At 40.9% G+C, this 72089-nt stretch overlaps 1 protein-coding gene across 2 annotated transcripts; it reads right to left on the bottom strand.

Annotated features, from left to right (window-relative positions):
- Window positions 1-12997: 12997 nt before the first annotated feature.
- Window positions 12998-67075, bottom strand: ALDH1A1 (aldehyde dehydrogenase 1 family member A1). Of its 2 annotated transcripts, none has more exons than XM_077816399.1 (13): window positions 66980-67075; window positions 48435-48539; window positions 38737-38877; window positions 32882-33011; window positions 31668-31729; window positions 30228-30356; window positions 27073-27186; window positions 25245-25347; window positions 24355-24539; window positions 18985-19149; window positions 17296-17453; window positions 15740-15814; window positions 12998-13070 (listed from the first exon to the last, which is right to left on the bottom strand). In XM_077816399.1, exons 1-13 carry the CDS (start codon window positions 67073-67075, stop codon window positions 12998-13000), a joined length of 1536 nt encoding a protein of 511 aa, XP_077672525.1. The 2 variants fall into 2 exon arrangements, with proteins under 2 accessions (XP_077672525.1, XP_077672526.1); XM_077816400.1 differs by lacking the exon at window positions 66980-67075 and adding an exon at window positions 57818-57847.
- Window positions 67076-72089: the final 5014 nt, after the last annotated feature.

Genomic DNA, 72089 nt, shown 5'->3' with positions numbered 1-72089 from the left:
GGTCTTGAGCTTTTGGATGAAGGTGGCTGATACATGTGAAGAAGTATTATTATAGGTTGGGATAGGTGAATCTTGTGATTTAGTGACACATCTGAATGATGCCACCACTGATAATGTAGGTTAAGCAAGAGGGAGAGAATGTGTGTGTGTTTGCATGTGTAAACAAGACCACCATTGGCCTCCTTTTCTGCCCCTTTACATAATCTATTGACTCGTAAATCTTCTCTACTGCATCTTCTACCTCCTGGAACAGCTTTTGTGCATCTTTCTGCCTTCTCAATTTCCCACTGAATTTGAAGGCTTATCTGAAAGCCTATCTTCTCCCATGACAGTAGGGAGTCTTGATTTCTTTCAACCACTCCTGTTTATTATTTTTTACTTTGCAACTTTATTATTTAAGCCGGTAAGACCATTAAAATATGAACACGATTTGGCCCTGTGTATCTTATCCACATCAGAAATCCCATTGACTTCAGCCAGGTACTTGCGTGCATAAGGTGAGCAGGATTTGGCCCTTGTTTTCTGTGCATTTTATTATGTAAAAGTGCAGGTGTGCACTCTTTCTCTTATGGGGCAATGGCCTTTTTGCATTGGTATTTCAGAGCAGCAAGTGATTTCACAACTGCTGCAATGAGTAAAATTTAAACAGATATTTTCTGTTTAATCATGTAATGGTTTATTTATACAATGAGAATTTCAGTTTTAAATATTTAACTTGTTTCTGGATTCTCTCAACTCTTGTGCTCTTTGTTCTGCCCTCACATTTGTTATACATTTCCCTGGTTGGATGCCATTATTAAAAGTCTCACCTTCAAAATAATTTATTCTACACAACATTCAAAAAGAAAGGTTTGTTTTAAAGATGACCAGTTGGTTTGTTTAATGAAAAGAGAACTAATTGGAATCTTGTTGGTTCACATTTCAACTTATTCCAAGCCTTTCAGATGAAGTATGCTTCTTAAAATGTAAAACAGCAATATTCCAAAGTCAACGAAACAACAGAACTTGATGGACAGTTCATTCTTCTGCCTAGAGCTTAGCAAGATTCAAAGGGGATTGGATATTCATATGAACAATATGGATATCCAGAATTATTAGTTTAATTCTAACAACAGCTTGGGAAGGGAAGAAAACATCATGTGTCAGGGCTTAAACCAATTCTAACTATTAAGGATTAAGACGAGATCTTCTCAGAGAGCAGATTATCACACATCTACCTACGATAGGGTTTGTTGCAGCTTCCTTTGGAGCATCTGGATCTGCCAGCTTTTGGAGACAGATGAACCAGGGGTTGGTTTCACTATGGCACTTCCCATGTTCCTATATCAGCCCAACTCATGTGCCTAGTCATGGATGGTGCCCAATTCAATACTCACTGATGTCACTGGCAGTATCTCCATTAACTTCTCTGAGTGCAGAATGGGGCATTTGGTGAAACAGGTGCTTTAAACAGATTTGGGAACTTCTAGCATTCAACACAGTACACTGCCAGAGAGCATTCTTAATGATCTGTAATAGTTTTTTATGTAAGTGTTCCAATGCAAAAAGAGTAATTTAAATTTCTGGGTCAAATCCAATCACCCAGCTCTCCTTCCAAGCAGCTGATCTGGGAGCTAGGGAAGTGGAAAGGGGAAGGAAGGACAATCTGAGGTTGCAGTAAATGTCATGGCCCTAATACGTATCCCTGGGATGGGAGGTGAAGGGAAGATCTGTTTCCCTCCCTCTCACCATTACAAACATTTCCTTTTTACCAGAGCCACGTTATCAGGATAAATTGTAGGTCATCCCATTCTGTTCTGATAAATAGATTCCACTGTATCTATAACATACCATATAATCAGATAGCTAATAGGATTATTGATACATAAATTACAATGTGTACATGGGTCACAGGCAATCGGTACTTATTCTACATTTCATCTATTTCATGTATGTGCACCCTTTACAAGAGAGTACAACAAATACATTAATTTAAAAAAGCCTTTCAGCTAAAGAAGGGAATATCTTGAAAAAAGAGTCACCTGAGACGTCTCTGGTGCTACATGTACCAATAGTACTATCCCTAGCCACAAAGTAACCACCTGGGAACCACAATAGAGGCATCAATGCCCAGTCATTCCAGGCTTGGTATTTAACAAGGTCTGGGGAAGTGACAGATAAAACATCAAGGTTTAAAAAGGGTTCTGCTTGATTAATTATGGTGAGTACAGCATCCTCACAAAAGAAAGCAACATCATGCAATTACTGAGACAGGAGCATATGATCAGACATGATCAGTCTTACATCAATGCATAGTCTAATACGCAGACATTTTTCTTTTTGCTGCAGGAAACTAGGACACATCTGAAGAGGAACACGGTGACTCAGCACAAGATGAGAGCACTGATTGGGGGTGAAGCATAAACTGTAAGACACAATTCATATTTTGTTGATTATAGAGCCTAGGTTCACTAATGATAATATTGTTTAACAATAATAGTTCCAAATCATTTCAGTTGATAGTTTCCATTTATCTATTAAGGCATAAATAGAGAACTAATGAAGATCAATCTTTTAGTAAACAAATTCTGAGGTGACCTGATATGCACTTTGATAAGTGTGTTTCTTAGCCCTTGTGAAGTTTCTGTAACCAAGAGCAGCCAGACAGTTGCCCAGCCATAATTAGTAAGATGAGTCCAATGCATTTTTGTGCAGTCAGAGTTAACATTCTGCATATCTCTTGGCTGCCCCTTTTAATAACACTAATAGGGTATTTTCCTCAACCACATTAAAATGGAACATTATGGAATATATACTACCTGTGACAACCCATGGGAAGCAAGCTCATCAGGAAGGGAACATGGTGGCAGAAAATGACTTCAATTTCCCCTGTGCAATGGGGACCATAAGGGAGGTAGAATAGTTTAAAAAAGTAGGCCATATTATTTGAGAAGGGTGCGGCCCTGGAGTGCTCTTATCCAACATCTCCCCCCAGTAACTCCCACCCATCAAGATCCCCTGGAGCTCTGACAAGATTCAGCATTGTTCCCCCCCCTCCCCTTGCCAGTAAGAACCCTGAGGGCAGCTGGTTGCACTTACTCTCCTTCAGGGCGAATCTTCTTTTGGGGTACATGGCCCATGCAGGTGCAAGGAGATGTAGCTTACACTTACCTGCACCAATGTTTCTGAACCTGTCACACAAACTTTCCTGTGTTTTACTGTGCCCCTGGGATCAGAAGAACTTTAGTCTGAACATATGTCTTACTAGTGTGAAGTTAACAGAAGCTAGTGGGTGGTCAATAATTTTGAATATCAGGTTTTTTATTTAAGAGTCAGAATATAGATTTAGGAGCTTGACTTTAAGCTTCTCCTTTTTTAAAAATCATGGGTACTCTGATAATCTGTAGAGCAGAGACAAAATCACTCACCTGTCTCTCACTAAAACATCTGCCAAAAGAGAAATGATAGAGTGGGGAGAATATATAGTAATTAGTGTATTAGAATTGAACAAGTAATTTGCAGTGAGTAATTTGCTCTATGAATTTAGAACCCTTCTCTTCATGAGGAATGTCTGCAAACTGATCATGATTTCCTTTAATTTATTCATCATTCAAATGTATTCATTAAATTATTTTTATCCTGTGGATTAACCATGCTGTACATGTTCGGTACCCAATACTGAAAAGCTGTGCTCTATTGGTTAGTAATGATTGATTGCATAAGCCAACTAGCATTGTTTCTGTTCCCTGATTTGATGACCTGGAGTGCCTGAAGAAGCTAGTGGGGCCTTCAGGGGGAGGCAGACATTCAGGGAAAGGTAGCAGATAAACAGGATTAAGGATTCCTTTCCGTGCCAATCAGGCCATCCCTGAGGCATCATTCTTAGAAAAATTAGACTAGTAGAAGTACTGTCTGGGTGCAGCATTCAATCAGTTTTCTAGCTTCAGTCACACGAAGTAATTCCATATACCTGCACAGTGCTCGCTGCAAAGGACAGTTAGATCCTTGCCTGACTCAGTTGACTGTCTCCATTCCATGAAATCTTGTCCAGTTCCCCTTGCCGCAACCAATCCCATAAATTAGACCACAGCCAGTGTAACTACTCTCATGCCTGAGTTTACCTTGCCTGTCTTCAAGTACTCAAGTGCGTGACCTTAACATACATTCCCATGCATTTTATTGTGAATAAAACTGATCATTCACAGAAAAACAAGAAGGGGAAGTGACTCTGGCTCCATAGTATTCATTTTTCAGTCTGACTGAATATTTGTAGGCAATTATTGTGGAATTCTCTAAATTCTACAATTTATCGAGTCCCTCTCCATGGTAGTTTCTCAGAAATCCATTTCTTATTTTGCTTTTACTATAGAATGGCTCAAATTCTGGTATTAATGTGGAGTAATTCCATTGATTTCAATGAGATAATAAACCTCATGCTTAAGGGTTTAAGGCAGTCTCTAACTATTAAACATATTTGCATAGCAGGTTATTCCATATCTGCCTCCTGTGGAATTCTTGAACCTTCTTCTGAAGCATCTGTACGGACCACTCTCAGAGACAGATATTGAACTAGATGGACCATGGATCTGATCCAGTCTGGTACTTCATAGACTTTAAGGTCAGAAGAGACAATCATGATCGAGTCTGACCTCCTGCACATTGCAGGCCACAGAACCTCGCCCGCCCAGTCCTATAATAGATCCCTAACATCTGGCTGAGTTACTGAAGTGCTCAAATCATGATTTAAAGACTTCCAGTTACAGAGAATTCACCATTTACACTGGTTTAAACTTGCAAATGACCCATGGCCCTTGCTGCAGAGGATGGTGAAAAATCCCCAGGGCCTCTGCCAATCTGACCAGTGGGAAAATTCCTTCCTGACCTTATATATGGCAATCAGTAGAACCTGAGCATGTGGGAAAGACCCACCAGCCAGACACCTGGGAAACAATACTCTGTAGTAACTCAGAATCCTGCCCATCTAGTGTCCCATCACCCACCATCAGAGATATTTGCTGCTAGCAGTTGTGGATCAGCTACATGCCATTGTAGGAAGTTTCATCATACCATCCCCTCCATACACTTATCAAGCTAAGTCTTGAAGGCAGTCAGGTTTTTTGCCCCACATCTCCCCTTGGAAGGCTGTTTCAGACCTTAATTCCTCTGATGGTTAAAAACCTTTGTCTAATTTCAGCCTAACTTGTTGATGGCCAGTTTATATCCCTTTGCTCTTGTCTCCTATGTTTAACAGAAACACTCCAATTTACACTGGTGCAAATTAGAAGAATTTGGCCCAAAGCTTTGTTTACTCAGTCCCATCCATTTATGTTCCATCTATCTATGCAACTCGTCCTTTGGACCTGCTCATTTATCTGATTTCCCCCAATGTGGATTCAAAATATTCGTTCATTTCACTTCCCATCATGTCCACAAACAAGCAATGTTGTGGATGAAAATTTTGGTTGAAGTCTCTCCTCTCTATATTAAATTCTTAAATTACTTTGTGAGATCTTACATACACATCTTGAAAATACCAGTCTAGAAAAAGTAATGTATTTTCTTTCCATTCTGACTCTGAGATCTCATGAGAACCCTGGAGTGATGTCAGGAATGGCAAAAATCATTACTATGTTGGATAATGGAGGGTTATTAATAATTTTCCCTCTTGATGCCAGATGACTGTAGTGCTATTAACTCAGATATTAAATTGGGCTTGCACATTTATCTTTGAAAAAAATATCAATAAATGGACCTGAACCTAAGTACAAGTGAAAAAAGGTCACTAGCTCAATAAATTTTCATGCCCATTCATCTGAACTAGAAACCCAATCAAACAGGTATTTTAGCTATGCTGTCTAGTGGTACTTAAGAGAGCTAAGAAAAGTTAGATCTCAAGCCCATTTTCTGTCAGGAGTAGTCTATATTTAATCCTCCTCTTCCTCACATGCCCCACAAGAATCTGGTGATGTTTATCAATTGATAAGATTTCTTTGTGGATCAAGAGAGGAAAATTTTGATAAACAAATAAAACCCCTATCAAATAACTTATTTTCACCACTCCACTTTTCCTGACTGAAAATAAGGGAAGAATAATCCAATTATTTCTCCTATTAATTGTTTCTAAAAGCTTTAGGTTAGTGCTGGTTAGGAATTTTCCATCTAAAATTTGTTCAGTGGAAAATGCAGTTTCTGCAAAGTCAAAATTTTCTGCAGGGTGCATAAAGCATTCAGTCATAATTATTAAGGCATTTGCTATTATTTAATCATCATCATAATAGCCTATATTGAGAAAAGGCTGGTGCAGCATGAGGCACATAAATTCAAATATTTACTCTTCTTCAGTCATATCATAATGGTGGCTATTTGTTTGTCCTGTCCACAAGTAATATTTGTTTCTGATGAAACATGAAAGAGAGCGCTCAACACATTCAACCGATTTCTGGTACGTAAGTCTCACTGAAGTCAACTCCATACCAACATGTCCAAGGGGTTTGTTTCCTCAAGCTTGCCTGTTTCCAAAGCTTTCCTCTTTGGAAAATTTTGCTACTTTATTTGTGTTCCACCCTCCACCCCCAAAACCCCTGTTGTATTTTGGCTAGCACATACAGTGAACAGGGAAATTTAGGGTATGAGACCTGGTAGTAACGTGCAAAAGCAGCTGTGGTCTCTTCTGCTTTCTAGGTCAGTTTATTATACTGTGGGTGAATCATCTGCGTCGCTGCCTTTGACAACTGTTTCATTAGCTGGAATATCAACAGTCAACCCATTCTATTTCCAGGTCTGTTTATTGGACCTGTATGCCTGTCCAATATTTCATACACCAAGTGATTTATATCTTTCCTTCAAGACTGTATAACACTTTGACTGAATCAGTTTATGTTGGGCTTCCAGCTTTTTAATTTTTTGTTTCCAGAGCAGTTTATTCATCAAGCCACGGTTTCTTTCTCTGCCAGGCAAAGGCTATAATTCAGCCTCTAAGAACTTTCTTTAGGGCCTCCCACTAAGTTCCCAGAGAACTATCATTCCCAATTTTCAGAGAGCCTGCTTTCACTCTGACAGTGATGTTAAAGTGGGCTTTTCCTTAAAAGGAATGATTTAAATATCAGGTTTTAGTAAATGGGTATTAGGCAGCCTTCAAGCCAGTAGAACTGGCCCATACCTTCCATGAAAAGAGGGGACATTGCAACAATCATGCAGGTCTAACAGGTGGAATTTTCAGGAGGAACCTCTCCTGGAATGGATACTGGGGACTGCTGAGAAGCCAATTTAGTGGCTTCATCTTTTACAGCATTAAATTCAAGCTCCTCATCCTCCCCTCGAAAGCCCTATATAATCTCACCCTAATCCTTAGCTCTGTTCTCATTTGCTGGTCTTGCTTCTTAAATTCCTGCAATTTCTCACCTTCTTTTTCTCCCACATGGGCTTTTGTACAGCACCCTACACCTAGACCAGTTCTCCCTCCTGTCTCCTTTTTGGCTGCCAAGTTCTTGTGTTTCAAATCTCTCCATAAACCCTGCTTCATTAGGAAATTATCTTTTTAGCCACACCAGTAACCCCTGCACCCACAGTGTCTTTAGTGTTTTTTTCCATGACTTGCCTTATATCTTAGGATCTGAACCATCAGCTCAGGTGCTAGGTAACCAGGGGATTCTAACAGCTACATTTATTTGGCCCTAATTAGCCTGCCTCTCTTGCCATGCCATACTGCCACATCTGTGGTCAGCAGCAGCCAAGCTAGATCCCCCTCATTATAAAAAAAGAGGGGACAGCTGGCAAGGTGTTCTCTGGCAGGGCTGCAGGGACTCTGGAACTCTCTCCCCCATTGGTCTGAAATAGTCTGAATTTGGTGATGTTCAGGCATACTGCAAAAGACAGCTATTTGAGAAGGCTGCGGGTATGCTTCCTATAATGAAAAAAGGGTGGAAAGGAGTTTTGAAGGTAGCTGGCTACATTCCTGTTCAAATGATTACTTGAATGCTGCCGCAATTTTATTGTATTACTAATGGTGTGGCATAGGTATGCCAGCCCAAGCATACACTACCATGCCCAGTCTCCTTTAACAAGGTTTATTGTCCACACATAAGCAAATAAAAACATTCCCTTAACTCACCAACTGTCTGAATGGTTCACAGCTGCCCCACCCAGGGTCTCTGGTGATCCTGCGTTGAGTCATACAGCTTCCCAGTGGCAGCCAGCTCTGCTACCTCCTTAGCTCCAGGGACCCACCACAGGTGTTGACTCTACACCTCTGTAGTTTCTACTCCCCAAGCACAGCCTGTCCCACTTATTCCTCTCTTTCCTGCCCTCTGACAGGTCTTTATAGCCTCAGGAGTAGCCCTTCCCCCTTTAATTAGCTCAACCTGGTTACCAACTCTGACACAAGGGAGCTATGCCTGGTCTACTCAGAGAGACTAGCTGTTCTGTGACAGATAAATGGGTGTCTTTTTATTATTTAAATCTAATATATAAAATACATTTGGCAGGGGCTTCAGGAGTAATCAGTTTTGAAAACAGGCACCTCTCCTGTGAACCTTACTCTAAAATAGTGGACACAACTTTGCAGACCTGCTAAACAACAGATACCAGTGAGAGGGCCTGATTAGCCATTGCCTTTCTCCTCTTGTATACCATTGCCTTCAGTAGAGTTGCACTGGCAAAAACCAGAAATAACACAGTAGTGAATGAGGCTCAGAAAGAAAGGGCCTCTTTAATTACATCTGCAATACTTGTAAGCATAAGCCCTCATTTATGCATGCACAAACTAAGTAAGTACAAGCCATTATACCTATTTGAACATGCCATTGATAAAGACTGTGCCTGTGGATAGATGAAGTCCATAACATGGTGACCCTTTGAACATTTCATTGAAAGTGTTATGCTCTCATGTAGCTCCCAGTTCACCTCCCCCAGGCTCCTGAGACCAGCCTTAGACAGGTTGTAACCACTGCAGTTCTGCTGCAATAGGCAGGGAGGGACAGAATACCAGGAGTCGACTCAGGGGATGTGCCCCCTATGTGCTCACAGAGTGAAGCCTCAACCAGAGCTTCTAGTGTGACTACAGTTAGGAGCTCTTTAGAGGCAGGGTGGGTTGTGGCTGCAGGATTTACTGCTCTGAACATCCTCCAGTTTAAACCCCTCTCCCTGCTGTGGAGAGTGCAGGTACAAAGGCCAGGGAAATTGTAGTAGTGCCCACAAAGTGGCTCTACTTCTGCTCTGTACTCTGGAGAGGACTCCTCCAGTACCCAGCTGAGTTACTCAAGCTGCCTGTTGGTGCAGGATTTGGACCTTTATGGATAAGACCTTCCATATATTCTGAAACTCTCCTGAGTTGAATGTTTGTGTCAGACAATTAGACCTGATTGACCTTCTTATGTTACCTGGGCTACAGTACCTTGGTTTGCCTCATTCAGACGTAGCTCAAATACTTTGGACAAACATATTTAGTCTTTTAGCCTTACTTAATTGCTAAAAGGTGTATCTCTTTACATTGGCAGTGCTTGATAACAACTTCAGCACGATATCAGATTAACTCAGTGTTAGACATGGCTCCGCAGGAAAATATTGTGTATTCCTCTTTGGCTGAATGGCAGGGTTTGCCTTTACATAAACATACACACTCATCTGATCCAAGATGTTTGCAAAGACAGGAGCTTAAAGCCAGTGTGAGATGCCAGCTAGCTGCATACATCCAATTTTCAAATGATATTTAGTCATTGAAAGAGGGCAAGTAGTATCACTCTCCATCTGCAAAATTGGGAACATGTTCAGGTTTCTTTTGTGCTAGAAACTGCCAAACCACAATAAAACCAGATTCAAAATACTGCATAAAGCTCTATCAGTTTTTAAAAAATATGTAGGCCAGGAGAGATACATGCAAGTATCTGGGGGCAGATTTCAGCCTCTCCGATAAGGCATAGAAACAGAGGGCTCTTTTCTTTTTCTTTTCTTAAGGTGAAATTTCAGAAAGGTGGTCACTGCTGGCTTAATTCTGCTCCAGTGGGACTTTTGCCACTGACTTAAGTGGGAGCCAACAATCATAACTTTATAAAATCCCACCTCAAGACTCCACTTTGCCTTGTGTATCTTAACAAGTCTTTAATTCTTTTTAGGATCCATTTTTCTACTAAGACTATTTTTTCTACAATTTTGTCATCTTTAAATGTTTTGCTTCATTTCCCCCTCCTTCCTTCTTTCTTTCAAGAAGGTTTTCGTTTCTTATTTGGCCTCTATTTTACCATCTGTGGTTTCTCTCTCGCTCTTTCCCCCTCTGTACAATCTCCTTCTACCATTATCACCTTGCATTTATATCACTTTTGATTCCCCCTCTACTTTTCTCTCTGCTCAATTTCTCCTACAGCCCCTTAGTCTTCTGGTGATGGGAGCTGGAATGTGGGTCCTGCTTATTCTCCAAATGTGGGTGGTGATGAGACTGTTCTAGAGCATGAGTGAGTTGATTTGGTGGTATCACCTTCCAAAAAAGGATAATATAGAATCCTGTATAGAGATGGGCCTGGCAATGAAGACTGGATCCTGACCTTATCTTCCCCAAAGTCCAGGGGAGTTTGTTAGTATCTGGAGAAGGGGCCAGATGTGAAGTTCAGATCTGGGTTTTGGTTGCGCTGACAAATGTATCACAAGGTATGGCTACACTGCAACGTAAGCTCAAAGTTAGCAGAAGTCAGGTTAGCAGACTCTTGGTTCTATAACCTAGGGCAGGGATCGGCAACCTTTGGCATGCGGCCTGTCAGGGAAATCTGCTGGCGGGCTGGGATGGTTTGTTTACCTGCAGCGTCTGCTGGCTGCAGTTCACTGTTCCAGGCCAATAAAGGCTTCAGGAAGCAGTGAGGGCCAAGGGATGAGCTGGCCGCTCCCTCCTGCAGCTCCCATTGGCCTGGAACGGCGAACCGCAGCCAGTGGGAGCTGCGATCAGCTTAATCTTCAGACACTGCAGGTAAACAAACTGTCCCGGCTCACCAGCAGATTTCCCTGACAGGTCGCATGCCAAAGGTTGCCTGAGCTAGGCTTCAGCGTCTACACTCATCTGTAACCCCAGGTTAGGAACTGGTGAACCCTGGGTCCCAATCTGGGGCTCCAGAATCTACATGGCATTATGCAGGCCCAATCCAACCACCCATATCTCAGACGTCCTAGCGCCCTCCCAAAATATGGCTGCTATAGCCCTTTGTTTGTGGTTCAGTGTGGGAAAACTTGACAGTCCATCAAACTTGACTGTTGAGAGGACAAAGAAAGTTGCCCTGTGGGATACTTTTGGCAGACTCCAAGAGCAAGAGTCCACACTGCAAAGCAACAGGGCTCAAACTTAGTCTTGGCTTGACTCAAGCTCAGACCATCCACCCCACTGAAATCCTGGTCTGAACCCTGGGTTAGCGTGATTTGTATGTAGACAGAAGGGGAGATAGGCTTGAGTCTGAGCTCAGACCCTGGGCTTACACTCTAGTGTAGATACACCCCTAATAAATAAAATCCTCTTCCATTCTGTACTGCACAACAGCCTCTGTATTGTACATATTTTCTGTTTACTAATGTACCATATCCTGGCTAATGGACAGAGTTTATTTGTAGGGCTGTCAATGGGGAGGGAGAGCCAGTGCAACTGCCCTGGGTCTTGAGTTCAGCAGGGTCTAGGACCACTAAGCATCTCTGATAGCAGGTCTGAGCTGTTGCAGCACTCTCTGTGCCTCACAGTGCAACTCCCGGTCTAGCTGGTGGCTGCTGGTGTTGCTGCAGGCAGCCTGCAATGGGAGGGTGTGGGCAGAGGTGCTGTATGATAATATCAGCACACTGTGCCTCCACCAGATAGTATGAGAAGCCCTATTGTGTGAGAGTAAAAATAGGGGAGAAAGAGGCTGAGAGAAGGAGATGAAGAACAACAAGAGGGATCAGAAAGAAGAGGAGGGGAAAACAGTGTAGAGATGAGGTTAAAGAGAACAGTTGGAGAAAAAAAAAACATTGAGGGGTGTGTGTGTGTACACAAAGTGGAGAAGAAAAACAGGAGAGAGAGAGAGAATACAGGTGTCCCACCCCCAGGGAACCCTGCTTCTACTTCTTGTCTGTCTGTCTAGGGGTTTATACCATGTTTATGACTGCAATCCTTATTTGGGGCAGCTAGCCCCTCCCATTGCATGGCTACACTCTATCTTTAGCATGGCAGCTCAATTAGAGCTAGTTTGAGTAGGTCACCTCAAGTTGCAATTTACATCTCCACTTCTAAGTGTAGACATACCCTAAATGCTGGACTCAGATTATCCTGGTCTCTGTGCACCTATGTATTTATTACAGTTTTCTTCTATAAGTAACTGTCAAAGAATTAGGTAGTTTAGCTTTCCTAGAGCCAACTTAATATATTTCTAATGACTTAAGCACATTTGAGAGTACTGCGTATTCTGTCGCATCCAAAGTGTACTATACAGTGCTCAGTGAAAACTATTGCCATTTTAAATGTCAGTAAAAGAAACAATCTTAGATTTGAAGATAGATTTTAATAAGGTTTACATCCAGATTACGTGTGGAGTACTTAACACGATGAACAAATTCAACATTCTCAGCAATGTACCCAGAACAAATCTATGATTTTCCAAAGAGACAGAGAAGAATATCGATTAGATAGTAATTTGTAAGTGCTTTTGCTAACGTCATGATGAAAAACGTAAAGACAGCTTGCCATCTAATATTTAGAATAGCACATTAAATCAAACTGCACAAGCTGTATGTATTGGGAAAAAAAAAAGACATTTTCATAGCACATATCTTCCATTGAAAAAATAGTCCTTTCTCAATAAGAATTTCAAAATTTGTTAGCTATGTTCCAGGCATTAAAATGTCCCTCTCAGTTAATTACATGTACAATTTCTACATTAATCTCGATCATGTTAATTTAAGCAAATTCCTTGTTTGCAAGTTAATGAATAATTTGGGATGTAAAAATTTTTCACAACGCAATTAACCTTTGCAGATTTGCTTAGTATTTGAAGATGCTAAATTCTGTCCTGGAGCAACATTACGAGTTCTTCTGTGGAATTTTGATTGTGACAGTCTTAACTTCTGTATATTCATGAATGCCATATTCTCCCCTAGATAAATGAGAAACAATAATAGCACTCGCTGCAATGCTGATCATATTAGTGATGTCTCAGAATGGATCTGCTGTAGTACTTTACAACTGGCTACATTTTCTTGGCCTCCTTGGAAGTTTTCAATCTAGCTAGGCTACTGCTGGATGCTATTTTCAACACAAAAGCAATTGCTTCCCAGGAAAAATGTGTCAAAGGGCTTCCATTTTGGTATGACACAATGTTATTGAAGCCATTTAGCACATATTTAAACTGAAATAAACCAAATCAAACCAAACCATACTTAAACCAAATCAGGAACTTGTCACGACCTACACCCGCATACACTTTGCAGGGCCTTCCTCAGCCGTCTGAATTTTCCTAAGAATCTTATTCTTGGGTGAATAAAACACATAGTTAATCCATTATGGGAACTTTTAGTTAGTGACGAAACTGTATACAACAGTATGTTTAAATATTTTTCAGGCTTTGACATAAACCAACAGAAGTCAGGAAACTTAAAGTTAAATCTGACTGACCCTTAACCTATTATGGTGGCCCTTTAAATTTCACATTGTGAAATCAGGATGGCCTGTATGCTTTAACTTCGAGTTTCCTAGATGTTTTACATTTTATGCCACACTGTTTAGAAATAATTGATTGTTTTTACAGCATATTAAGCTGGGCCTTGCTACAATCTAATTATATCTTGGCTCCTATAACCATACTGTTAAGTATGTATATGAGAAAAGCTGAGATTTGTCAACTATCAGGACCATACACTGAGATATCCTTTACTGAGATTTCTTTCATGAGACATCTTGGCCATTCATGACATTCATTTATTTACTTTGTAACAGCAAAATTGTATAACCTTCACTGTAATGGTTACCTACTAAGTTTTCTTTTAGTTTTAGTTCTAGATATAGCCTGACACATTTACTTTCTTGTTCTCTGTGTTATTTATTACACATTTGCTTGTTTGTGTGTCTACTCCTTGAAAATGTTTTTGCCAAATGTTGTCTATAGAAATATAACATAAAATTTTATTCCTTTCGATATGACTTTTCTCCATAAATTCTCTCTATCTCATGTTTGGTTTACTTATGGCTCAGATTCCTAAGTTAGACACCTAAGCCAAAGGAAACATTGCCTCCTAATTGTCCTTTTATGTCACTCCATTAACTCTGATGATGCACTCCTACACATCATGAGGGAGGAGATTTCCAAAGGCACGAATGGGAATTAGATGCTCAACTTCCTTAAAAATCCTTACTCTAGATAATACCAGTGTTTACATTATTTTTTTACAATTTCCAGTGGTGAAATCTCTCTCTAACAACTGTATGTATCTCCTGATTTCTGCAAGGGCTTTTTAACCTTGGTTTCTAAAGACTGTGGTTCATAAATAGCTGCCTCAAGTATCTGACATACCAAATTTAAAACAGTCTTTGATAGCAATGGCTTAAATCATCATTTGTTCTCTTTGGGTGGGATTTTCAGAAGTGCCTAGGTTAGGCCTAGTTGTTCCCTTCAAAATTAGTTTTGCCAAAAGGAGCAGATTGAGGACAATGCTGAGTGCTTTTGAAAAATCCTACCCCTTATCTCTAGAAAGAGAGCATTAACTCAGATGCAGTACACCTGTACATATGTTATTTATCAAATTAATTCTGTTGTTCGATGCAAGTATCTATCTTGAGACTTAACAAAAGGGAAAATATTTATTGTTTTGGCTTTACCCTTCAGTTAACAAATTAATGTAGATGGAACATTGCTGCTGTGATATATTGGTGTTCTTTAGAAACTTGTTGCTTGTTTCTAAGGTGCAGGTGGCTGCTTTCAGTGTATGTTCTGAAAATCAGAAGGCATAATGCTATTTCATGCAACAGGCTTACATGATGTCAGGTGTTTCATGATATTACTCATTACATGACTCATCACATTTGCTAATATTACAAGTAGGGATGAGTGAGCTGGCTCAGATAAACCAACAAGTAGTCCAAATGGAATATGAACCAAACTTCAGAGATTCAAATGCGTTTGGTTCACTTTTCATTTGTATGTACCTTTGCACTTTGTGGTTTGGGTCAAAACCAGAGGTAGAAGGACTGAGACTGTGAAAGGCTATTTCTGTGGCTACTTTTGAGTAAACTGGAACTGGGAAGCATTTTTAAAATGTTGTTGCCACGAGCCTGTAAACCTGGAAATATTCATCTAAACTAAAATGAAGCTCCAAAACTTTTGAAATTTGTGCCTCACTAGTTACAATATGCAGGATGGGTTGAATTTTCAAAAACTGAGCACCTAAAGTGGAATCCACAAATTATACATGAGCATTCAGGTAACTGCATTAAAACATGCATGTGTGCACGCAAAATGGAAAACTGTACCCACAAATACCAATTTTGCATATACACGTGTGCCCTTATACCTCACCACAAGTGCCCATTCTTTGAGAAACTGGCTATAGTGTCAATAATTTAATTACTGACATTTATTAAATGATTTGTCTGATGCTATATGTAATAACAGGAAAGCTCTGAACTTTAGCTGAAAAATATGACACTACAGACCCTAGGTAAAGAGTTCTAGTGAAAAATGGTGAAAGTGGTCCCCCAAAGTTGAGTTTGGGAATTCCTGGGAATGACATGCAGCTAAATCCTAGTGTACAGATCTAAAGCATTACTTACAGTTCTCGTCCATTTCCTGACATTTTAAATCCTCCAAAAGGACATTGAGCAGACACTGCACTATAGCAGTTAACCCTGAAAAAGAAAGATGACTTTACACATCATGGGCCAGATTCTCAGCTGGTGAACATCAGTATAGTGCCTTTGATTTCAGTAGAGCTATGGTGATTTCCACCAGCTGAAGATCTTAAATATAGTTACCAGGTATGTCGTTCATAGTTCAGTGAAACAGTAATACGTGCATTTACAGTTGTAGATACTGGATTTGTAATACAATTTAGAGTCTTCAAGGGATAATGATAATTTTATATTTGTAACTGACAACTATAACAAATCTCCCTACTACTGAAAATCTGTGAAGTTCCGGCACCATTTTTCAGAGCCCAAGGAACAGTCAGTGTCTTTCAGGTTTGTTCTCAGAAACAAAGTCTAGGGTCATTTCACTATTTACTCAGGATATTCTGTTGGATTCTGCATGACAGTTCCAATACTCTATATTATTTACTGTTGAGGACAAGAAACCTCAGTAGAAGTGTAATTACCTATGGCAAAATTTTTTTAATGGGGCTGGAAACTAGCAGAATTAATAGTGTGGGCAGAGGGAGCCTTCTACTGGTTCAACTGATTAGTTGACTCAGTCCTCCAGGATTTTCAACTGAGTGATTCTTCATTTCTACTGCTTCTAATTCTCTTCTCTTTCACTGCCAGGTCCCACTGACTTCAACACTGGCAAGTGAGGATTAGGAAGAAAACAGATTTTCACAGAGAACAACATTTATTTGAGACTAGAAAATATATTTTTTTTAAAATTACTCTCTTCAAATGTTTTTGGTTATTGACTACTGGGATGCTTCACACTGGTTCGCTCTCTAAAGGGTTTATACAATTTTAAATAATCTAAAGAAAAATACCTACTCTTGAATCAAAACCCTGAAATTACTTTTGTAAGAAGGTGCATTTGTTTGGGTTACCGGTAACCATGTATTCTTTTGTGAATAATGTAAGTCTAATTGGACAGGGGACTGGTGCTAAGTGTGTGTTGTTTAAGATCCAACACAAAATAAGGCCAAGCTTTGGGTCCTTGAAAAATCTGTCTACCCCTTTGACTACCATGTGCCACTTTACTGGTGCACCCCGGTCACTCTCAGTGTGGAGAACAGCATTAATCATTTGAGTCTCTCTCTCCATTCAGCTCATCCCCAGGGTGCCACTCTACCAAGGTTGATGTCTGAAGCATTTTAAGAGAATGGGCTTTTTAAGGTAACGTGAGAAACTGAGTTTTATGAACTAAGTTTATATTGTGCTACCACAGTATTGTGTATGGAGAGTCCACCAAGTCACCTGCGGCAGATTCATGAGAAATACTACATAATAACAAATGAGGTATTGGAGGGCAAGGGGAGGGAATCTGCCTCGCTGGAGATCAGAAAGGGTTAGAAGAAAAAAAACATATATAGTAAGTCACCCAATAAAGTGTTGTTCAAATGGCCTCCTATTTCAGCCTCGGCTATGTATAAATATTATCAATGAGGGATAATTAAATCATTGTTACATACCATACTGTTCCAGCCTGAAGAGCAGTTGTAAATGTCAATGCTTTATCAAGGTCTCTGGTAAAAACTGCTGCTGCTAACCCATACTGAGTATTGTTTGCCCTCGTGATAACTTCATCTACAGTTTTAAACTTCATGATTTGCTGCACTGGCCCAAAAATCTATTTCAGATCCAAAAAAAAAAAAAAAAAAGAAAAAGAAATAAAAGGTGGTTAAAATCTGTGGAAACTTCAGTATGGTTTATTGTTTGAAATAATTTATTTCTAAAGTATTTATTTCTGTCAGAGGAGCCTTATTCCTATGTTATTAGTCAAATCAAGAACATAGACTTTAGGGCATGATAACTAAATGTTCACTACTATCCTAAGTGTAAGTGAGGTTAGAATAATATGGAGTCGACAATTAATTAAAGTAAGACGATTGTAAACATGAAAATAATTAAAGAGAAACAGAAGATCATTTAATACCTAACTTGAAGTTACAGGATGTTACCACATCTGTACATTGTTCCAGTGAACTCTTAAATTATTTATTTTTGGTCAACTCCATTTTTAAAATTGAAAAATACATTCAATTTTTCCTCTCATAAACCTTTTATTAGCGTTTTATCTCCACAAGTGCCTGCACAACTAAACAAGGAAGCCAAGTAAAATAACTAATTCTACTCTCCTTCTGGGTGTTAACTATTAAACAGGAAAATATTCCATTAGACTCAGCTCTTCTTCTGTTATTGGGCAATTAATTTAGCTCCATGTTCTCAGCCAGAAATTGCAATGCTGCACTATTCAGTACTTCTGTAACTAGGGATAGGGGAGTCGTACCACATAGACTCAGTCTTGCTCCCACCGAAATGAATGGGAGCTTTGTGCGTGACTTTACTAGAAACAGCATCTAGTTCAAATTTTGCAACTAGGGCTATATGAATTGGTTTGGATAAAAGAAGCAGCCACCTGAACATTCCCCCCAAATTAAAATTGAAAGTCAACCTCTGAGGTTCAAAATTGTAAATTAATCTTGAACATTTTAAAATGGTCTCTGTTCATCCTGATTTCATCTAGATCAGTGCAGATAAAAGAGAGGCTATTCTTGCGGGAGTGATGTCCTAACGGAAACCAGTAAATCTGGTGAGGATTTTTAAACCGCTCTCCTGTTGCTCCTGGTCCCTCAGGATTCATTCTAGAGGCACTACGGCTTTTTTATTCACTTTAAATTAATCTGTTGACAGCCAAATTGTGAACTCCTTGTTCCGGGGGGAGGGGTGGAGCAGCTACTCAACAGAATAATTCCACTGAAGTCAATGGGACTACTGTAGCAAATAGCTGCTCATCAAGGGGATCAAGGAGTTCACAAGCTGTCCCTGAAAGATTTGTTTTCTCTGTTATGTACTACCCTAGATCTGGCAGTACAGGTTGATGTAACTAAAAATTCCAACCACTGTACCTGTTGTCTCATATAGACTAACTGGAACCTTTTTTAGCCAGGCAGATTATTCTCCCTTTCCAGCACTTTTCATTGAGTTGACTAAGCTAATGTAAGTAACTAAGAAAGAGATTCTAAACTGAACCAACCTAGAATGAAAGATTTATTGCAAAAATTTTTATCTATCAAATTGACCTTTTAAATGGATATTTTGTACAGACATTTAAGCAGAGAACTGCATGTGAAAGTACAGACTCTCATGAATTTATTTACCTCTTCTTTGGCGATGCGCATATCATCTGTAACATTAGAGAAAACCGTGGGCTGGATGAAGTAACCTTTGTCTCCCCATGGACCTCCTCCACATTCCAGTTTGGCTCCTTCTTTTTTCCCACTCTCAATTAAGTCAAGTATTTTATGAAACTGCTCCTTATTAATCTAAATGAAAATATATTGCAGGAGGGATAAAAGTAGCATGTACTGATAGCAATCCCTTCCCAACCCATTAACAATGTTCCTTAACAATGTTGTAGCTTCATTAAATCTTACATGTTGAAATGAAACAGCTGGCAAGCCCCACAAATTTTTTTGTCTTTAACTTCTCAAAACTTTACAGGCTTTCCCCATATATATCAGTAATAAGAGATAAGCACAGTACGAAGGGTTAAATGTTCTAAACAAGTTGATATTCTGGTTGCATAAAAAATAAAGATTCTCCTCTATAAAATACATTAATTGCAGACTTCTCTCAGTACTCTGAAATCTGTGAGATTACTATTGGCCCGTGCAAGTGGGCATCACAGAGATTGATCCTGCAGTCTTAATATAGGGCCCGATCTAGCACCCACTGAAGTCAGTGGGATTGTTTGGGATCAAGTATATAGACAAGCCTTCCCAAGAACTGCCGGATTGGTCACACTCTTTTACTAACACTAGTAGAGGGGGAAAAAACAGAGCAGAATCTGAATTCAGTACTATTTAATTTTGTTCTATCACTGGAAGTTGCTGGAATACAGAATAACTGTTGGCATTGAGCTTGAATGGTGGTTTATTTATTGTGTTACACCAAAATCAAAAAACAAATGCAAGTAACACCAAGCATATATCAGCTTGGCAGGTCCATCAGAGCAAGATGTGGAAGGAGCAGACATTTACAATGGGAATGCAACTGAGACAAGACATTCCCAACAAAATGGCAAAGTTGATAACAGAAAATAGAGTTGTACCATGTTAGAAAGTTATTATTGTGGCAGCAAAATAAACACACTATTGTCCATTCCTTCCTGGAGGGAAATTTTGTACAAGTAACTCTGCATATGTTTCAAAATATAAAACCAACACCACAACTTGTTTCTTATAGGTTGAGAACCTTCCTATCTTGTCCATTTTCTCAGTGATTTTTTTCTGTGTGTTTTTGGGGTTCAGCCTTACAAACACCCAGTCATTAAGACAATGAGACTACTCCCATGAGTAAGCTTACCCCTATCCATTAGTGTGGATAGGGTCCTTACTCTGGACAGCGCAACGCTCAGGGGGAAATCCTGGTCCCAGTGAAGTTAGTGGCAAAACTCCCATTGATTAAATTCAGGTAGGCACACTATGTTTACTTTTGCCCAGCATTTATAGCATTCTTATTGAGCAGTTTTCCCCATTATTATATCATTTTGCTGAGGAGGGAAAGGGAGTTCTATCTTCTTGCTTAAGATGACACCTTAGAGAGAGGAGGTGACAACTGAACTCTTGCTACAGAATTTGACTTCAAGCCAAATCTCACTGTAATACTGACATGATTTGTCCAGTTCTTAGAATTGTCAACTGCTAACACCATTGTTTACAGTTATCAGGGTTGTGTTCTAAAACCTTACTGGTGGAGTTTCTAAGTAAGGATTCGCTAATAAAGTATACACAGACAGCTTTATCTGGGAAGAAGTTTTTCTTCTTTTTCATTCTTTGTGGTCTGGTATCATAATTCACCATGGATGTTTTGCACCTCATCCCTTTTCCACACAGTAGAGAAGTGGTCAGGAGAGTTGACTAAGCGAACAGAAGGACAAGGCAGGAGGCTAGACGCTTCATCTTAATCAGCTCTAGTATTATCATGCTCATTCCCATAAAACAGTGTTTTTAAAAGGCTTTGGAGAACACTGGATCATTTTGGTCTCTTTTGTGAGGTTCCAAGCTATCCAACAAAACTTATGATTCAACAAAACTTATGATAAAAGCTTGAAAATATTTATGAGGATTAAAGTCTGTTTCACCCCCCGCCCCCTTGGCCACCCGTGATACTTTTAAGCAGTTGCCTTATTGTACACAATAGACATATAAGGTTACTGTTATCCTGGTGGGCAAAATATCTTTGATATGTGCAACATCAGGAAGAATGGAAAATGTTGAATTGAAATAGTTGGATGTTGCTGTCAGCTGTGTCCACTTTCCAAATTAACTCTTTGGCAACTTCAGTTATAATGTAAACTAGATTGTAAGCTGTTCAGGAAAGACTCTGTTTCATGCTATCTGTTTGGATGGCACCCAACACAATGGAGCCTTAATCTGATAGAGGCCTCTGGACCCTATTGTAATACCCAAATAACAATACGTGATGATGATGTGTGAGTCAGTGTGCATGTACATATGAATGAATATGTGAAGTAGTGTGCTCCCATGAGTACCACTGTGCAGGACTCAGAGGGAGATACAAATCAGGATGCATGTAATTCACCTCCCAAAACAACATCCAGTGTCATAACATTGACAACCAGAAATAAAACTGTCATGACCAGGCCCGTCCAATGTAGGAGACAGGTTTCACTGAGAAGCTGGGAAGCGCTGCTTCCCCATAGGATAAAGCTCTCATTCCTAGCCTTACATGGCTGTTTGTTTGATAACACGCTTGGAAATGATATGACTTTTGCATATAGAATCTCAGATAGCAATCTTGCCAATCCTGGGTATTGGGCTAAAGAGGGAACATTTCTCTCGCAGGTCCATTAAAAAAAATAAAATAATATGAACCTGTGTCTCCTACATGTTAGACTTTGGCTGGAGACACCGATTGTCTAAATTCTGATTGAGTCCTTTTGATGACATCACACCTGCACACAAATCTCCAGTGGAGCCCAGTGAGACCAAGATTTTGCAAACTGGGTTCCTCATACACCAGAATTAGTGGCCTGTATGGGAGTTGCTGAGTGCTCAGCACGTTTCAAAATTAACCCTCTTAGGATACCTAAAAATGGACTTACAAACTTTAAGCACCCAGTTTGCAAAATCTTGGTCCTGGTACCTCAATAATGTAAAGAACAACCCCCGCGTCTCATTATATTTAATGGATATGGGGGAGGAGAAACAACAAAAATAAAAGTACCATGAGAGAGTGAAGAGAGGCAGCTAGAGTAGGAGGGAAATGGGCAAAACTAAAAGTGAGAGTTTTAAGCACCTCCTCCCGCAAAGTGCACAGCTACTCTTTCAACTCCAGTTTCTGGCCTTCCTGTCACTTTTAACTCAGTTTCCAGTACAAAAAATGTCAATATTTCAATTGGCGCATTGAAAGAAGCTGCTGCATCACAAACGGCTGCTGCCTTTTGGACTGAGAAGAGGGCCAAAATAGTTCAAGGAACTTACAGAAAAGAGGAAAGGGTTTGACATAATTACTAAACAGTACACACATTCAGGACAGTAACAACAGTAACTGTTGTTCACCATGTTCGGTTGAATCCCAGTCCATCCCTTTTTCAATTCAGTTTTGAGAAACAGTGTAAACAAAAGGACAGTACACTGATTCTGGGGACAAAAGCTCTGCTGGCCTGGGAGGAAGATAAGGGGTGCTGGTGAGCTAAGAATGAAAATGAGGGTGAGAGGCAGATGGTGGGAGTGGGGAGAAAAGGTTTTTTTATTTTCCATTTAAACCTCTTCAGAAATGTACCTTTCAGCAGTTTGACCAACCCTTTTGATTGTTGTTTGTTTTCCTCTTTCATATCAAGCAGGAGTACTTAATTTAAACTCAATACAGCAACAATAACACGAGGGTGGCTTCATGTTAGCTCAGTATTAATCACACACTAGACTAAGAAACACAAACACACCTTAGTTCTCTCAAGTTCATTGTTATGAACACCACATTCCTTGGCCTTGGTGTTTATTCAACCCAGGATATGGGTTGTTACTTCACTAACAGGGCACACCTTTCGAACTCCCCAGCTAGGATGGTTTTGGATGTATTTTTCCATCTTTTGTGATGTCTTTGATTATTCCAAGTGTTAGTACAGTTGCCAGGAAGAGGAACATTTTATAACCATTAATTTTGGGGAGTTTTCTTTGTTCAGCTCTAGCTTTATCATCTCTAAGATGATACTTAGATTCTATAAGGATCAGGTACACAATGAGTAAAAAAGGTGTATTTACAGTACATATCCTACTGTGCCGACTCCCATTTTAGTCATACTTTAGACAAGGAACAATTTAACAGCGCTATAAAGTAACCTAAAAAGAATCTTTATCGGTTGCATAGTGTTATATTTTAAAATATGCTTAACTGAATATTTATGTAACAGGTCACCACCAAATTGTGATACAATGTGTTTTAAAATTTGCAATATTTTGGGGAGCAGAACTGGAGAAGTACAAGAGCCTTGGAGGAGTGGGAAAAATGTCAGTAACTTTGACTTCTGCACAGCTGTTCACTTATAATACAGTGGTAATACTTGAATATATTATTGTTAGAGGTCTCTGATTAGTATAGATGGGTAATAGTAATTTGAACTTCTACAATGGCCTTCGTCTGAGTTTTCTCAAAGCACTTTAGGGGGTGGGTAGGTACTATAGTATTATCCCCATTCTACAGAAGAGGGAACTGAGACAAGGAGGTGAAGTATGTTGCCCAAGAACCTTTAGTTAAAGGTAGTAAGGCATAAAATGCAGGTCTCCTGACATGTAATCCTCTCCAGGACTCTAATTAATAATAGAATATATTTTAAAGCATGGTGCCTGTCACAGAAGCCCACTCACTCCAGGAACCACAGCCTGCTCTTTGTGACTCAGCCCTCCGGCCAGGTTCCTATAAGCGTTTCCCCTTCTGGGGCGGGGTGGGAGGGTGAAACAAAGACGTTCCAGAACAAATTGTCCCAGGTAGTCCACTGTCCTCTGCCTGGTCTGTGCCATGTCCCCAATGGCTGGTAGGGGAAACCGAGCTCACTCTCTACTCCGAGTTCCAGCGCAGGGACCCTCTAAACAGCAGCCAAGGTCTACACTCCTATTCCTTGCTCTTCTGAGCCTTCTCCTATCTTCCTGACTTCCCCCCTTTTTGATTTGCCAGCCTCCCAACTCTCCTCCCAGGGAATAAGTGGACTATCCTCTATAGTCCTAACATACCTCCATTCTCTCAGGCAGTGACTGCAGCCTACTTCCCTACAGCCTCCTTCTGTTGCCAACTACCTGGCTTTATATAGGTCCCTCCTGTTCCTGTTCAGTTGAGCCTCATAGCTGATTAATCACTCCCTGCTCCCTGGCTGCTCCTCCAGGTGCTGCCTATAGGTTAATTAGGCCTAATATACCCTCTCAGGGCCAGTGTGGGAAGTACACCCCCCTCCCAGTGCCTCTTTGCCATAGCATTACAGGACCATACAAAGTTAGGTAACTATAACTTACCTGGGGACCTTGATTTACACCACAAGACAGAGGATCACCAAGGGTAATTTTCTTAGCTCGCTCAACACTCCTGCGGACAAACTCTTCATAAATAGGTTCTTCCACAAAAATCCTAGAGCCTGCTATGCAACATTGACCCTGATGGTAGAACAGACCAATGTGTGCAAGTTCCACAGCACTGTCCACTGCAATGAAATGAATATTTAGTCAAATCTCATTTCTTTGCAGTCTCTACATATACTGGTTTTGAATGCTCACAATATTGCCTCCCTTTGTCATACCACCTCATTGGTAAAACTTTCCACTATGTGGTCTTTTAAGGCACAGATGATCCCTCTTACATGTATCCAACACTATTCCTCAAAAGACTTCTAAATATGATATACTTAGACAAGTGCACCTTTGACTACATGGTACAGAATTTTCATTCCACATTTTCTCATGATGCTGGGTCAACAGTGCCAAAAGGAGCATTCAGTTATGGTATGCTGAAAATTATCAGCTTTCAGCTATCCATCTTCCTGAGTTAGCAGCACTCTTGCCATTGGTTCAGAATCTCATGGATTCATGTCCCATAACAGAAGTTAGTATCAACTTTGGGTACAAAACTACCACACGATACTAAGGGCTGACACACTGACAGAAGTTCTGTCCTTCCATGGATGTCAGACCAAGGTCCCTTTTTCCAGTTTTTAAGTGAAAATTAAGTTAAAGATCCTGAGGCATGACTAGAAAAGAATGAAGGATCCCACACGGGTACTGGACAAATGCACAATGTTGTACACACAAAAAAGAAACAAAACACCAGTGATTTAGATACATTGTCTAAGACCACAAAGCAAAAGAGGAAGGTAGCTATAAAAGGAAAAAAGATATAAAGAATTACTAACAATCCGCATCCGCAAATATAATATTAGGACTTTTCCCTCCAAGTTCCAATGTAACCCTCTTCAGATTACTCTTTCCAGCAGCTTCTTTGATCAGTTTGCCAACCTAAAATGTAGCACAAAATAGAATTTAATCTCAAAGTTTTCATAACAAAAAACCCATAAAACTTAAAAGTGTTGCTCCATCCCCAGCTCTCAATTTCCCAAAAAAGTGAAGGTCGGGTTAGTAGCTGTCCAATATGAGAATCATTAAAAATATTTTGAGGGGGGGATCAGATGGTGGGGTGGGTCCCTGAGTTTTATGTCCCCCAGGAATTCCCCCATCCCCAAACCAGAGATAAGCCCAGCTCCCACTGATGCATCTGTGAAGGGCTATTCTGTAGCTCCCTCACGTGGACACAGTACCTCCCTCACCAATCGTGCCTGACTTGGAGCAGCACTGAGCACTAACATCACCTCTGTAACACAGGCATTCTGAGGTAGAGGGCAGGAAAAGCTGCTGCCACGGTGGGCACCAGGGCTCTGATCTCCCACCTTCTCCCATTCAAGCAGCCTTCCTCTACTCCAGGCAGTGAGAAAGCCTTTTGAAGCACCATACATGGGAGGGGAGCTGTGGAGACCAAGAGTCTGTCTGCACAGCCCACTCTTCCCTGGCCCAGCTTCTATCTCTTCAGTGGGATGAGGTAAGGAGGCCCAGAGGGGACTAGAGAATATGGGAAGGGCAGACACAGCGCATGGCACCATTTTGTTTCCCCTCCACCTATTGCATTATTAAGGGGACTCCCTTGCAAACCAGACTGGAGAAGGTAGGGTGGTGATGCCAGCTTCAGCGTGAGGGATAGTGTGGTAAGATCCCTGTTGGCTTTCATTGCAGCCGGATAATTTGGGGGAGTTGATAATACCTAGATCTTCCTGCTTCCAGGAATTTATTTGCAACCCCTCTTTAAATTATTGAATGGAAACATTATCAAATACACTTTTCTTCTCAAAGAAAATTTCCTTTCATACATGAGTTATCGACGCCATCATTCATTTATGTCATGATAAATGCCTACGGCATGAGTGATCATTTACACCAGTGGTTCTCAAACTTTTATACTAGTGACTCCTTTCACACAGCAAGCCTCTATGTGCCACCCCCCTTGTAAATTAAAAACACTTTTTAAATATTTAACACTATTATAAATGCTGGAGATGAAGCAGGGTTTGGGGTGGAGGCTGACTGCTCATGACCCCCCATATAACAACCTCACAACCCTCTGAGGAGTCATGACCCCCAGTTTGAGAATCCCTGATCTAAACAGAGGCCCATCCTGTAAAGACTCATGCATAAGTTTAACTTTACACATGTGAACAGTCCAATTGACTGTAACAGGATCACTCACGTGCATACATATGCATAAATCTTTGCAAGATTTGAGCATAGATTTCAGGTAGTTTTTCCTACCAAAATGCCATTGATGAAATTAAATAGCAGAAAGCTCCATTTGTTGAATTTTCAAATATATAAGACAACCTCACCCCCCCAAAAAGATATAAGAATAATATTTTTAAAAAGAAGACTCAAAATAGTACTGCTAAGTTAGAACCAGTTGATTCTCATTGGATTCCTTTGTTTGAAGAGGCCTTCCTAGAGTACAAACATTGTTTAGATAAGTTTGAAGTTTTCAATAACTAACAAATCATTACACAGACTTTGTTTAACAAAACAGCAGCCAAAAAAGAAAAAAAGTTAAAATAATTACATAAAGCAAGCTAGACACTAAATCATTACTCAGAATCGGAGGAGCGGAGCGTTCCAGTTTATAGTTACTTGCATTCAGAATAATACCTGTGTAGAGCCTGTGAAAGCCACTTTATCTATGTCCATGTGGTGAGAAATTGCTGCTCCAGCAGTGGGTCCAAAACCTGGCACAATATTCACTACCCCCGGTGGAAATCCAGCCTACATTGTAAAAACCACCAGAACTATGAGTTAACGATGAAGAATGGATGAGCATGTCTATTACTTTCATTAAATTGTTTCTGTTCTACAGCTCCCCAATAATTTTTCCCCAACTACCCAAAAAGTCATTTCCACCCCCAACTCAAATATTTTTCTATCTGACAGTTCTTCTTTTTTGCTTTTCTTGCAGACTAGGTATCTTGTTCCAATCCATTGCGGACATTCTTTTGGAAAAGCAGACTCGGTTTCTGTCATTATTTCAATGCTTTTGTCAAATGGTGAAACAGCATTAATTCAATATGCCCCTCCCCAAGTCAGAAAATGTTTAATGACGTGAAAACTGGTTAATATCTTTTTCAACTTCATTAAGCCAATTCCATTCATTTGACTGGTGATTTAGAGTGAGATTCTGCTCTGGAAAGTGACTATAAAAATGACATTGTGGTGTGCCACACGGAATGGCTTGCTTTCTTTCCATTGGCACAACCTGAGCTGTAGGTCTTTGGTGGTGGAAAGACTTCCTGGAGGGACTGCTAGCAAGGAACTTTCCAATACAAAGTGGGTGGATCTGGCTAGTGAGGAGGCATGTCCTGTGTACCTAGGAAATGTGCTGTTTAACCTCCTTTCAAAAGCTTCTGTTTAATGCTGTCCTCCTCCCTGGTGTACAGATTTTGGCACGAATCAAATCCATTGTCTCTCGGTGACTCCAGATGAAATTTGCTCAGTTTACAGAAAGAATGTGTTTCCACCCCAGCAAACTCCCATTAGGGTCTCAGAGTCAAGTCGGGTACCTTCTTGCTTGTGAATCCTCACTGCTAACTTAGACCCAACTGAGGTGCAAGGTAAGTGTAGTTAAGGTGGGCCTCAATTTTATAGAATGGGTCTGCAGGGCTGGCAGTTAGCAGAAGATTTTATTTTACATGAAACAAATGTGGCATGGAATCACAGAAGGTAATAAACACAGGTCCCCCATGTTATCACTTTAATAGAGTCCCTTTTTAGAGTAGAACTGGGACTTTGAAATAAGAAGCCTTTGAGGCACTTAATAGTGAAATATAACTCCCAGATAGACATGTTTAATTAAGAATACCATATAGCTGAGACTCATACACATATTGTATATATCTTTTAAAAGTTATTTCATATTTCCTGTCAAAATGGCACCCTGACCCTAGTTAGCTTCTAGGCCCTACTACAATATACATGTTAAATTATAATATCAAATATAATATAAGCAGGTTTTTTCATTAATTTTTTAAAAATTTGGTCTTTTTAAGTGCTCATTAAAGGCACCAGATTTACATCATTGGCAACTGAAGTCCTCTGTTGCAGACCCATTCTGTGATAAAACAATGAAATCTTCTCTATGCTGCCTTAGCTGTGTTTCATCCCTAACCTAAAAGGACCAACATTAGGGTGAAAAAAATGACAGTGTAGGGTCTATAAATCTATACCATCACTGGTCTCCATAATGAGACTGCCAATGAGGGTATCAGTTAGTGCCAACTGTGACTATGTTGTATTCTGATGTGAACACTTGTCCATGAAGACATGAATTTAGATCACCAGTTGGTTTCACATAAAGCAGCTATCAGAGTAACAACTTTTTGCCACTACTACTAGACTCAGATTTCAATAGGCAATTCAGATGCAAAAGCAGAACTGTGATGAATTTTAGTTCACAAATTTGGACTCAGAAACAATTTGACAACTTTAATAAGAATTTGCACATATTAATGCCCTATAACTTATATCGGAGCATCCATCAAAAATATTCAATCCGGATATATTCAAACTTCAGATATACCTGAACTTTCAACAGGTGAAATTTGGATAAAGAAAACAGAAACAAAATGAACAATGATAAAACTAGATTTTTTTAAAAATAAAAATGGTAATTCTACTCCTTTGCTCATTTCTACATAAAAGTGTCATTGTCTTGTATCAGTTATACTCTATTGAACAACAACAGCACTGAGATTCTGAATACAGTTGACTCCTTATTGCAGGAATGTTAATCTTATATTTAGAGAGAGATGGTACTTCATCAAGGTCAGGGTAGAACTCAGTTAATTTTTCTTTTATATTGCTTTTCAATGGAGCCATCATCTTTATTTTTGCTGTTTAAAATGAACAGATGAAATACTTTGAGCAGTAAAAGCAATTCCCCCAAATTGTATTTTCTAGTAAAGTTTTCCATTGTGACTCACTATGAGCAGCATTTGGCCCTTTTGTGAATCTTGTCCACTTTGTCATACTGTTATCTTTGCCCTAAACGGACTACGGGCTGTATTTGTGATGAGTCATTGTTATGAGTCATAACACTAAAATGTGCTGAGTCAGTGTTGCCAGTACTTGGGGAAGTTACTAAGCCTGGTGATTATTGACTTTGGTGGCAGTAATCACATCCAGATAAAGTTTTTAGTTTGTTTTTATTGATCCTAACAAGAGCCAGTTTAACTGTTTCACCACTCTTCTCTGGCGTCCCTTCTATGCTTGGTGATACTCAGCAACGTTACTTTGAAACCAATGGAACGTTAAAGACTACTGTATTTGAGACATTCAGAAGCAGAGGAGGTGTATTATAGTTGGACATATTGTACATGAAGTTTGGCAGCAGTCAAGCAGTTTAATTTTATCCTCATTAATCATAAACCCAGGTGAAAAAAATATGTGTTCTGTAAAATCACCTGCATAGAACAGATCTATTACTAAGATAACCATGATGATAAACTAACCACCACTCATCTCCAAAAGCTTCTTGTTTGCTTTGAACTTTGAAAAGTATGATGCTGTTATAACACACAGTCATTTGCCAAAAAAATTAGTTTACTAGATTACTAATGGGGTGTGATTTTTTTTCAGTAGGCTAGATTGTAAAATATGTAAGCTTTTTACCCTTCATTAGCTTCAGTGGTTTGCAGTAAATTCCATAGTACAAGGCTAGATATGCTATTTGCTATTTTGGCACAGTGTAAACTAGTTCTTACTACTGTACGGGCCTCTTAGAAAAGTATACTAGTCTGCTATGGCAAACTCACCTCTTTAATTAAAGATCCCATGTAAATAGCAGTCAGTGGAGTTTCTTCTGCTGGTTTGACGATCACCGTGTTTCCACAACAAAGAGCAGGAGCAATCTTCCAGACAAACATAACCAAAGGGAAGTTCCACTAAAAGACAGATGAGAAGATGTATCCTATTTCTAATACAACATTGTATTGCATTGGCTTTCCCTTCAACAGAAGCATGAACTGCCACATGGACCGTGCAAAACCCACTGATTTGGATTTATGCGATTTCAGTGCACTCAAACTGGCAGTTAGAGATCAGATGAGGCTGAAAACACCTAATGCAACTCAAGCAAAGCCTGACAAAAGTTGCCTGTTTAGTGATGAAACTGGTGAGTCTTGCCATCTCCTTCTCTCTATAGTTCCTCACCTGAACTGGCCTACTGAAAGGGATGGGATTGTAACTTGCAATCTCTCACCTCTGCATGGCTTTGGTGAGTGGTTGATTGCTGAGAGTGAGAGAACCAGTCTTCAAGGAGCAGCTGGTTGGCTTGCTCCCCTTGCTGTGCATCTCTGGAGAGTCAACTGTTGGTTTGTTGTCTCACAATCAACAGGAAATAGCTTCAGGATCACTAACAGCCTATCCCTCCACCCCACAACCTGCTGTAGCAGGACTGTGAAATGTTCATTCATTCCTGCTGGTGTCTGAAAAGGTTTACCTTCTGCTAGGGTTGGTATGTACTGCTATCATAGGGAATGATCATCATGGGGTTCATAAAGAGAATCTTTAAAACATCCACACAGCACTGGAGAAACATCTCCTAGTCATGCTGCTGCAGACGATGTAGCTGGGGCAGGGTGGGCCAACTGTCTGTTCTTTTGAAAATATTTCATGCAGGCAGGAGGCAGTTGGTCTCTGTGCCTGCAGCCAGGGACAGAGGAGGGTACAATGTGCCATCTGGCCATCTCTGAAGATCTGTGAGGGGTGAAGCGGCCAGTGAATACACCAAAACGTACTTGGAGATTTACAACTTATTATAAGAGATGATGCAGATTGTTTTGTTTACTCCTTGTCTGCCTGTATCCATCTGTTATTTCTTGTCTCATACTTAGATTGTAAGCTCTTTGAGGGCAGGGGCCATCTTTTTTCTGTGTTTGTACAGCACCCAGCACAGTGGGTCCTCATCCATGACTAAGACTCCTAGGCACTATGGTAAGGAAATAATTTATTTTACGTTCTAGACTGTACATATTTTAAACAGTGCTATATTTTGTGAGGGGTTTACCCTTCATGTACCAAGCACCTTCTGATTTTAGCACAGCTCCTCTCAGGATCAGGGTCAGAAGCAGTCTGGCCTGAGAAGGAAGGTTCTGATGATTAAAGATCCATACATTCATTTGTGCAGAGATAATTTTGAAAGCAACTCCTTTTAAATGAAAAACTTTTTTTTTTATGTAAAGGCTCCAACTTACAGGAATAATTTGGCCACACACACCAATGGGCTCATGTCTCGTAAATGTGAAAAAGTTTCCATCTAAACAAGAAGAAAAAATAGTACACTCAGACACAAGCTTTTGTGAGAAACAGCTCAAGTATAAAGAAGATAAACTTAGTTACCAAACATAGCTACATATTCTTGTACTTATAAACGATATTTTCAAAATCTTAAGTATGCAACAAAAAAGTACATCTGGATTCAATCTGGACCTTCCCTACATGCCTCAGTGTTTGATTCTGCCCAGCCTGGCTGATTTTTTCCTAGTGGCAGCTCTGCTTCTGTCTGTGTGGTGGGTAGGCATCCTGATGGGGTGTGTAAAGCATGCCCACTCAGCATTTTTAATTCCTTCTTCTCCCTCCCCCCCCCCTTTTTTTTTAAAAAAAGTGTTTTTTTAAAAAAGCTACTCACAATCCTAGGTACTTAGACATTTTTTAATATTATATTTTAGCTGACATGAAATCCATTAAGTATAAAATCCTCTTGGTTTCAAATAAACATGTGTTTCAGTAAGCCTAGTATAGAGGTCTGTGAGATGCAAAAATCTCTGAAGTTGAAGTATTTATCACTCTTGTTTACCCTAATTCCTCCTTCAGTACAAATCTATCTTTCTTAGAGAGAAGGCAGGGCAGTCAAATTCCTTAGAGTTGATCAATGGAAGGGAGAACAGAATGGGCTCTGAGCTAAATCAGGTAAATTTCTTCCCTTCCCTTCTTCCAGTCAGACTCTTCCTCATCCATCCTCAAATAATGGAATCAAAGAATAGTAGGGCACCTGACTTTCTTCTGGCCCAGGTCTTAGTCTTTACTGAACCAAAGTCTTTCTTAACATCTGTTTCTAATACTGTTACACTGTTATGTGTAACCTCTACCACTTATATTGCCCATTTAAAAAAGACTCTTCATATTTACTTTCACATGTAGAAACTAATATTTCTCTAGTAAATAATTAACATTGTTTCGTTGAATAAATACCAAAAATGTGAATAAGTAAGTTATGTTAACTGTGCTAAAGATATAAAAAGAGGCATCTGATAAGCCTTAACCAACCCACATTAAATGTTTATCTGAAATCTGTCCCAAGGCAAGATATTTTTCCACATTACAGAATTTTTAGCAGGAGGCAGTTCAAAGGCATATCACATGTCGTGCATCAGGTCTGGCTTGAAAAGACTTTCTCAGAGCTACTCACCCATTGGAATGGTGCGACCTTGAACTTTATCAGCCCAGCCTGCACAGTAGCGTAAAGTTCTAAGGCAGGCTCCCACATCCATGAAGTAGGCAGTGGGAAAAAGTTTCCCACCATCCATGGATTCCATTGTCTAGAAGAAAACACATCAACCGTGTATTAATAAAGGCAGTTACTTTTTATCTAAATCACTCGTTATGGTGTTATTGGCTGCCCAAATTACAGATTTGCAGCTCTGGTATATTCACTTTCTAAAAGGCAAATCAATCACTTTCTGAAGGAAGCAGAGCCACTGGAAAATCAGCTTGGAAATCTGTAAACCAGACGTTTCCCTAGGGCTTTACTCTCAGGGATTTATACAGAGCATTTGATAATGGTGCATTTTAAATGATGCAGGTTCGGGGGGAGGGGGGAAAGAGATTTCTGTTAGCTGAGTAAGTGAAGCTGCTCCAGTTTAGACTGAGTATTCTATAGGTGTGTATAAAAAGAGCTACAACTTGAAGCTCCTGGCTCAGATGATATAAATGGAACTATAAATACTGAGCCAATGGGCATTCTCAGTTTGCACACTCTGCAACCGCTTATTCAGAGCTGATTAACCCTCCTCAATGATGTCCAAGGGATGCAGAGGCTCCCAGCAAGGGCAACACCACTCAGGTGTCGTTGCACTAGGATACTGTGGTTCTTCAGTATTGTGGGAGACCTTCCATGGAACCTCAATGAAAGAATGAATAATCTACAAATAATGTGAGCAGGGTTCCATTGTGGAGGGCTCTTAGGGCAGAATGGCATCCAAAACCAAACCAAAGTCTCCCAGTCTGCATATGAGAGGCCTGTACAAATGAGGAAGGGCATTTGATGAAGGGCATTTCAGTATGGAAAAATAAACACCTCCTAAACAATGGATTGTCTTTTATTAGCTAGCTACATAGTGGTAAATGAATTAATAAAATCCTCTAACTTGGTTTCTACACTCAAGCCCTCCCTCCACATAGCCATCCAAAACATTAACTCTCAGAGTGACAAGTTAGTGATTCCAAACCTGTAATTTTCCCCTTGATCATGGGTGCCCACTTCTGTCAGTACTCCAGTCCAAGAGTTAACATTAAAGAAATCCCACGTTCCACTATGTTTTGACTTCATTTTACTAAAACTTTTCAGAATAGCAAAGATGTTATAGAAAAAATAGACACAGTTACAATTAGGGTTAGAAAGTAGGTTAACATAAATTTAAGAATGGACCTGAACATTTGCCCATAGCTCAAAATAGATCAGAACTGAACTTTTAAAACATTGTTGATTTGTGTTTTTCACATTCATCCAGCTGTACACTTATTGCTTTTTGAGATTTCTGACCTAACTAGACCCAGAACGTACAAGCAATTTCTCAGAAACACCTATTGCTAGTAAGGCAGATTCCCATGCTGAGATACAGATAATGGAGTTAAACCTCTAAAGGTTGGGACGTTTCACTAAGCAATCAAAGGTGTACATGTTTATCCAGAACTAAACTGAAGATTAAGCAAACTATTCAGAAACTTCTTGGGGACTGAAATATTGTTAGAACAGTTTTTCTCATGTCTCCCTATGCACACGGGTACCAGGGGTCTTAAACTGTGTGAAGGCTCTTGTGGGGATCATCAGTAAGAGAAGCACCTAGTATTTCCTGCTCCTAGGTAGGTCGGAAATACCAAAAAATCCCCATGTACTGTTTTGGAGTTTCAGCATTTATGTTTTTGGTCCTGGCCAAATGTGCAAACTTATGCAAAATTTTTTTAAAAAATGAATTGAACTAAAATCAAAACAAAACAAAAAAACCTTTGGATTCTCCTTAAGTTTTGATCAATGGTGTTCGCAGGGGTGTTCTGAGTTTATCTAAATTGGTTCAGCTTTGGGAAGGGAAAAAACTCAGAATCTTTTGTTGATGGGGTCTGGAAGGCACTGCATTCAATAATAATGATGCAGAAAAGGCAGACGTGTTCAATATTTTTGTTCAGGATTTAGGGGGGGAAAAACCAGATCATGTAGGCATATCATATGATGCTAACACTCTTTCCATTCTACTAGTATCTCAGGAGGATGTTAAACAGGAGCTACTAAAGTTGAACATTTTTAAATCAGCAAGTCCAGATAACTTACATCCAAAAGTTTTTGAAGAGCTGGCTGATCTTGCTGGACTGTTAATGATGATATTCAATAAGTCTTGGAACACTGGAAGTTCCAGAAGATTGGGAGAAAGCTAATGTACCAACATTTAAAAAAGGTAAACAGGAAGACCTGGTAATTATAAACCTGTCAGTCTGACATCAATCCCAGGCAAGGTAATGGAGTGTCTGATAGAGGACTTGACTAATAAAAATTAATTAATGCCAATCAACATAGATTTATGGAAAAAAAATCCTGTCAAACTGACTTGATTTTTTTATGAAATTATAAATTTTGGTTTATAAAGGTAATAGTTTTGATGTAATAGACTTCTGTAAGACATTTGGCATGGTACCACACAACATTTTGATTAAAAAACTAGAATATAAAATTAACATGGCACACATTAAAGGGACTAAAAAGGTAGCTAACAGGTTGCAAAATACAATCGTAAACAGGGAATCATCATCAAATGGATGGGTTTCTAGTGGAGTATTGCGGGGTTTGGTTCTTGGCCCTACATTATTTAGCATTTTTATCAATGGTTTATGAAGAAACGTAAAATCATAATTAATGAAGTCTGCTGATGACCCAAAAATTGGGGGAGTAGTAAATAATGAAGAGGACAGGTCACTGATACAGAGTGATCTGGATGGCTTGGTAAACTGAGAACAAGCAGACAGTATTTGTTTTTAATATGGATAAATATAAATGTATACATCTTGGAACAAAGAATGTAGGCTCTACCTACGGGATGGGGGACTCTATCTGGGGAAGCAGTGACTCCAAAAAAGATTTGAGGGTCATGCTTTATAATCAGCTCGACATGAGTTCCCAGTGCAATGCTGTGGCCAAAAGGGCTAGTGCATAAACAGGGGAATCCTGAGTAGGAGTATAGAGGATATTTTGCTTCTGTATTTGGGACTGGTGCAATTGCTGTTGGAATACTGTGTCCAGCTCTGGTGTCCACCATTCAAGAAGGATGTTGATAAATTGGAGATGGTTCAGAGACGAGCCACAAGAATGATTAAATGATTAGAAATCATGCCTTATAGTGATAGACTCAAGGAGCTCAATTTAGCTTAACAAAGAGAATGTTAAGGGATGACTAGATCATAGGGTTTAAGTACATACATGGGAAACAAATATTTGGTAATGGGCTCCTCAATCTAGCAGAGAAAGGTATAATATCCAATGGCTGGAAGTTGAAGCAAGACAAATTCATTTAGGAAAGAAGGTGTAAATTTTAACAGTATGGGTAATTAGCCATTAGAATAATTTACTAAGGGTCATGGTAAATTCTCCATCATTGATCACTTTTAAATCAAGATTGGATTTTTTTTTTAAAAAAAAGATGTGCTCTCTGAATTACTTTGGGAAGTTCTATGGTTTTTGTTATATAGGAGGTTATCCCAGAGGTCATGGAATCTATGAATTTATGAACTCTTCCTATCTAAAATGGAAGAGGGATCCAATATCACGTGGAAGGTATGGAAAATAAAAAACAAATTAAGGAAAACAGAGATGTACAAGAGGTTTTAGTAGGGGAGGGAAGGAGTAATTAGATATTATTGGATTGGCAAGTAAAAAAAAAAAACTGACTGCTTCAGCTGTCTTGTGGAAGTAGCTTATTTTCCTTTTCTCTTCATAGAATCACAGAACTGGAAGGGACCTCAAGAGGTGATCTAGTCCAGTGCCCTGCACTCAAGGCAGGACTAAGTATTATCTAGATCATCCCTGACAGGTGTTTGTCCAACCTGCTTTTAAAACCCCCAATGATGGAGATTCTACAACCTCGCTAGGCAATTTATTCCAGTGCTTAACCACTCTGACAGTTAGGAAGTTTTTCCTAATGTCCAACCTAAACCACCCTTGCTGCAATTTAAGCCCATTGCTTCTTGTCCTATCCTCAGAGGTTAAGAACAACAATTTTTCTCCCTCCTCCTTATAACAACCTTTTACGTACTTTAAAACTGTTATCATGTCCCCTCTCAGTCTTCTCTTCTCCAGACTAAACAAACCCAATTTTTTCAATCTTCCCTCATAGGTCATGTTGCCTAGATCTTTCATCATTTTTGTTGCTCTTCTCTGGACTTTCTCCAATTTGTCCACATATTTCCTGAAATGTGGTGCTCAGAACTGGACACAATACTCCAGTTGTGGCCTAATCAGCATGAAGTAGAGCGGAAGAATTACTTCTTGTGTCTTGCTTACAACACTCCTGCTAATACACCCTAGAATGATGTTTGCTTTTTTTGCAACAGTGTTACACTGTTGACTCTTACACCTCTATAGTCTGTACTGTATGGCAAAGATACAAATATCAGTATATGTCAGCATTAAAATTGGTATGTAAAATCCACATCCAAAGTATGACTCCTTTAAAATGTGCTAAACCACTAGTTCAAATAGTGGAAGTCTCACAATGTAGTTTCCCCTGTGTTTCCCAAGAAGTGTGACAGCTAGTTCTTCTGTTAGGTCTGACAGGACTAGTTTAAAGTGGGTACTTTGCTGAAGAAAAGTATATGTTCAGATCTGATTTTTGAAAAATAAGCTGCCCTAGAAACTAGCAGTTGCCAACTCTCAAGTGTGAGCAAGTGACCACAGCCCCTATAAATCTTCATTTTTGGTTTAAAAAGCCTTTTGGAATGCAGGCAAGTGTTATTTAAGAAGACTCTATAGCCAGAAAGAAAGAGAAGGGCAAATGGAGATTTCTTTGCAGATATTTATGTATTTTTGTAGGCTAAGTATGCCGGTTCCATTACATTAAATTGTTGGTATCGTCTGCAGCTGCTGACTGTATAGTTTGAATGCTGTGATTGAATTACTCTGGGTAACGTGGTTAAATCATTGTGTTATCTTGGAGGTTAGCTACACTGGATGCTATGGCTAAATTTCTGGCATCTTTGGCAGAAAAACACTGTCCCAGCTCAGGATTTTGTGAACTATTACAATACCTGGTGGTTATTTTTTATGTAGCTGATTACTATAAGACCCCATCTCTAACACTGCTTGCAATAGCAAAGTGAACATCTCAATGACAACAACAAAACTGGGCTACAGAGAAAGGTGTAGGTAAATATTTTGGACCATGTACACAGCTATTTGCAGCACTGCTGTAAAGTTTTAAAATGCATTAATGCAAGTTGTCAGCCACCTGACTGCTAAAATGTTCCAGTAAGGAGAACTCTACTAAATATTCAGAGTTAGGTGGTCCTCTATTTGCTCACCTTCTCACTGTCAACAGCAAATATGTTGCACCTTTGGTCTTGGATCCAAAATTTGTGAGATATAAGGGAGAGAGTGGGAGGAGGAAGAGGCAGTGATGAAAATGGTGCGTTAATGAAATCCAAAATTCTTTCCATCTTTAAGAGCGGAGCTTTGCTTCTAGGCCCTGATTTAGCAATTTTGAGCATGTACTTAAATACCATTGAAGTTACATTGATGTTAGTAGGATCTGAGTATGACTTAAAGCTGAGCATATGTTTAACTGCTTTGCTGAATGAGGGTACAAAAGTGTTGGTCATTTAAACATGCCAATTAGCAATACAAAACAAGCCAGTCAGAGACTTGGCTGAAAACAAGCACTGACATGGCCTGATTTTCAGAAGGGCTGAGCACCAACTTCTCCCACTGATGATGTGTCCTGTGAAAATCAGGGCATCAATATAAGACCATCCTTTCCCTTCTTTCTGTAAATGCTTTATACTTACAGCTAAGAGTAGACGATCTCTTTCAATTAAGTCAGCTAGTTTATTTAAGAGCCTTCCCCGTTCTGAAGCATCCATTGTACGCCATGGCGACCCAAGCTGGAAAGCTTTTCTCGCTGCTTTAACAGCTTTGTCTATGTCCTCCTGTGTGTGAACAATATGGAGATTTATTTGATTCTGTTATATAATCCTGTTTTTTTCCTATCTGTACAGCACCTTAAGTGTGCTAGGCATTTTGCAGAATAAATACAAGACATCAAACTTGCTGCAAGCAACTTACAGTCTAATTAGAGGAGAACACTCATTTTACATCAGTTTTTTTCAAACATGCTCACTATCACTTGAAAAGTTTCCCAGTTATATGAAGTGATATAGGAAACAGCTGAAGTCTCAAAGCCCATACATAAAAGTATATTAAGGAACTTCACTTTTAAGTCTAGATTTTCAAAAACTTACCCCCCCATTTTAGCACCCACAGTTATTTGCAGGTGTAACAATCTATTTCAATGTCCAGGTAACTGCCCGTACCCACAAATCAGGCATCTAAACATCTAATGTAGCCTAAATTCTAGACATAAAACCGCCCAAAGGCTTGGTTAAGGCCAGATTCAAAATATGTCCCAAAATATTTCATATGATGATCACAGATGTATTCTTTGGAAAACAAATCATCTTTGTTTTTTTAATTGGAAGTGCAGGACCTAAGCACCCTAAATCATGGAAGCGTCTGATTAATTGACCAGGTTTTAATTGCCAACCCTAAGCACTCCACAATGCTGGCACTGTCTCTAAATTAAACATGTTAACTTGTCAGCCTATGGCAGTTTTTATAATACTGTTTATTATTAATCTTTTGGCTTTCACAACAATGGAGCAATGTATATTTCACTGTGCGGGAATTGTATCTACATGGAGAGTGTTCTAGGATGCAAAAGAAGCAATTAAAGGCCTATTTAGAAATGATTTTCAGTATTTGGGAGTTTGTCATACTTCACACATCCTGCTGCTCCTTTTCCAAGTAAAATACCAATGGAGGTTCAATTCAGCCCTTTGGTTTTTTTGAAAGAATATTTCTAGAAAAAGTAGGAATCTATCTGTAGAGCAATTTGCATGTAAAATTTAAGCAGCAACTTCTGAAAATTTGTCCCACACTGTAATTTGCCTGATTCTCCTCTCACACTGGTGTAAATCAGGAGTAACTCCACTGAATTCAACACTAGGGTAAAATTGTTGTGAAAGGTGAATCAGGCCCAATATTTTTAATCAATATTGATAACTGAAATTGAATTATCCTTCAATGACTTAGTGAGGGACAAATCATGACACAGAGAGCCCAGAAAGCAAAAGAACCAGTGCAGACCTGCTATGCAGGCAGGATCTTCCTACAGTGGGTACTTACCATCACAGCACTGACAGCTCCACAGTGGCTCTCTGTGTCCAAGTCAGCATGAGGTTTGGGGGCAGGATGAAGGAAAGGAGTGTGTGGAGCAGGTGGATTCATGACCATGTAGCTCTGCTGACCAATCCCACCTACATGGGAAGGCACGGTAGCTATGGGGAATATTGAGGCTACAATAAAGCTAATATTCCGCTAATATTTTGTAGCCTGATGGAGAGGATTCCTTCCCTAAATGGAAGCTACCACATGCATAGACCATGTACTTGGACATTGTGAAGGGATAAGGATTTGATCCCCAATTGAACATTTATACTTTATCATGGATGAAACAACTATATACACTGTATGATGGAATGTAATCCATGTACTGATTTAGACATAATGTTTTCCTACGAGTGTAAAAATCAATGGTACACAATGTCTCTATGGTATTACGCCCCACCCCTTCACTCAGCATGAATACCAGGGGAAATGCACAGCAGAATGAGGGAACATCCACCCTACAAGCCGACTGAGTAGCCTTGTAGCTGCTCTGCAGAAGCAATCTCAGCTCAATGGCTGAAGTAGCCTCCATGTACCCTTAATGTGGCCCTGCTTTGAGAGAGAGGATTGAATGGTCTGCACAGTGGCAGATCCTCTTCCTCACTCCCACAAATTCACAACCCATCTGATCCACACATAAGCCAATAGTGAGTTGTGGGTGCTCAGCACCTCTGACAATTAGGCCATTTATTTAAGTGCCTAGTTTTAGGCACCCAAGGGTGAAAATGTTGGGCTAGACCATTTAAAATTGTCTCAAATTCTCATTTTAATTAATTGTGATTCCAATATCATATAATGAATAGAATTTGCAGATCTGGTGGTAAAAAAAATGCAAATATGTTCAAGACATTTTCCATCATACTTGTTGAAATTTCAAAATTCTCCCATGCACTCTGTCAGATATTAATGACCCAGAACAACTGTATAAAATAATAATTAATACTGTTTAATTTTATGGTGCCTATTGGCCTAAGGATAATAGATGCTTTTAGTCTATATATGATCAAATGCTTATTTTTGTAGTGATCTTTTCTACAGTAAAAAATAGCTAGTTAGAATCCATAAAACCAGAAAGCAAAACAAAAATTCAACTAATTAATCCTTTGAGCAAAAAATATAAAATATAAAACTGTTCTGTCAGTTGTATGAGACTTAATTTAACATAGAAAATCTACACCAAGAGACAGAGACAGATAATTATGCACAGGGCCAGGCTTACTAGGTTTTTTTTTTTTTTTTTAACACTTGTTATAAATGTGCATTTACTTTACATCTCACTGACCATTTGTTAAATAAATGTAGTCATGCTTTATTATTACTAGGGGCCTTCAGGATTAGTGAGCATAGCCTAAAAGAGCCATCTAACTGAAAGGAAAACCATTCCCATTCACATATGTGTCTGTACTTTGTAATCTTCACTTAAAAAAAAAAACACACTGAAAGGCAGTGTACAGCTCTCTGTTAACTCTATTGTACATACAAATTAAATTCCTAAAATCTCTTGGCTAAAGACTAGACTCTAGAATATTAGGTTTACAATGACTGTAATTTATTAGATTTGTACATTTCACTAGACAATTTAGTTAATAGCAGTTGTCATTACACATTAGTTTACAAAATTACTGCATATGAAGCAAACCTGTATGCTGAACAGCATTATCTCTTTATTTAACGAGTTGTTAGATTGCTTGTAAAGAATGAAAGCTACAAGAGTTTCAAATGTTAAGTGAACAGTTGCAGGTCATGAGTAATTTAATTTGAGGATGATCAAATATCAGGCCAACCTGATTTGCAATGTAACTTGATTTTTAAAGATTAAAAAGAGAAGTAGTAGAAGGTGTCATAAATATAAAGGGAAGGGTAACAACCTTTATGGATGCAGTAATATAAAATCCCTCTTGGCCAGAGGTACAGAATCCCCTTACCTGTAAGGGGTTAATCAGTTCAATTAACCTAGTTGGCACCTGACCAGAAGGACCAATGGGGAAAGAAGATACTTTCAAATCTGGGAAGGCTTTGTTTTTGTGCTCTGTGTGTGTTCTCTCCGAGACAGAGAGAGACCAAGCAAGTAATCCAGCTCCTACTGAAATGATACATCTAATATTACAGAAATAGTAGGTAATAGCAAGGAATGTGTTAGATTATCTTTTGTTTTAGCTTGTGAATTTTCCCTGTGCTAAGAGGGAGGTTTATCCCTGTTTTTTGTGACTTTGAAGTTTTGCCTACGGGGGAATCATCTGTGTTTTAAGTCTTATTACTTTCCATCCTGATTTCACAGAGGTGCTTCTTTTACTTTTTTTTCATTATAATAAAGTTCTGTTTTTTTAAAGAATCTGATTGGTTTTTAGTGTCCTAAAAACCCAAGGGTCTGGTCTGTGCTCGCCTTGTTTACCTATCTGGTTGGTAGATTACTCTCTAGCCTCCCCAGGAAAGGGGGTGAAGGGGTTTGGGGGAATATTTTGGGAAAACAGGAACTCCAAGTGGTCCTTTTCCTGAATCTTTGTCTAACTCACTTGGTGGTGGCAGCAGTACTCATCCAAGGACCAGGAAGGATTTGTACCTTGGGCAAGTTTTTAACCTAAGCTGGTAGAAATAAGCTTAGGGGGTGTTTCATGCGGGTCCCCGAATCTGTACCCTAGAGTTCAGAGTAGGGAGGGAACCCTGACAGAGGGGTAGCACTTTACATGAAAGATACCTACAATGCCAGTGAGATACAATCAAGAGTGGTTATGAAATTCTTTGGATAAGGACAAAAGGAATGAAAAATGAAGACGAAGCCACACTGAGCATCAGCTACAGACAACCTGGACTGGAGAAGGACAAGAATGAAAAATTCCAAGACCAGATTTCATAAGGCCAGATTTACTAGGTTTTTTAAAAAAACAAAACACTTGTTATAGATGTGCATTTGCTTTACATTACATGGAGTTTTTGTTCAATAAATGCAGTCATGTATCCAACATCATGAGTCCTCCTGAGATATTTGACACCACAGGAAACCATTCTCATGAGGGACTTTATCTAGCCATCTATTTTATAAGAAATAGATCCAAACTTGCATAGCAAAGATGTTCCAAACATTGCCAGGTATCTTACAATCAGCTCTTATGCTTGGACACCTATCAGACAATCACACTTGGACCTGAATCCTATCGTCAAATCTATGGTACAGGTTTCTGGTAAAGTGCTGAAACCTGTAATTTAGAATCCACAGAATTATGCTGCAGACAGAATATTTTATGCTGGATCTGGATCAGTACCATATTAGGGTTAAATGATTACTGAAAGGGGATGGGAAGCTGAGCAACAGCTCCTATGTATTCAAAGGCTGAATATATAATAAAGTAAACAAATGATTTGGTCTAGTAAAAAGTGATAAAACTGGGAGAAATCCGAGAACATTAAGGGGGCATTTAGGCTGAATATGAAGGGTTTTTTGTGACAGTGAAACTTTGGGTATGTCTACTCTGCAAAGTAAGCCCGGGCCCAGATTCAGACTTGAGCCCAAACCCTCTTCTGTTTACACACAAATCTCTTGGGCTCAGACCTAGGTTCTAGGACCCTGCAGGGGTGGAGGGTATGAGCCCAAGTCAAGCCAGGACGCAGGATTTAAGCTCTGTTGCTTTACAGTGTAGATGCAGCCTCCTCTGACTTGGTCCTGAGAGTCTGCCAAAAGTATCCCACAGTTCCATGGGCCAACTTCCTTTGTCCGCTCTGTCCTTAGCATCTCCAATCCACTCAAGGGAAACAGACAGAATCCCCATTGGTGTAATGCAGCAGCTTGGTAGGTCAGTGTTCAACCCTTCCATTGTCTTCCCAACACTGAGCTACAAACCCACCATGAGACTCTTCTGGGTTTGCAATAAAGGCTGAGCAGAAGAAGTCTTTTGCAAAGCGTACTGCTTCATGGTCATGGGAGCACAGCCAGATTTGGGTAAATCTCTGGTATAAAGCCAGCAAAACTGTATACTTTAGTCAGAGTACTTAGAATGACCACGTGTACCAGGAAATAGCAAAGAAGCTGGCAGCATTGCAAATTTACTGGCTCGGTGACCAGTTCATGGAGTGGATTAACATTACTCTGGTCTCAAACCAGGGATCAGAACTGCACCTTGGGCAACTCACTGACTTCATGCCCGTTTTATGAGGAGTTTGACTGAAAACAGTGAACTGTGGGAAGGGGAAGGGGAAATGTTTTCCATTTACTAATCTAGTCCATGTCAGTTAGAAGTAGTCCATGCAGTCCATAGGTGACAAAACTCTTTGTGCCATATTTGACTAGAGTTTGAAATTTGGTCCAGAAATGTGGCCGGGGAAAGGAGGGGGGATAAGGAGGATGGCTGTGGAGTTCTATGTGTTTGTGGGCAGCCATAACAGGCTAAGCCATGCGGAAGCTAAGAAATCATCCTGTTGATTCAGTCACGAATTATGACCCAGTTCCTGGTGCTGATAGCTGTAAACTTTTCTTGAAACAGGAACTCCAGATAGGCAGTCACATTTCAGAAAAGGAATCATTTTCCTGGGCCACCTTGGTAGCTGACCAGCCAACTCCACTCATAGATGTGCTGTTCAGTCACTATACGTATGAATACTTCAGCTGCATACGCTGCAGGTTTCTGACCAGCAGACTAGAATAACATCTCTCTGTGTCAATTGGGCACAAAAAGGACTGTTATGTCCTCCAAAATATGGAAGGCCTGAAATGATAGAAAAAGCTTTTGGAGCTCAGCCACTGATGCTCCCACCTCGCAAGGCCAAGTAGTTCTACAATTTTTAGAAAGCAAAAACCAGCTTTCAAATTAACTTACCATCGTTCCTGTACTTCTGTTGCTGGGATTAAGCAGGCTGTGTCCAGGGAGCTTCTGTGGTCTGAAGCTTGGAAAAGTAACATTTTAAGTCCTTGAAATACCACACGAAGTTTGTCTATGCTCCTGCTCTGAGTTTATCTGAGACAATATCCCTCTGTATCTTGTCCTGTTCCAGGCCCCTTGACCTCTTCTTGGCTGCAGCACCTCCACCACTCACCTATACTGCAGCAGAAGCCTGAACCTTCACCTTGCACCTTCACAGACTGTTTCCATGATGAACATATGGTTGAAATTCTGGAGAGGGCCAACAAGCAGGTCCAGCACCAAAGATGGAGGGACTTATAGAGAGAGGAAAGTCATGGCGAGAGGCAAGAGGAAAGGCTCAGGTTTGAGGGCAGGATTTCAACATGGGAGCTGTCTCTTGTTTTGCAGTTCCTGGAACAGGAATGGTGGCTAAAGGTAGAGGACAGAGCTTAGCAGAAAGAACTGCTTGAGCAGCTGATATCACTAATGGCCACAAGAGTATCAGCTCCTGCTGCATCACTCATATCGGAGCTTGACTCTCTTTCACCGTGCCTTGTGATGCAGTCCAGAAACAGCTGGGAAAAACTCCATGGCTGGGTGGCCCATGCAAGCAGGCCCCATGAACGACTGGGAAAGGCAACTTTGCCCCTTGCTATCCTCCATATAGACCCCCTCCCATCTCACCCAGCACCGAGTGGCAAAAGGGAAAAGAAGGGCAAGGAGAATAGGGGGTGGGGCAGGGGACATGCAACAGTAGGGGGTTTCTGTTTGCTCTTGTTCATGCGCTTTTTTTTTTTAAAAAAGGTTCTGTTGTTACTGGTGTTTTGGTGTGGTAATGGCCGCTGGCCTTCCTGGCAATGGGTTAATGGCGTACTTTCCTAATACATGTTTATAAATAAAGCTTTTTATTTTATCATCAAGAAAGTGTATTGCTATCACTGCATCACATCACACAATGTACATTTCAAATTATAAGGGTAAAACACATGATTAGGGACAATTAGGAATTAATATGCAAACACTAGTCCTCTAAACAGTTAGCTACCTCAATCCGTATTTTAATCACTTCCTTACGTCAGTCCATACTGTGGACCAACCACCCAACCCCATTCGGGAAGTGGTCATAAGCATATTGCATGACAATCAACCTTCCACCCCTCCCCAACCTTCCACCCCTCCCTCACCATCAATCAATGAGTTCCATCCACCCATCCCCGACAAGCACATTCACAAATGTACTATTCTCCTTCTTCCATTGGGCCATGCAAGTTTATAATGTGGGAGCACAAAGCATCTCTGACTTCTGCCTGGGTACATCCAGCTCCAGCAGTGGCTTCTGACTGAGTGTACTGATTCAGTGGCCCCTATCTGTCATAGCTCCATTCAGGAGGAAATGACTCGCCTCTGGCTTTGCAAAGATTGTGAAGAGCACAGCAAGACCCAGTACAGCATTGACAGTAATACAGACACTGGAATCCAAATGGGTCATAAACATCTCCAATGGGATTTCAATCTGCCAAAAGCACTTTCAACAACCATTCTACACCAGCTGAGAGCGTAATTAAAACATCTTTTGCCAGGGCTTCTAAAAGCAAGGTACAGTTTCATAAGTCAAGGCAAAAGGGGTTACATGGGGTCCTCCAGAATAATGGTGTGGACAGCGACTCTGTTGATGACAGTGTCATCTGGTGGAAGTAGCGTCCCAGCCTGTTCATCCTCAAAGTCACAAAAGGGACTGACCTAGCCTCTGGCCATCTCACTTTTTTAGGGTAATTGTGGTGTGATCACATTTGAAGATTCAGCCCAATAAGCATTTCTTTATGGCTGTTGACTTAGTGGGAGTTATGAAATATACAGTGAAAACAGGACTGGGTACTTAGTATTAAAACAGGTGCAAAATATTTTTAATGAAATGCAAAAGCCCTGAAAAATTGTATTTTCTGCATTTTGTTATTAATTTCACCACAGACCCATCTATATACACAAAACTCATTATTTGTGTGCAAACTTTTCTAAGCAAAAACGGGCCAATTTTGAGGCCAAAAATGATGTCACAAATGAGAAAACTTTATAGAAACAGAAAAAATGTGTGCCTGCATGTGCCTGTGTATACATGCATGCTCGGGAATGAACATACACAAAGGCAAATATTTGCATGAATGAAAACATTAACAGATAAAACCAGTAATTTTTTCCACAGGTCTAGTTAAAAGTTTTTCTACAGTTGTCAGCTAGAAATAGAACACCCGCATCTCAGGCTTCCTTTTAGAGAGTTCATCCAAAAAATGTCTCTGGATATCAGTCCTAAAACTATGGAAACAAAAGAGCCTGCTATATTTAAACATATCTCTCTGTACTTGATAATGTGCACTGAAACGAGATAGTATTATTAAGCAAAGTCTTTTCAAACAGAAAATTATACAAAATTATGAAAATATACGAAAGTTGCTCTTCAGCTCTTCAGGTTCCATTCCAGATTTTTGAAATCTGTATGTAAGTGTATCTTTTCCCCCCTAAATGGTCTTATACATGGCAAAATAAGTACATTTCTCTTCAGCTATTACCACCTTTTGCAGTCCTCCCATCAAATCTTAACAATTAGGAATGTATGAGCCAGATCCATTTCACAGGAACTGGTGCTGGTGATCCAGCAGGCAGCATTCATCACTGCAAATCTGTATGAAATCAATGATCCACTGTGCTGTAAGGATGCACCCTCTTATTGGAAGTGTCATCATTCACAAAAGACATACATACAGAGTTGTGACCACTTGTTAGCAAAGATTCCCTGACATTTTATATATGAGTTAAGGGATTAACGTGGCTAGCGTGGCCAAATACCAGTGTGGCTGACTATTGTAACTGTCCTTACATAGTACATGCGCTTAGTGTGAATAGAACTGTTAAGAAAGGCTTTCACAGTAAGCAAAACTTTGAAATAAATCAGTCAGTGATGAATACATTGTATCCCAGTTATTTTCATGGTATCAGGTATGTCATTATATCTTCACTGAAGGAACAATCAGAAGAAGGAGCTGGGCAGTATGGGAGGAAAGAATTCAGACATAAATAGCCAGAATAATAGTAAGACGAATCAAGAAAGCAATTAGCCAAACACAGGGTTTGGGGCTTTGTTTCTTAAATGTTCTCTTTTTTCAAGTTTACTTGAGCGACTAAATCCTTTTCCAGATTCACAAACTACTGTACACTGGAGTAGTGGCTGATAAAAAGGTCTTGCTCCTGGTCTCAGCGTAATCAATAGCAAAGCTGTCATGGAGCCAAATGCTCTGCTGGGGGAAGCTTGTATAGCTCCACGGAAGTCGTGGAACTGTGTCAATTGGCACCAGCACAGCATATGTCCCATTGCCTTGCAAGTGCTGGATTGGATACAAAGAAAGCAGTGACATGGCAAAGCTTTAAAAACCTACCTTGTCTCCTTCTTCAACCTCACAAATTTTATCTCCAGTTGCAGGGTTATAGACTGCAAATTTTTTGCCATTAGTTGCATCATGCCATTCATTATTTATAAATATCTGCAAGGAAATAAGGAAACAAAGAGTGGAACATCATCAATAACACAGATATCGTCGTAGTTTATTACTTGTTGCAATGAAATATTAGTATGGTATCACCTGATAGCTATCCAACGATCCTTTTTTGTTTTAGGTCCCTATGCATCAATGGGGAATAGGCCCCTTCGAGTTCTGCAGAGTAAATACGGATAAATAAATGTGGAATTTTAAAGATTTTGAAAATTTCAGTAACATTCACCGATCTGCTTCGAGTCACCAATGACTTAAAAAATGCAGACATTCTCTCATGGCTTTCATCTCATATAATAAAATAATTGCTTCTTTAAGATCATTGGCACTCAGGGAACTAGCACAAGTGGATAGAAGGCAGTATATGACCTACAGAGCCTTCTATCCACTTTCACAACTACTGCAGCTCCTCTAGTATTAATAAACCCCTTCAACATAGGTAGGGACGGCAGATGGAATGGTGTAGCAGTATATTCTCCTGTCCTGCTCCGCAGGCATACAGGAATCTCTTTGAGAAACTGAGCTCTGTGCTGCACAGGGAATGTAAACTCCCTGTATAGCCCTCTTGAAATCCTGTCTCCCTTTTGCCCAGCAGAACCATACAGGTTTTGCTGCCAGGGGAGCCTTTGTGTCTCAGAGGCAGAAGATTTGTCACCTAACAGAAGATGACAAACAACTAGGTCAGAGCAGTCATAGATGTTTTGGAGAGAGCAATTTTATTTAACTGTTTATCTAACTTTTCTTTCATTTCCTTTCAAACAACATGTGTCTCTGAAATGAAAGACAACACTAAAATGCTGCAGCCAATTTAATTAAATCTACAACAAAGAAGGAACCATTGAGGCATAGTGCAAGAGCAAGAAAATGTGGTTTGTACACTCCTTTACTTCCATATCACAGGAGAAAAATAAAAAGGAACTCTAATCTCTGTGATTTTATTTCCAAATCCCTGTGGCCTGCGGACTGGTGCTTCATTAAATATGATCCTAATAAAAAGCTTATTTAAAAGCAGAAATGTAATGATATTAATCTTTTACAGGAACTAAGGAATCTATTTCATTTCATGGAGGAGTATCCACAGATCAAGAGGCATTTACTAAAATGACACTGCTTATTTAGCCAAAACATGGATTGTCTTTGTAACGATTAGATGGATCTTAAAGACACATTGCACGTATATTTCAAAATGCATGCAACAATGCTGGAAACTTATTAAAACTGTTATAATACTATAAATTATTGTGTTATTTAAGTGAAAACATTGTGCAATGAGATATATTCTAAATATAGTGGGTCAAATTGCATTCTCAGCTACGTGGAGGAAACCGCACTGACTTCAGTAGGTTGCACCATGACCAGAGAGCAGAACATGGTGCACAGTAACTTGTTTCCATGTTAATTCTAGAATATTACAGATGGATTGTGAAACAAGGTCTATAGTTAAGGTTGACTATGTGTTTTCATTCCAAAGGAGTCCCATATCCTTCCAGTCAGTGTTTGAAATTATGTAGGGCATGATGAAGCGCTTCAGAGCAGCCCTGCATCATCCTGCAGGAGCCCCTCCCTTGTTCTGCACACACATTGAGAGTATCCTACTGTTTTCTAGCAAAGGTTTGTGTGGGACAGAATTTCTTTGTTGTTCCAGCCCCCCTGACAATCTGCATAGTGGGGGTGCAGAGAACCATTGAACCAAACTGTAAACCCTGTATATGATGGAAACCACTTCAAGCCAAGGGGTGCGGCAGCACGCCCAGCATTCCTAGTTCCAACACCTATGTTTGTTTTATCATTTTTTTAATTTTTTTTTTTTAAAAACAACACACCCCTAGGAAGTTTCACACAGACACAAAGTTAAGCTCTCAAAAGTCTGGCAATGCAAAAGTGAAGGCTGTATGTATGCATTACAATAGTGTGGGCCAATTTTTCTGCTGGTGCTGAGCTGCACCAAATTTACACCGGCAAGGAACTTGGTGCATGGTCTTTAATTACATAACCACATAGTATTTTTAGGCAAGATGGTTACCAACTTGAGTTCCCAAGAGAGCTCCACTTTGCAACCTTAATGTTCTTTTAATTTTGGGTGTGTGTGTGTGTGTGTGTGTATGGATTTTAAAACGTATCTGCTATACTGTTATATATTTTGTGAAAAGGGGATTTCCAATCATAGGAAACGAGAAAAAAATTGTTTTCTGATATACCGTAGTGTTTTTGTGATTACGTCACCACCCATTTGAGTGTCTTCATTGGATCCCTGTCATCCACCACATCAGATTAGCATTTCTTGGCCTTACACAACTTCGCTCCACCCTATATCTCTGATTAAATCTTTTATCATGTCTGTCTCACCATTTTCCCTCTATAAATGACACCAGACTTGATGTTCCATTTATCTCCTTCTCTCATATTTTTCTCTGTGCCTTATTCCATGCTTTTGCCTTTGCCTGGAATACCTTCCTCATCCCAGGTAACCAAACCAGCAACTGGTTCTCATTCCAATGATTTCTAATGACTAACTTCTTGCACGGTCCACACTAGAAGTGGGCTAGTATGTGACATTTAAAAACAAATCAAAACAGTAAGCTATTCTCCCCTCTGGTTATCCTGTCTTATTGGTTTCTGTCTTTTCGATTTTAAGCTCTTATATAGGACTGAGCACATTGTTGGTAATTAACAAACATAATGAATAACAAAACATGTACTGTGGCCAGTATAAAGCAAAGATAATCAAACTGGTTTATGCAGCAACCTTAAAACTGCTGAGATCACATCCAAAGATTATTTCATATTTGCCAGGAACTGCATTACATATGTAGCTTTAACCTTTATACAGGCAGAAAGAGCAGCACATGCCAGTTTTCCTTTTTATAGCTGGAACAACCACCCTCACGCACAGATAGGAACATTGAGATATCCTGGCACAGAAGCACACTTTAATAAAACTAGATGGAATGGATATCATTATCCATCATCAGTAACATTAAACACACAAATGACGTCACTCACACAGGAAAACATTTGATTATCTTATTTGCAAATTCACTCTCACTCTGGAATAATCCCCCGCAAGAAGTAAATATTTGAATTCCTTAGAATGTCTGGATGACAACAGAGTCAAATGTGAGCACTTTCTTCAAAGACAGCAGAGAAGTTTCAGGATTGGCAGGGATAAAATCACCACCCAATCTTATCTGCTTTTTACTCTGAATTTTGTAGTCTGTTCCATATGGCACTTTCCTTCCCCTTGGTATTAGGCCACACCGATCGTCCCTAAGCTGACTGCATATGTTCTAAAACTACACAAAATGAGGATTTCATAAATGGGTAATTCTGTCTCTCTCCTTGGTGTTCAGTTACTTGTAAATCCTGCTTGAAGGTTAGTGTGAGTGCCTGTACAGCCGGTATAAACAACGTCTCCCTATAAAATGCTGTGAAAGAAACCAAAGCAGTTGCTATCAAAAAGTCAACATTTACCTACAGTTACCAGCAAGGGGTGTTGGAGATACTGCAGTTATTTTCTTTTGTAACTATAAGGAAAATTTGACATCTCACATGTCACCATGGTAAATTAGGGTAAGTGTTTTTCTTTCTGGTGAACATTATACCTTGGTAAACTGATTATAATAGTTTTGCATCAAATACTGTGCTCTCTTTTGTGCCTTTAAGACATAGCCTCTTTTTAAGAGTGGTGCAAAACTGGACTGGCCCAGCAGTTGCTGAGAGAGTGAAACAGGAAAAATGCCTCCCCATATATTTCAGATCTGTAGGGTTTAACTATTGAGTGCCTGTAAAATCTTAACATTGATATTGAATTTTAAAAGAGCCAAGTGGGAAGTAATTCACTCAACAGTTGGGTGAAATTCAAGGTACTGGTTTCTATATAAATGTTAACTAGAACAAGGTTTTGTTTATTAACTGGGCTAGATCCACGCTCCATTAAAGAGTTCTTCACCAGCTCTGAAGAGCTAAGTTTTCTTTCACAAAAAGTCAACACTTTTTGGTGAAATGCCTCACAAGCAGCATATAGTTTGGTTTAGAAAAGGAAGTAGGAAAAATATCGGTAAGAAATACCCTAATGGGTAAAAAGATTAGTGCTCACACTGGTGCTTGCTGTTACCTTAGCTAGTCTTTATTGTGGGCATTATTATATAAGACCACCAATAGTGAAAATAAGTACCCTCCCCTATCAAGTATTCTCCATTATCTGTGGATCCAGATCCCTCACCCTCTGCATTATATTTTACAACAAGCTCTAACTCTACCACTGTCGTTCATAGTGGGGGTTTTTTAGCGGGCATATCTCTATGGTCATAGCTAAAACCATCACCTTCTGGCACAAAGCTCCTCCGTCAGTCCCTCATATTACCACCATGGAGCCAAACTCAAAGGGTGCAGCAAGACAAAGCTGCAGCAGAGTGAGCATGAGAAAGATTTAATCCCATTTCCAATATCACCCTGTTCTATAGCTCAGCCTAGTAGGAATTTGTTTTAAGTTGCTTGATTTACCACAGGGCAGAAAGCAGGTAACAGCAGAATAAATATATTTATCACATGGCCTTGCAATTTAGCATGTGGATATCACCACCACATAAATTGTGTAACAAAGGATTTAAATTCATTCGGGAGAATGGAGACTGATTTCCTCAAAAACTAGATATATTACTTAAACTGACTGTGACCAAAAAAATGGTAAAGGTGGATATTTTGATAAGAAAACCTCAAGTCCACAAAAATATTTCCTAAACTGAGATGCCTACTATCCTACAGTTATATTTTTGTACACATTTTAGATTACACCTCTACCCCGATATAACGCGACCCGATATAACACAAATTCGGATATAACGTGGTAAAGCCACGCTCTGGGGGGGTGGGGCTGCGCGCTCTGGTGAATCAGCGCGTCAGTGTGTCTGGCTCTGACACGCTGCTCTGAGCAGCGTGTTAAGAGTGCTGGGCCGGGGCCGAAGGGTTGGATATGGGGCTGAGAGTCTCGGGGGGCGGACAGGGGACAGGGAGCAGGGCAGGTTGGATGGTTTGGAGGTTCTGGGGGCGAGGCAGTCAGGGGATGGGGAACAGGGGTGTTGGCATCCTGGGGGGCCTGTTAGTGGGTGGGGGTGTGGATAACGGTCGGGGGTGGGATCCAGCCCTGGCTGGGATGATTTAGGGTATGTCTACACTTTGGAATAAGGTCAAATTTAAAGAAGTCGGTTTTTTAGAAATCGGTTTTATATATTTGAGTGTGTGTGTCCCCACAGAAAATACTCTAAGTGCATTAAGTGCATTAACTCGGCGGAGTGCTTCCACAGTACCGAGGCTAGAGTCGACTTCCGGAGCGTTGCACTGTGGGTAGCTATCCCACAGTTCCCGCAGTCTCCGCTGCCCATTGGAATTCCAGGTTGAGATCCCAATGCCTGATGGGGCTAAAACATTGTCGCGGGTGGTTCTGGGTACATATCGTCAGGCCCCCGTTCCCTCCCTCCCTCCGTGAAAGCAAGGGCAGACAATCGTTTCGCGCCTTTTTTCCTGAGTTACCTGTGCAGACGCCATACCATGGCAAGCATGGAGCCCGCTCAGGTAACCGTCACCGTATGTCTCCTGGGTGCTGGCAGACGAGGCACGGCATTGCTACACAGTAACAGCAACCCATTGCCTTCTGGCAGCAGACGGTGCAATACGACTGGTAGCCGTCATCGTCGTGTCCGAGGTGCTCCTGGCCACGTCGGCTGGGAGCGCCTGGGCAGACATGGGCGCAGGGACTAAATTTGGAATGACTTGACCAGGTCATTCTCTTCAGTCCTGCAGTCAGTCCTATTGAACCGTCTTATGGTGAGCAGGCAGGCGATACGGATTGCTCGCAGTCATACTGTACCATCTTCTGCCGGGCAGGCAAGAGATGAGGATGGCTAGCAGTCGTATTGTACCATCTTCTGCCGCGCAGGCAAGAGATGAGGATGGCTAGCAGTCGTACTGTACCATCTTCTGCCGAGCAGCCATGAGATGTGGATGCATGCAGTCCTTCTGCACCGTCTGCTGCCAGCCAAAGATGTAAAAGATAGATGGAGTGGATCAAAACAAGAAATAGACCAGATTTGTTTTGTACTCATTTGCCTCCTCCCCCGTCTAGGGGACTCATTCCTCTAGGTCACACTGCAGTCACTCACAGGGAAGGTGCAGCGAGGTAAATCTAGCCATGTATCAATCAGAGGCCAGACTAACCTCCTTGTTCCAATAAGAACAGTAACTTAGGTGCACCATTTCTTATTGGAACCCTCCGTGAAGTCCTGCCTGAAATACTCCTTGATGTAAAGCCACCCACTTTGTTGATTTTAGCTCCCTGAAGCCAACCCTGTAAGCCATATCGTCAGTCGCCCCTCCCTCCGTCAGAGCAACGGCAGACAATCATTCCGCGCCTTTTTTCTGTGCGGACGCCATACCAAGGCAAGCATGGAGGCCGCTCAGCTCACTTTGGCAATTAGGAGCACATTAAACACCACACGCATTATCCAGCAGTATATGCAGCACCAGAACCTGGCAAAGCAATACCGGGCGAGGAGGCGACGTCAGCGCGGTCACGTGAGTGATCAGGACATGGACACAGATTTCTCTGAAAGCATAGGCCCTGCCAATGCATGCATCATGGTGCTAATGGGGCAGGTTCATGCTGTGGAACGCCAATTCTGGGCTCGGGAAACAAGCACAGACTGGTGGGACCGCATAGTGTTGCAGGTCTGGGACGATTCCTAGTGGCTGCGAAACTTTCGCATGTGTAAGGGCACTTTCATGGAACTTTGTGACTTGCTTTCCCCTGCCCTGAAGCGCATGAATACCAAGATGAGAGCAGCCCTCACAGTTGAGAAGCGAGTGGCAATAGCCCTGTGGAAGCTTGCAATGCCAGACAGCTACCGACCAGTTGGGAATCAATTTGGAGTGGGCAAATCTACTGTTGGGGCTGCTGTGATGCAAGTAGCCCACGCAATCAAAGATCTGCTGATATCAAGGGTAGTGACCCTGGGAAATGTGCAGGTCATAGTGGATGGCTTTGCTGCAATGGGATTCCCTAACTGTGGCGGGGCCATAGACGGAACCCATATCCCTATCTTGGCACCGGAGCACCAAGCCGCCGAGTACATAAACCGCAAGGGGTACTTTTCAATAGTGCTGCAAGCTCTGGTGGATCACAAGGGACGTTTCACCAACATCAACGTGGGATGGCCGGGAAAGGTACATGATTCTTGTATCTTCAGGAACTCTGGTCTGTTTCAAAAGCTGCAGGAAGGGACTTTATTCCCAGACCAGAAAATAACTGTTGGGGATGTTGAAATGCCTATATGTATCCTTGGGGACCCAGCCTACCCCTTAATGCCATGGCTCATGAAGCCGTACACAGGCAGCCTGGACAGTAGTCAGGAGCTGTTCAACTACAGGCTGAGCAAGTGCAGAATGATGGTAGAATGTGTATTTGGACGTTTAAAGGCACGCTGGCGCAGTTTACTGACTCGGTTAGACCTCAGCGAAACCAGTATTCCCACTGTTATTACTGCTTGCTGTGTGCTCCACATTATCTTGAGAGTAAGGGGGAGACGTTTATGGCGGGGTGGGAGGTTGAGGCAAATCGCCTGGCTGCTGGTTACGCGCAGCCAGACACCAGGGCGGTTAGAAGAGCACAGGAGGGCGCGGTATGCATCAGAGAAGCTTTGAAAACCAGTTTCATGACTGGCCAGGCTACGGTGTGAAAGTTCTGTTTGTTTCTCCTTGATGAAACTCCCCGCCCCTTGGTTCACTCTACTTCCCTGTAAGCTAACCACCCTCCCCTCCTCCCTTCAATCACCGCTTGCAGAGGCAATAAAGTCATTGTTGCTTCACATTCATGCATTCTTTAATCATTCATCACACAAATAGGGGGATGACTACCAAGGTAGCCCAGGAGGGGTGGTGGAGGAGGGAAGGAAAATGCCACACAGCACTTTAAAAGTTTACAACTTTAAAATTTATTGAATGCCAGCCTTCTTTTTTTTGGGCAATCCTCTGAGGCGGAGTGGCTGGTTGGCCGGTGGCCCCCTCACCGCGTTCTTGGGCGTCTGGGTGTGGAGGCTATGAAACTTGGGGAGGATGGCGGTTGGTTACACAGGGGCTGTAGTGGCAGTCTGTGCTCCAGCTGCCTTTGCTGCAGCTCAACCATACACTGGAGCATACTGGTTTGGTCCTCCAGCAGCCTCAGCATTGAATCCTGCCTCCTCTCATAACGCTGCCGCCACATTTGAGCTTCAGCCCTGTCTTCAGCCCACCACTTACTCTCTTCAGCCCGCCACCTCTCCTCCCGGTCATTTTGTGCTTTCCTGCACTCTGACATTATTTGCCTCCATGCATTTATCTGTGCTCTGTCAGTGCAGGAGGACAGCATAAGCTCGGAGAACATTTCATCTCGAGTGCGTTTTTTTTTCTTTCTAATGTTCACTAGCCTCTGGGAAGGAGAAGATCCTGTGATCATTGAAACACATGCAGCTGGTGGAGAAAAAAAAAGGGACAGCGGTATTTAAAAAGACACATTTTATAAAACAGTGGCTACACTCTTTCAGGATAAACCTTGCTGTTAACATTACATACATAGCACATGTGCTTTCGTTATAAGGTCGCATTTTGCCTCCCCCCACCACATAGCTACCCCCTCAACCCTCCCCTTCCCCGTGGCTAACAGCGGGGAACATTTATGTTTAGCCACAGGCAAACAGCCCAGCAGGAACGGGCTTCTCTGAGTGTCCCCTGAAGAAAAGCACTCTATTTCAACCAGGTGACCATGAATTATATCTGATTCTCCTGAGGATAACACAGAGAGATAAAGAACGGATGTTGTTTGAACGCCAACAAACATACACTGCAATGCTTTGTTGTACAATGATTCCCGAGTACGTGTTACTGGCCTGGAGTGGTAAAGTGTCCTACCATGAAGGATGCAATAAGGCTGCCCTCTCCAGAAACCTTTTGCAAAGGCTTTGGGAGTACATCCAGGAGAGCCGCGAATGCCAGGGCAAAGTAATCCTTTCACATGCTTGCTTTTAAACCATATATAGTATTTTAAAAGGTACACTCACCGGAGGTCCCTTCTCCGCCTGCCGGGTCCAGGAAGCAGCCTTGGGTGGGTTCATGGGGTACTGGCTCCAGGTCCAGGGTGAGAAACAATTCCTGGCTGTCAGGAAAACTGGTTTCTCCGCTTGCTTGCTGTGAGCTATCTACAACCTCATCATCATCATCATCATCTTCTTCGTCCCCAAAACCTGCTTCCGTGTTGCCTCCATCTCCATTGAAGGAGTCAAACAACACGGCTGGGGTAGTGGTGGCTGAACCCCCTAAAATGGCATGCAGCTCAACATAGAAGCGGCATGTTTGGGGCTCTGACCCGGAGCGGCCATTCGCCTCTCTGGTTTTCTGGTAGACTTGCCTCAGCTCCTTAAGTTTCACGAGGCACTGCTTCGGGTCCCTGTTATGGCCTCTGTCCTTCGTGCCCTGGGAGATTTTGACAAAGGTTTTGGCATTTCAAAAACTGGAACGGAGTTCTGATAGCACGGATTCTTCTCCCCAAACAGCGATCAGATCCCATACCTCCCGTTCGGTCCATGCTGAAGCTCTTTTGCGATTCTGGGACTCCATCATGGTCACCTCTGCTGATGAGCTCTGCATGGTCACCTGCAGCTTGCCACGCTGGCCAAACAGGAAATGAGATTCAAAAGTTCGCGGTTCTTTTCCTGTCTACCTGGCCAGTGCATCTAAGTTGAGAGTGCTGTCCAGAGCGGTCACAATGGAGCACTCTGGGATAGCTCCCAGAGGCCAATACCGTCGAATTGTGTCCACAGTACCCCAAATTCGAGCTGGCAAGGCCGATTTAAGTGCTAATCCACTTGTCAGGGGTGGAGTAAGGAAATCGATTTTAAGAGTCCTTTAAGTTGAAAAAAAGGGCTTCATCGTGTGGACGGGTGCAGGTTTACATCGATTTAACGCTGCTAAATCCGACCTAAAGTCCTAGTGTAGACCAGGGCTTAGTTGGGGATTGGTCCTGCTTTGAGCAGGGGGTTGGACTAGATGACCTCCTGAGGTCCCTTCCAACCCTGATATTCTATGGTCCTGGGGGTGATTAGGGCCGCGGGGGTCTCTGGAGGAGACCGTCAGGGGACAGGGAGCAGGGGGGCTTAGATAGGGGGTGGGGTCTTGGGAGGGGTGGTTGGGGCGGGGGAGGTCTCTGGAGGATGTAGTCAGGGGACAAGGAGTGGGGGGGCTCGATGGATCAGGGGTTCTGAGGGGTCAGTCAGGGGCGGGAAGTTACTATTAATAACGGAAATGCTCGAGGCCAAAGCAAGTTTGATATAAAGCAGTTTCACCTATAACGCGGTAAAATTTTTTGGCTCCCGAGGATCGTGTTGTATCGGGGTAGAGGTGTATTTGTCTAGGTATCCAAAGAGATATATGCACAGCCTGCAGCCAACAGTGCCTGAACCTCAGGCTTGTCAAAAGTTGTAAAGATAATAAGGTACTATATGACTTCCTAGCAATTTCACATGGTTGATCCTAAGGAGTCCATATGAAATTGTGGATGCTGTGAGGGGGCACAGATGCACAGCAGTCAGGTGGTTAACAAGAAAAAATCCTATGAAGTCATCTAGCTATGTTGCCAAGAAAAGAGACAAAGTAAAAGGTAAATATTAACATAACAGTGCTGGGTGATGCTACAGTATGCCAAATTCATATCTGTCTGTGAAAGGAGTAATAGTAAAACTTACCATTTTGGGAAGTTTTGCAAATATTGGTTTAAGTACTGCATTTAGCGTACTGACACAATGCTATTATTTTAGAGTCCCTTACTTATTATTGTTCCTAATGTCACTTCCTCCTTATCCTAACCTTTCACTATGTACAAACCTGTACAATGTACAAGAACACTGAAAATTGCAGTATCCAAACATCTCCGTTAGGATACATTATGACTTTGCTTATACAGGTATAAACTAAAGAAAATGGTGCAAAAAGCCCAAATCCAACCTATACACAATGTTACATATGTTGTAACCCTGGGAGCTATTTTTTCCAGAGTATGTTGGCAGCTATGCTCCTTTGGAGTGTACACTGCATAGACACATGGGCTGTGGTGCACTGAAAACAGAACCAGCTAGTGCACAAGCCAATGTGAACAGACGCTGCAACAAAGATCAGCCTCTGGCCTGCTTGAATTGCAGTACACTCATTGCCCATGCTTACAAAAGCAGTAGCAGTTATCTTACATCATGGTGTGGTAGTTTGCTGTCAGATAGCCAGGTCTTCCATAGTAAGGTGTTTCTTTTGCCAGATGTTCACCCACTGTTGCACATGCTGTATGAGTGTTCATGTTCACCTGTAAGGACTGGATATGACTCATTGGGTTTAAGAGTTTTTGACAAGTCAAATCTTTGCATCAAGTAACTTTTTACTTAGAAATGTTATGGTGTGCATGGTAGAGCTATTGTTTTCACTGAGATCTTCAAGTAAGATGGCAAGTCTTATAATGACCATACTCTTGTCCTTTCCACTAGAACTAGAAATCAACATTTGTTGTAGATGGATTCTGACACTGTTCTACGGTTCTGAAGCTTTGTATTTCAAAATACAGACCCAGGTGGTAGCTCTACGGTGGCTGCAAGCAAAATCTTATTTGACTGGAATTCATCTTCAGTGATAAAAATATAGTAAAATCCTGATTCTCCAAATTCTCCAAGTCATTGCAGACAATCAGAAATGTGGGAAATTGGCAGCTCTGCAAGGGTTTAGCTTCAGCCTTGTGAGGTTTAGGCAATATTGAAGTCTTAAGGTCCTTGTCTGGGGATTTTACTTGCTTACTTTCACGGTCTGAGCATAGGACTGGGAGCAAGGAACTCCTGAGGTCTGATCCTGGCTTTGAGAATGATTTATTCTATTGCTTTGGGCACCCTTGCCCTTTTTATGGCTCAGTTTCACAATCTGGAAAATACAGATAATATTTCTCCATCCCACAGGTGTATTGTGAAAATTGATTAGTGTTTGCAAGGCACTCTTAAGACAAAGAGTGCTATTATCTTACTATTGTTATTTATCACACACAGACAGCATTTCACCCACAGACGGTTTGGTGTGAAGTGGAACCTACTGCAACTCTGCAGAAAGAGAGAAGAAGGTTTCATGGGGTTGCACAGTGTGCACGTCTACTATACGCTGTGGAGCACAGCTCTGCAGGACCTCCTTATGTGGGTGACAAAAGGCAGGATTATCTGCTGCATGAATCCTCTGACAGTTGGTCGCCAACTGGCAGCTGGCTACTCTGCAAAGGCTTCAAGTTCCAAAGGTTTCAATAGCAACTGAGGAGTGGTTCCTAAACTACTCTATGGATTCAAAATGAAATTCCTCATCCCCAGCTCTGCAGCAAACCTCAGCATGCACCCATGTTACTCAAGCTGGCCTCTACAAATTGGATTTACCCCATGTTTATCCTTTGGCAAGAAAGATTTCTATCTAACTGGATATAATTGTTGCCCACTGTAAAATAGTGGGCAGATATGCCAGCCAGGGAAGGTAAAATAACTCCCCCCCCCAAAATAAATAAACCAGTTCAATCCAAGGTTCTTTCCTCAGGGCTGGCTTTTATCATCAAAAAATGACTCAAACAACATCAAAACAACTTAAAACACCTGAACCTGGCAACCAGGTCTCAGTAAGTTGGGAGGGGAAGAGCACACTCTTCTCTACAGGTAACCTTTTCTATGTATCCTATAATTCCTGCCATGGAGATACTTCTCACTAAGAGCCATCATATTCCCCCACAGTGCGCTCACTACCCAGGGTACCCATTATATTGTTCCAAAGGTGGCCACCTGACTCCCTGGTCATGTGCCCTCAAGACTTGCAGTCCCTCTTGGGAAACTACATTTCCCAGAATGCCTGCTCTTAAGAGGCCCAAGGGCCGTAATAGGAGCACTGTACCCAGTTACACTAACATTAAATCAAAAATTTAAAACACAATATTGAAAAATAGCTGGTATCCACTCATGTACACTTACCAACTGTGATAACTGCTCCAAGTTTATAGTCCTGTACTAGAGTTGCCAACTTTCTACTCGCACAAAACCGAACACACTTGCTCTGCCCTCTGCCCCGCCCCTCCTCCGAGGCCCCGCCCCCAATCACTCCATGCCCTCCTTCTGTCGCTCACTCTCCCCACTCTCACTCATTTTCACCGGGCTGGCTCAGGGGGTAAGGGTGCACAAGGGGGTGAGGGCTCCGACTACAGGCTCTGGGGTCGGGCCAGGGATGAGGGGTTTGGAGATGCAGGAGGGGGCTCTGGGCTGGGAGTGATGGGTTTGCAGGGTGGGAGGGGGATCAGGGCTGGGCCAGGGGGTTGGGGTGTGGGAAGGGGCCAGGCTCCGGGCAGCGCTTACCTCAAGCAGCTCCTGGAAGTAGTGGCAGGTCCCCGCTCTGGCTCCTATGTGGAGGCATGGCCTGGCAGCTCTGTATGATGCCTCATTCGCAGGCACCTCCCCTGCAGCTCCCATTGACCATGGTTCCCGGACAATGGGAGCTGTAGAGCTGGCGCTTGGGGTGGGGGCAGCATGCGGAGCTGCTCCTACACATAGGAGCTGGAGGGCTGACATGCCACTGTTTTTGGGAGCTGCAGGGAGCCTGCCTTAGCTCCACTGCACCACTGACTGGACTTTTAACGTTCCGGAGAGCTGTGCTGACCAGAGCCGCCAGGGTCCCTTTTTGACTAGGCATTCTGTTCAAAAACTGGACACCTGGCCACCCTATCCTGTACATCTGTGGTTGTTTGATAGTTTGATAGTTGTTTGATAGATGTTGTTTGTTTGTGGTTGTGTGAATGGAAAATCCCACCAATTCAGCTAAACCTAAAGAGTTCTATGGACCATCAAAAACCAGTCAATTAAATCTGAAACACTATTAAAGGGAATCTGCAGGGTCTGATTCTGCCCCACTTATTTTGTGCTAGATCCACAAAGTGACTTAAGTATTGCAATGCTGAGTATTGCTTCTCTTTTAGGCATCTTGCCACCCAGTGAAAGCCATAGCCCCTAGTATGCCTAGGCCCTATACAATGCATAGCAAGAATTAGGCACCTAAGATTGGGACCCACAAAAGCCAGCATGCTGCAAGGGGAGCCATCTAAGCTAGTCAATCAGAAATGCTGAGGAGATGGCTATAATATAAACCCTGCCCCTCTCTGAGAGTTAGGTGCCTAAATTCTGGGATTCTCAGCCATGAACTCTCTGCTGGAGTTAGGAGTCTAAGCCATGTTTTGCAAGAAATGCCAGGGAGGCACGCAGGTGAGGAAAAAGGCCTTTCTTTTACATTTTAGCACTCACCCAGGACATTGGAGACTTTGGTTGAATTCTCCTCTCTGTCAGGTGTGGAGAATGGGGTTTGAATACAGGTCTCTCGCCAATCAGGGGAGTACTCCAATCACTGGGCCTTAGAGTCATTCCCACTCTCACATTGGCCCAGCGCATATTTAATTATTCATACACATTGGAACAGCTGCAGTAGGAGACACAGAGAGACCTGCAGACTAGAACATCTCATAATCAGCTAACCAGGGCCTCACTTGAGAGGTGGGGGAAAAAAAAAAGTTCAAATCCCTGCTCCACATCAGGCAAAGGAGGACACTGAACCCTACATTCCACTTCCAGGGGAGTGCTCTAGCCACACGCTAAAGGCTGAGATGGAGGAGTCCTCCTCATTCTCCCTCTGCCCCGGGGCTGTTTTGTGTGGCAATGCCTACTGGATCAGATGAAATAGGCAGGGGAATGCCTAGTCTGAGGATCTTGCTGGGGTTGAGGCATAAAATAGGTGCCCAAGTGCCTTAGAACGAGCTGGCTGTGCGCATCCTCACTGGCAGAAACATACCTCCTGTAAGGTGGAAATTCAGGCACCTAGGGATTTTAGGTACCTACAGGGTTAGGTGGCAGCTGAGTAGGGATTTGACCCTTTTTTAAAAATTTGAAACCATTTTATTATTTCCTCTTTGCTTCTAGCTGTAATGATTAAAATACATTTTATATTTGTTTCTCTTTTCCTTTATTTACCGTAAGTGATTTAACTTTCCACACACCATGTTTTTCCCTCAGACACTGTGAAGAGCAGCGGTGGCAAGAGAAATATTGTTTTTTCTGCTACCTCATGTAATTTAACTACCTGATAAGTAACTAATTGTGCTTTGATACCTGGCTGTTGGAGCGCCATAGGACCTGCTCTTTTCAGAAGCATCACAACAGAAATAATTTGTTAAACAATCATTGTCTAATTCTTTAGTGTAACAAAGTAAAATATTTACCAGTACATGTGAGCCAATCTTACATACCTAAAATACTCACGAATGTCATCGGCACATCTCTTAAGGAGTTTTGGGTATAGAAGGAATTCAGGATCATGCCCCAATTCAGGATCCAAACTCTCTTTAACAATTTAAAAATTAATCCATCCAAATTAAGAACATAAGAATGGCCATACTGGGTCAGACCAAAAGTCCATCTAGCCCAGTATCCTGTCTTCCAACAGTCACCAATTCCAGGTGCCCCAGAGGGAATGAACAGAACAGACAATCAAGTGATCCATCCCTGGTCACCCATTCCCAGCTTCTGGCAATTGACTCTTGAGCATGTTAAATATCTCTTTAGAATGCTTAGTTCATGCTTTATGAGAAGGGTACAGACTATGATCTGGAAATACTTATATCATCATAGAAATACCTCTGGATTAAATGGATCTAATTTATTTAGGGCCACATTGCTCCTGGTTGTAGAAAAACCTGTGAAAGGGGCCCATGGTGTGAGGAAAAGTCCATGAGGGTCCCCTGGAGAGTTTTCCCTAGATCATTCTAAGGAGGGCAGAGGGTTGCAGTTTTCCCATGTTGTACAGGGAGATGGTCCAGTCCTTAGAATCTACAAATATTTGAGAATCTGCTGGAGTCCAAGGAGAGTGAAGATTGAAAAGTTTGTACAACTGCACTGGTTCTGGGCCCCCCAGGCCTTTCTGTGGATCCCTGAAGCTTAACTTCAGCGATGCCACACTACCTGGGCTTTGCCATCAGCTGGTTCTCCTGGAAGCCCCATAAAGGGTCGGGGAGGGGAGGGTGCTAGGAAAGTCAGTCCAGCCTTAGACAATATTAGCTTGTCAGAGAATTAGTCATGGGTTGGTAGTGTGGTATTAGGATGATGTATTTGTAACCTTGTGTATGCTTCCCACCCCCTGTCCTATCCTGGTCCCCTCATCCCAGCTCACCATCTCATTTTATGTGGTCTCCTGGCCCATAGACAGTCCTCAGTGAGATTTTGGAAAAGGAGGAAAGTGCTACGTAGGGCAGAGGTGAAACTGGTTCCCTCTACACGTACAGCTGTGAATCATGATTGGAACCATAATTATTTACATATTCAATGATCTTTTCATATGCTGTATTTGACCCTTTGTTCAATCCCTGAGTACACGATAATGCACATGAAACTCTGAATTAGTTGAAAGCTGTATACCTTCACATATAGGGAAATACCTTCCTCATGGCAAAGTCTCTGATGAGACTCTTGTGCATTAGTTATTTCAGCAAAAAGATGAAACACTCAAGAAACATATTCCTATTAATACACTTTTTAGATGGCAATGTAAAAACATCTGATATGACAACTGTTTTGTGGTTACCTACAGAATCTCTCCTATTAGTGAAAGTTTTTTCTAAGTGAGTTTATGCTGGCTAAGAAAGAAAGCAGTGGGGAATGGAGAGGAATATTCCAGTTTATGCTTTTCAGATCTTCAGTAACTTGGGGCATCACCTTGTCCTCATTCCTTTTTGTTTGTAGTTTAATTCAGCAGTTGAAAATGCATCATTGCAGTTCCTAAAGTATCTTTCCTGGATTAAGCCCTTTATACTCTGAGACAGGAATAGCCCAAGTGAGCTATCACATAGCAGAACTATACTGCACTTGCACAGGTTTAACGGCTTGTTAAATATTTACAAAATGAGGTCCCAAACCTGAAGTCTTTATTCATGAAAAATAGGTACCAAAAGCAATTTGGGGTCTCCCTGAAAATGGGGTGCAGAGTTGGGTCCAAAAGAGCTGACCTTGAGTGGCACTGAGCTCTCCAGATTATACCCTAATGTTTGAAAAGAAGTCAAGTTTTGACTCTAGTGAGAAGTTAAAATTCAATCCCATGCATATTCGTATTTTGGAAAAAACTGAAGTTTAGCTCACGAAGTCGCAACAAGAACACTTTCTTGATTGTTTTACTTGGGAACTTTTCTAGACAGCAGTAACATACTATGTGGCATTTTGCTGTATGTCCAGAATCTGAGATAGCCATGGCCAGCAAAAGCTACAATTGTTACAGAAGTTTTTCAGTTTCTCTTTATTGCTGTATTTCACTTTGCTCTACCAAACACTACCTGAAAGTCTGAGATTGCAGAAACTTTGCTGTTTGTTCAAAGTTCAGTCTCTCTTGCAACTCTCTGTGTACTGTGGTATGAAACACATAAAGTGTCTTTTTAAGGCAGGAATACAAGTCTGGTTTTAGGGTTAGCCCAGAGGATCCATTTCATGCTTACCTTATCTGTGTTTTTAAATGCGTATGGAAAGAATTTGCTATTGTACAAGGTTCCTGATAATACTGACTAATTAGCAATGGTGGACTTTAGCTGTTTTATTGATAGTTACTTGCTTAGCAAGACAAACAGGTTTATTATCTGTAGGAACATATGTCAAATGCAGGAGGACCCTTGCTTTAGTTTTATTAAAAAACAAAACAAAACAAAAAACCTTCCTCCAGACCAACATCATTGGCATAATTCTTAAAATCTGTTTGTAAATATCCCAGTTTATTTAAAAATTAGACTAATTGTTAACATATTCTACAATTATCTTTTATTTTCTTGCTGCTGTTCATTGCAATGATGTAAATGTTTCCTTCTCTGGGTCATTTACACTTTCCAGGATACTTATGACCACAGGTCTTAGCTTCTGAAAAAAATATGGACAGCACACCAGAAAATAGTAGTATAAAACTTACCAACTCCTTGGAAGAGTTTCTCAAGACAGAAGAGATCAGAGAATGTTCCCAGAAATTACACTATAAGAATTAAATCTAGGTAAACATTTGTAAATACACAACTGAGTAGTGAGACGAGGTAGGTGAGGTAATATGTTTTATGGGACCAACTTCTGTTGGTGAAAGAGACAAGCTTTCAAGTTTACACACAGCTCTTCAGAAAAGATATTATCTCACCCACCTTGTCTCTCTAATATCCTGGGACCGACATGGCTACAACACTGCAAACAATAATTGAGTTAGTGTTATTTCGATGGTTTGAACAAAACTACTTACGGTAAGTACATATATAGTCTTATATGAATGCCTAAGGCAAGTTAATAAACATGCATACTAACCTTAGTATACTTAATTTTCAGATCACTGAGTGGTGCAGGCATAGCTGGAGCAGAGTTGCTATCTGGGATTTGTTTTTTCGTATTTTCAGTTGACATGTTTAGTTAGCTCCTGAAACACAGGTGAAATGAGGAATCAGAGAAGCTGAGTGATTTTGTCCTGACTGAGCATTTAGCTTTATTTGTGCTATTTTGTCTGAACTGGCTATGGTATATTTGCATACAAGACTATGATTGGATGAAAGATTTCACTGCAAAAAGAAAATGACACTACTTATTTCTAACACCAAGGGCACCAGTGTTTTCACTTAGGTTGAAATCTGTATGATGCAAATTCTTCAGAAATAAACTGTATTGAAAGACATTATGAAAGTTTGCAAATATTAGAACATTGCTTGTAATCTTTCTTAGATCAGGCAGGTCCAGAAATTCGAATCTGGGCTCTTCAGCTTTGGAGGTAGAGACAAATTTGTTAGTTCTGGGTGCAGGCAAAGCCTTTTGCACGAGAGAGCCAGGCAGAATAACTTCCAGAGCTGTAAAGTACTCAACTGTGATTTTAATACGCTTGGAACAAAATCACAATCACAAGTCGACAACACTTATTGTCAGAGAACATGTGGAATGAGGACTAATGTATTAATATAAGGTCCTCATATCCTTACCAATATCAAGTAATTTAAGGGAGGGACAAAATGATGGACCTGCCTGATCCAAGAAAGAAAATTTGGAGATAAAAACAAAAAATTGCCTATTCCTTTTCCAAGGCAGCTCCACAAATTGTGAGTAACATTTTTTTCAGCAGTGCCCACTAGAAAGGGTACCTGAATTTATTCAAATAACAATGTGTAATTCATTATGAAAAGCGGACTGCTGAAGTACTGTTTCATCCAGTGCCCCCCCCTCTGCTGAAGGAGGTGCCCACTGATGCTTGTGTATGTCTAGTTTCTATTACTTAGTGTGGAGCAAAGGTGTTTACTCCACACTTCTCTTCATAGAAAGCATGAAACTTCTGTGCCCATGAGGATGCCATCACTCTTGAAGAATGAGCATTGAGTTTTTGAGGAGACACTATTCTGTTCATTTTCTAAGCTTCCGATATGCCTCCTGGACCTGATCCAAAGCATACTGAAGTCAATGGAAAGTCTCATTGATTTCAGCGAGCTGTGATCAGGCCTCATCTGAGCTGTCTTGCAATGGAGAAGGTAGAGGCTTTGTTGCCTCTCACTGATCGATGATACAGGCCATATAATTAAGCTGATCTTCTGATCCATTTGGTTCTTTCTGTATATATCTTAGCAGCCCCACTGACTTCTAATATGTGCCACAATTTCTCCTTGTGGAGCTTTGGCTTTGGACAAAAGAAGGTAACATGATCTTCTGGCTTTAAGAAAGACCAAATTAATTTTTGAAATGAAAGTCAGTTCTATCCTCAGAGCTACCTTATCCTGGCGAAAAGGGCAGAACGGGTTGCGGAAGTAGAGGAACACTCCTCAGCTAATTTGAATAGGTGGCTAGCGAGGGCATTCAAAACTAAATGTAGGTCCCAGAGGAGGGATTATTGAAGTATCTGCTTTTATAAAAATCTCTTCAGATAGGGGGAGAAAATAATCTGTTTATTTGATGTAGGCAGGAGAGAGATTGCTTCTCCTTTATTATTGCTCCTGGGTCTTGTTGTGTTTGTATGAGAATAAGTGTATTGCTGGTTTACTCCAGGGTGGAGCTAAAGTGAGGCATCATCAGCAAATGCCAATTAGCCACATACCCATACGAACACAGTGCTTCAATGCTCACTGCTGCGGCACTATGATTTTTTACACTGCTAATCTGGGTGCTCCCCAGCTGTATTGCAACTCTGGCCCCTCCACATCCCTGAAGGAAGTGAGCCCTCCCCATTCAAGATCTATAAGGGAAAGATTAGACACTAGGAAGCACTGTACAATAATTTGCGTTGAAGACCGGGTATATGCAATCTGTTTCCCTCTATAGTGTCTCTTCATGTCTTGATATGCACTTGAATTAGAAACACTTCAGGCCTTTACTGCTTGCTACCACTTTCATTTGGGAAGCAGTTTTCACTACCACTTTCACTTGGGGAGCATGGTTTTCAATAGCACAACAAATATAGACTTTGCAAAGTCACGTCCATACTTTGTAATAACTTTTCTGTGATTTGGTTATCAGTTTTCCTGAAAATAATTCAGTCTCTAGTTAGCCAATCTGTTAAGTACTCAAATTCACATGATTTAGCTTTATCACTCAGGTCTGCAACACAATGATCGATGGCCTTACCTGGTTTTTATGAGAAATATGCCATTCCCAAATGACATTTTCCTGAATCACATTCTCATTTCCATGGCACATATCCCACCTCCCTATATGTTATGAGAGTGCAAAATCTCATCAGATATTATTTAGAGATCCTGGAAAGACTCTGGAAATCCTTGCTTCCTTTTCCATGCCATTTATTCTCTTTTCCACACACAGTGTACTCTCCCTTCCAAACTGTCCCCTGACCAGATGCAAGGAATTTGGGTTTTTTCTTTCAATCTCGGATTGACTTAAGCTACCTTCACTACAAGACGTGCACTGACTCCTTCCTCCCCACCATCCTTGGACCTTTTTGACAATGTGCAGTCCAGTAAAAAGGATTACCTGCTTTCCTGATCCCCAGACTTCTCATATTATTTGATCCTGTCTGCTGAAACTTTTTGCCTTACATTACTATTATTGTCAATAATACCTTTAATTTCCCCAACTTTCTACTTTCTATGACTGCCTGCCTCTTCAAAATTTCTCCTTTCTACCTGACATTCTAACCACAGCCCTTTCTCAACAAAATACCTCATTAGGTAGCTTTCTGTGAGCTGTCTAGTCACCTATCATTCAGCAACATCCTTGACCATTTTTAACCTGAGGTTCACTCAGGCCTTAGCACAGAAATTGCTTCTTTTCATGCTCTCCTCCTGCTTTTGCTTTTCGCCATAATCAATTCTTTCCCCCTTCTCATTCTTTTTTAAGTCTGTGAAGTCTTTGACACAGCAGACCACAACATTGTCCTGGACCTCCTCCATAACTAGGCAGGCAAATCTCACCACATACACATTTGTCAAAAGGTTCTTTCCTCATATCAGGGGAGGATTCCTTCTGTGTGGAAAGATTGCTCTTCTATACCAATGTCCAATGTTCAGTCCTTAACGAATTGCTCTTTTCTATCTGCCTTCTCCATCTCAATCATCATCTTATCTTTACCTCAAACCTCAATTAAAATAGAACATCTGGACATATTGTTTGACATCATTAGTGACTCTTCCCTATTCAACTCTCTCTGCATGGAGGAGTCAAGTAAACTTGAAAGTTCATGACAATTTTCTTCGGCAAAACATTTTGAAGATGGAAACAAGCGTGTCATCCTCAAATCTAATTCTATCTCACTTATTGATTCAGACATCCAATCTGTCCTCCTGGTCTGCATCTTTGGTGCCTTCCTGGGATCTCACCCATACGTCCAAGGTTTGGAAATTTTCCTCTTCCTTTCACAACCGTATTGCCCAGGTGCCTCTCTACTTCATCTTACACTGTTATCTCACCACTGCTGGTGTGAGAGGCAGATCCTCAATTTACAAGAGATTTCCTGTAACTAGATTCTCCATCTATTTTCAAACGCTATCTGATAGTACAACTTTTCTCCCTGGCCTAAGCCTGTTGATTTCTTTTTTCTTCTAGTGCTAGCTTTAAAAAAAAAAACTTTTCAATTATGTTATAAAACTTTTTAATGTGTTTTGAGACACGGTTTATGTGCAAGAAGCTGTACAGCATGAATTGTTTTGTAATGCATTACATTGGTTTCTTCACAAAGATTAAAAACAAGAAAAACCAAACAAACAAACAGAGAGCCACCAACAGGGAATTTCACAGCACCCAGTTACATACCTCAGGTATAGTAACATTGGGAGACATCACCAAGGTTGTAAGCACTCAGCCTTTAGTTATATGTATTGCAACACAAGCTTGGCATTGAGCTGTTTGCCAACAGCCTCATGCCTCATAGAATCAATAAAAATTAGTCACTTGATATATCTCATTGCATAACAAGCAGCACAGAGTTTGATGTCAAGTTTTTTAGTAAACATGCTTTGTGATTTTCTACCAATGCAATTACTGTGCTGTGGGTGTAGACTGGAATAAACCTGTCACCAACTAAGATTAAGGGGTCTGCTTTTTTTTTTTTTACGTTGGTTTCCTTCAGTGCTCCTCAGAGGTTACATATAATTTGGAAGCTATATAATGTACATAGTATTTCCCCTTCAGCTATCAATAATACAGAAGCATGAGCCTTCCAACTACTTCATAAATGGATAAAAAGAAAAACCCATTCTGAATCTTTCATGGAAGTAGATATGAATTCCACATTTTTGAGAATACATTCAAATTCAAGTTGTTTGTTCTTGTCTGATTCTCTCCAGCCCCATCCATTCAAGTTGCCAAAACTTTCCTCCAGCCCAAACACCTCCATCCTGATCCCTTCCAAGCTTTCTTCTCCCACCCTGGGTAAAATGTTCCAGAAAAACTACTTCTAGCAGCCAAAATCCTCTTGCTTCTATCTCCCTCCTCCTTGACAAACTAGAAATAGGTCTTTCACAGTTGGCATTGCATCTTTCCACAACTAAACCAAGTTTTTTCTACTACTGTAGATGTCATTATTCAGTGAAATTTTATCTTCCAACTTATAAACTTACACATTTTAAGGATCAAATTTTGAAAGATTTAAAAAACCCATTTAAATCCTATGACTCATTATTAACTAAAGTTATAAGCTATCAAGCCATCCAAAGTCAGGTTTAGTTTATCGTGGATATCTAAATGTCAGATTACAAATGCAAGAACTTCAGTTCTGGTAACCTTATTCAAGGTGCATGCAAGGCAAAGGTATAATCGTTTATGGAGATCCACAATCTCAAATGTGGATAATATAGATCAGAAGATGAGTGTATTTTAGAAGATGGCATAAAGGACTTGGCCAGAAATTCATATTGTGAATCTGATACCTATGGGGACAGCATGTAAAATACGTATCTTATTTTATAGGATTACATTACACCATTATCACAAATTT

The sequence above is a fragment of the Eretmochelys imbricata genome, chromosome 5 (genome assembly GCF_965152235.1).
Source record: "Eretmochelys imbricata isolate rEreImb1 chromosome 5, rEreImb1.hap1, whole genome shotgun sequence".
In the NCBI taxonomy this organism is placed as follows: Eukaryota; Metazoa; Chordata; order Testudines; family Cheloniidae; genus Eretmochelys; species Eretmochelys imbricata.
The sequence above is the reverse complement of the archived record's forward strand: the minus strand, read 5'-3'. Positions and strand labels throughout refer to the sequence as shown.

What these genes read in the sequence shown, in the direction of transcription:
- ALDH1A1 (XM_077816399.1), bottom strand. Translation starts at nt 67,075, where the DNA reads ATGTCAACTGAAAATACGAAAAAACAAATCCCAGATAGCAACTCTGCT. An exon ending in GAGATCGTCTACTCTTAGCT is followed by an intron (nt 33,012 to 38,736) that starts GTAAGTATAAAG and finishes GTTTTCTTCTAG; the next exon opens with ACAATGGAATCCATGGATGG. An exon ending in AGGTCGCACCATTCCAATGG is followed by an intron (nt 31,730 to 32,881) that starts GTGAGTAGCTCT and finishes CTTCTTGTTTAG; the next exon opens with ATGGAAACTTTTTCACATTT.